Raw genomic sequence first — 72,089 nt, 5'->3', positions numbered from 1 at the left:
CCTCAATAAAAGAAATGTCTTACATCAGTAATATACACTGAATCTAATTTATAAACAGGCAGGGGAGGCTTACCCACGTAGGTTAATTTCAGGGACTCTGAAAATAATGAACTTAATTTTTAAAATTTGTAAGGTAAATACTTATATTAGTTTTTATACTTGTTTTATATAAACTAATGTCTGTAGTAACTAGAAATCTATGCTTATATGTATACATACATTTACTACACATAAAATATACTTTTATTTCAACACTACACACCTCTTCAATTTATTTTATATCACTATCCCCAAGAAATTTTTCCTACACTAGAAATTGATCTGAATTCTGGAACTTTTCCTTTAATGTTATTTTTTAATTTCCCATAAACACACACATGCACACCACATCTCATTCTTATCTACTATGGACCAAATCCTACCTTTTGTAATAATTCCCTGAATCAGATACCCCTTCTCTAACCTATCCATTTGCAAGAAGTTCCAGGCAGATATCAGTTACAATGTGTTTATTCTTAATTGGCTGATGAACTTGGAGCAAGGAGAAAATGCCATGAATCCACAAGGCCAAGACAGTCAAGTTGAGAATCAAAGCCAGAGAAAAGACACAAGCAAACAGAAAACCCATCCATCAAAATAGGAGTTAGACCCTGGGGTCTGCAGGGAGAAAGTGAATCACAAATACTGAATTGCACAGGCCAATGATAGATATTTTTAAAGATGTCTTTCTTTTCCAGAGGCCTCTCTTTCTAAAGCCAAGTCTAGGGTTCCTTAGGGTCATGTACTGCTTGACATTTTGTAGTTATCTATTTACTTTTTCTTCTCTTTTAGTGATTGGAGAGCTACTTTAAGGCACTATATAATTCATCACTCAAGGATGTTTGTATATAATGCCTGTCATTCAGTAGACATTTTATATATACATATATGGATATATATAAAATCAGTGCATAAATTAATGTTTTTCTTTTTTTTTTTTGATAGACAATTGATTTATTTAAAGGTGGCATTGCAAAACAGAGGAAGAAGGACTGTGTTTTTTATTTTTTTATTTTATTTTATTTTTTAAATTAATTTATTTACTTTTTAAATACATTTGTCTCTGCCTTCCCCCCACCTCATTCCCTTGCCCCCTCCCACCTTCCCTCCCTCAGCTCTTCCCCTTTGGTTTTGTCCATGAGTCCTTGCTATATGTTCCTTGACTTTCCCCTTCCCTTCCCCTTCCCTGCCCCCCCCCCCCTCTTGTCTCTGTTGATTTCTTTTCCTTTCAGTGTTGCTGGTCATATTTTCCTTGCTTCTTTGCATTGTTGGTTAGGTTCTGACTATTAAAGATTTGTGAAGTCTTTAAATTGTGCTTTAAATTGATTTCTAAAATATTAGATTTGAGAAAGCATATTATTTTGGTTTTATAATTGCATAAAACATGTAAAAATACACATTTAAATACCTTGATAATAGCCTAATCCCAGTGTATATATCTGATATTGAGGTGACACATCTCAAAGTTTATTGATGGCTGTTCACGTTTGTTGACAAATCCCTTTACCTAAAACAGAATACACACTTTGCAGTCAGTTTTGCCATGTACACTCCAACAAAGCAGCAACCAGTGCAGTGATAAAAGAGCACTGCAGATTTATAGGCTTCCATTTTGAAGCCATGGGTTCATACTAGGGTTGTTCTTTTTTAGTTTTGGGGGTGAAATGAAATAACATTGATACCATATGCCCATAACATAGTTTCAAAAGCAGAGCCAGAGACATATGTAATAATTATTATAAAGAGCAATGACTTTTAGTAATGGAACAGATTCAACTTGGCAACATGGGTGTTCTCTGGTTTGGTCAATAGAATAAAGTGGAGTTGTTGGTAAAAGCATATAATGAAGTCATAGTGCTCCTTATTATCCCATCCTAATTTTGTAAATGAAGTGTCAAGTATTTGCCAGTTTCTTAGTAATGCCATCATCATTATTACCTATAGGATAATATTGAAAAAATATACTTGTTCCCAATTCTAATTATTATGATAGTTCTGTCCTTGTTCCTAAATATAAGACTATACAACTAACAGATGGTCACAAATGGTGAGGTATTGTGGTGAAGATGGATGAACTGGAGGCAAATCCTAGTTCTGCCACTGTCGGGCTGGATGAGGCATACAGACTCTCTCTCACTAAGCCTGAAAACAACTACTCTAAAGTTAACTGGCAAGTCCCTTTTCATTATTTAAGTTGAATGCAAGTATACAAGTATATCCTCTCTATAGAGCTTTCTTGATGTCCCATGAATGTAGGTGCTCCCTGTACTCTATTCACACAATACTTTTTCAATTACTTTATCAAAACATGTATTTTATTTAATTGATGTTTTTGCAAGTCATTTTTCTCACATATTGTTTATTGTAAATGTTTGATTCATTCTATATTTTAAAGATAAGCAATAAATAAGTTTGAGAAAAAAATTTGGAGACAAATTGTGGAGTCTAGCTTGTTGTAGTGTGTTTGCAATATTTGATTGCATTAATGAAAATATATTAATTGGCTATTATTAATTATGTCACATTTTATATGTCTGAAGTTAATGGAAAAAGCAAGAAAATAAAGATATACAAATAACAAAATATACTACCTTCCAATGACTTTGGAATCATGTGTTATGTACCTATCTCAGTTTATACAGTATTTATAGATATAGCTTAGATGGTATTTTTAAAAGATTATTAATGTAAGCAAGATGGCAAAGTAGTGAATGGAAGTCACACTGACTTCCTCCCAGGACCAATCTGGAAGTACAACTAAATTGTGGAGAAATCACCCAGAACAAACAACTGAACCATAATGAGAGAGAAGCCTTATAACTCAGACAGACAGAAGAATCAGCTTTAGCACAACATGACTGATAAGGTGTGCGAGGGAGACTCCAGAAACCTGTCTGGGCACCAACAGACAGCAGTGTCAGAAGGATATTTAAGCAGTCAGTTGGATCTCCCTGAGAAGAGCAGGGTCTAAATCATAAGCGGGGATCCCTAGCCTACATCACCAGAGTCCAAAAACTACACAGATAACAGCCAGCTATGAAAAGTGGCAGGGCTGCTCTCTGCTAGAGACAAGCAGCTTGAGATACAAAGAGCCATTTAAAGGGCTAAGGCATAAGTATTTATTTGCAGCCACTTACACTGGGCTTTGGCAAAGGTGGTGTGCAGAGTGAGCTAGAGACACCTGAGGAGAGACAGAGGCTATGGAGAGAGACGGAGAGAGTAGCCAATGGGATCCCGGTACTGAGTCATCGCCCGTGCAGCAGCAGTCATCATGCTCAGGAAGTTTACTCTGCTCCTAGCAGAAGTATCCTGAGGGGAAATAATAGCCCCAAAGCGAGGAGGAATCCTGCCCTGTCTTGAGGTGCCTAAGCCTGAATGCTGAGTGCAGAGTAACTAGATTAACAACCAAAGAGGACAGCCACAGACATTAGATCCTTGGAAGTCTGGAACACACTGCCTAAGGTCAGACGGGGTCAACATATGACAATACCTGAGGCAGATTCAGAAAGAAAAAACAGGTGAATACTAGAGGGTACCGAGACAAAATCCATGGTGGTCTTTTCCATGATTTGTGAAATTATATATATATATTTTTTATTACATAGCTTTTTAACATTAATTTCAGGTCCATCAAGTTTGTACATATTAAGTGACTAGATTTTATACTAATAGTTTATTTATCTCCTTTCTTATAAAAGCCTTAATCACTTTATAGCCTTGTTAATACTGGTTCATTTGCTGTTGACAGTGGATTGCAGGAGGGAGTTATTTTTGTGGATGCGGGCTTGTTTCCTGGCCTTTGTGATTGTCTCTGGAAGCACCTGCACAAAATACACAGGATGTGGTGGGCGGAGTGGACCTCAGTCAACCAGATGGAGGGAAGAACCCTCCAAAAAACAACCAAACAACAATCACATCCCAATGGCTTCCAGAAAGGTAACATAAACAGCATGAAAAGCATTCCAAGAGAATAAAGTTTAGGAGATCAAGGAGACTGCACTACTGAATCTCAAAGGTTTCCTTCCATAGAAGTTTACACCAGAAAGTCAGGAAGTCAAGACAGATCAATTTAAGAAGCAGAAACAAAAAAGGAGATTCTCACAATTAATGGGAAGACAAAGAAACAACCCACCCGCTCTCCAGTCAAAAGGAAAGGAGGAATCTGCAGAAAGAGTGCTAAATGAAATAGAAGCAAGTAAACTGTCTGATATTTAGCTCAAAACAATGGTTCTAAGGAAGTTTAATAAGCTCAGTGAGCTCAGAGTACATTACCAAAATCTACAGGGAAGCTATGAGGAACCTACTGAAAACTATATGAGCATGAAAAAATACATAGAAACTATCAACAAGAGCCAAGAGGAAACAAAAATACAATTTCTGAATTGAAGAACATAGTAGAGGGAATGGGGGATTCAAGAAGGCAGAGGAGTGAATGGAAGTCACACTGATCTCCTCCCAGGAACAATCTAAAATTACAATTAAACTGTGGAGAAATCACTTGGAAAACACTGAACAATAGTGAGAGAGAAGCCTTAAAACCTCAGACAGATGAGACCATTTTAACACAAACTAACAGGTAAGGACAGAGGAAGAGGATCGAGAATGTGGGAGGGCACCCAGGGGCTGCAGTGCCAGAGGATATTGAAACAGCCAGTTGGAACCCCTGAGAAGAGCAGGGTCTAAACCATAAGTGGGGATCTCTAGCCTACAGCACCAGAGCCCAAAAAGCACACAGATAACAGCCAGTTGTGAAAAGCAGCAGGTGCTCTCTGCCAGAGACAGGCAGCTGGCGATGCAAGGAGCCCTTTAAAGGGTAAGTGCAAAAACTTGTAGTGTCAGCCATTTATCCTGGGCTCCAAAAGAGGCAGGAGCAGAGGGGGCTGGAAACACCTGACAAGAGACTGGGGAAGAAAGCTTCGGGAAGAGGACTGAAAAAGTGGCTGGGAGGGACCCAGTGCTGACTTACCCCCATTCCGCAGCTGCAATCTTGCTGTGAGCTGTAACAGCGTCAAAGGACACATTAGCCCCCGCACCCAGGAGGCTCTGCCCCAGCCCAGCATTGCACAGGCCTGGGTACTGAGTACACAGTGGCAGTCGCAGATAGTAAATACCTGGCTAAAGGGGATGCAGAGTGGCATGGAGTCCCTTGAGGTGAGTCTAGATATGGAGGCATTGAGGAGAGAACTGAGGAAGTAGCCAGGAACATCCCGGTGCTGACTCCTTGCCCACACTGCACCAGCCAACTAGCTCAGGAGGAACACTCCCCTGAGCAGCAGCAGCATGAAAGGACCCAATAGCCCTGCCCACAGGAGGTACTCTCCCCTACCCTGACCGATGATGGCAGAGTGACAAGATTAACAACTGGAGGAGATAGACACAGACAACAGATTCCTAGAAGTCTCTTAAAGATGACCTAACATCGGATGGGGTCAACAGATGACACCTTCACAGGCAGATCCAGAAAGAAAGAAAAAAAAAGTGGTCTCCTACATTAGAAGTTCGCACCACAAAGTCAAGAAGTCAATACAGATCAATTGAAGAAGCTGAAGCAAAAAACGAGAGTCTCATAAAGAATGGGAAGAAAAAGAAACACCCACCAATTGAAGGGAAAAGAGGAATCCTGACAAAGAGAATTGAATGAAATAGAGGCAAGTCAACTGTCATATATTGAATTCAAAACAACGGTTCAAAGGAAGCTCAATGAGCTCAGTGAGTTCAAAGAGAATTACCAAAAACTACAGCAAAATTATGAGGAACTTATTGCAAACTATATCAGCATGTAAAAAGACATAGTGATTCTCAAAAAGAGGCAAGAGGAAATGAAGACTACAATTTCAGAATTGAAGAACACTGTAGAAAAAAATCAAAAGCAGGCTTGATGAAGTAGAGGACTGAATCAGTGAGCTGGAAGACAAGGTAGCGAAAGCTCTCAGAAAGAGAGAGAAAATGAAAAAGACTCAAAAATAATGAAGAGGCACTGAGGGAAATGCAAGCTCACTGAAACGTAATAAAATCTGTATAATATGGATACCAGAGGAGGAAGAGGAAAAAGAGATAGAGAACCTGTTTGAAAAAGTAATGATGTAAAACTTCCTTATTTGAGGAGAGAAAAAGTCGTGCAAGCCCAGGAAGCAAAGGGTTCAATTGAAGAGAAACCCAATGAGGCCCAATCCAACACACATCATCATTAAAATAGCAAGTACTGCAGACAAACAGAGAATCCTAAAGGCAGCAAGGGACAAGGAGGTAGTAACATATAAGGGAGCCCAGATATGGCTAGCAGCTGACTTCTTAACAGAAACACTGCAAGCCAGAAGGGAATGGCAAGAAATAATCCAAGTCATGAAAAGCAAGGGCCTGCATCCAAGACTACTCTACCCAGCAAGGCTCTCAATTAAAATGGAAGTCAATGTAAGGACTTTCCCAGACAAAAGAAGGCTAAAATAATTCACCTCCACCAAACAAGCACTACAAGTTATGCAAAAGGGACTGCTTTAAGAAGATGGAGAAAAAGAGTGAGGAAGAGGGAACACAGACACACAATGAAAAAATGTATAAATACCTATCAAAAATAACTTAAAATGTAAATGGACTAAATGCCCCAAACAAAAGACACAGGGTAGCTGAATGGATAAGAAAACATGAACCACACATATGCTGCCTACAAGAGACCCACCACAGAACAAAGAACCTGCACAGACTGAAAGTAAAGGAATGGGAAAAAAAAATATTCCAAGCAGATGGACAGGGGAAAAAAGCAGGAGTAGAAACACTTACAACAGACAATATAAATTTCAAAACAAAGGCCATAAAAAGAGACCCAGAAGGACACTTTATAATACTCAAAGGAAGAATCCATCAAGAAGTCATGAACATTGTAAACTTATATGCACCCAACATAAGAGCAGCCAAATATTTAAGGAAAATCCTGGAGGACTTCAAGAAAGATATAGACAGCAACACAGTGATAGTAGGGGATTTTAACGCCTCACTGTTAAATATGGATAAATCCTCCAAACAAAACATAAGCAAGGATATTGTGGAACCTAGCAACGCATTAAATTGAATGGACTTAACTGACATATATAGAACCTTTCATCCCAAAGAAGGAAACACACATCCTTTTCAAATGTATACGGAACATTTTCAAAGATAGACTGCATGACAGGGCACAAAACAAGCCTCTACAAATTCAGGAAATTTGAAACCATAACAAGCATTTTCTCCCACCACAAGGGCTTGAAACTAGAAACCAACCTCTTAGAAAAATCTCAAAAATATTCGAACTCATGGAGAATGAATAGCAAGCTATTAAACAATGAATGGGTCAATAGTGAGAAGAGAAGAAATCAAGAAGTTTCTGGAAAAAAATGAAAATGAATATACTATAGTCCAAAAGCTATGGGACACAGGGAAGTCTGTCCTGAGAGTGAAGTTCAGAGCAATATAGGCCTACCTCAAAAAGATGGAAACATTTCAAATAAAAAATCGAACCTTCCAGCTTTAAGAACTGGAGAAACAATAGCAAACAAAGCCCGGCACGAGTAGAAGAAAGGAAATAATCAAGATCAGAGCAGAATTGAATGTCATAGAGACAAAAACAACAATTGAAAGGATCAACTAATCCAGGAGCTCATCCTTTCAAATGGTAAACAAAATCAACTAGCCGTTAAGCAGCCTCATAAAGAAAAAAAGGGAGAAGACCAAATAAATAATATCAGAAATAACAGAGGAAAAATAACAACTGATACCATAGAAATACAAAGGATTGGAAGAAAATACTATGAACAATTACATGCGAGGAAATTTGAAAACCTCGATGAAATCGAAAAATTTCTAGAAAAATATAACCTTCCAACACTGAATTAAGAAGAAGCAGAAAGCCTGAACAGACCAATAACATCTGGTGATATTGAAAGAGTGATCAGAAAACTCCTGACACACAGAAGCTCTGGACCAGACGGTTTCACAGGATAATTTTACAAAACATTTAAGGAAGAGCTAACCCCTCTCCTCAGACTATTCCAAAAATCTAAGAAGAAGGAGACTCCCAAAGTCTTTATGAGGTGAGCATCAGACATATCCCAATACCAGATAAAGACACAACCAAGAAAGAATACTACAGGCCAATATCGCTGATGAACGTAGACGCTAAAATTCTCAACAAAATATTGGCAAACTACATCCAGCAATACATTAACAAGATCATCCACCATGATCAAGTGGGATTCATCCCAGAGATCCAAGGATGGTTCAATATTTGCAAATCAATAAATATGATATATCACATAAACAATAGGAAAGATTAAAATCACATGATCATATCAATAGATGTGGAAAAAGCATTTGATAGGGTGCAGCACCCTTTTATGATAAAAACACTCAGCAGAGTGAGAATAAAGGGGGAATACCTCAACATTATAAAGGCCAGTATGAAAAATCTACAGCCAAACTCATACTCAATGGGCAAAAACTAAAACTTTCCCATTGAGATTGGGAACAAGACAAGATGTTCACTTTCACCACTTCTATTCAAGATAGTACTGGAAGTTCTAGCCACAGTGATCAGACAAGAAAAAGAAACAAAGGCATCCAAATTGGAAAGGAAGAAGGAAAACCATCATTGTTTGCAGATGATATGACAGTGTACATAGAAAACCCCATAGACTCCTCCAAAGAACTACTCGACCTAATAAGTGAATATGACAGAACAGCGGGATACAAAGTAAAGATTCATAAATCAAAGGCATTTTTGTACACCATCAGTGTAATATCAGAAGCAGAAATCAGGAAAAAAATCCCCTTTGGTATAGCCTCAAGAAAACTGAAGTACCTAGGAATAAACTTAACCAAGGAGGCAAAAGACCTGTACACAGAAAAGTATACAACATTGAAGAAAGAAATTAAGGAAGACACAGATAAATGGAGCATATACTATGTTCATGGATTGGAAGAACAAACATCAAAATATCCATACTACCTTAAACAATTTATAGATTCAACACAATCTCTATTAAAATACCAATGACCTATTTCAAACACTTCAAAAATATATATAGAACCATAAACAACCCCGGATAGCAGCAGCAATTTTTAGAAAGAAGAACCAAGTAGGAAAGATCCCCATACCTGACATCAAACAATATTACAAGGGTGCTGTAATGAAAAGAGTCTGTTACTTGCATAAGAACAGACACATAGGTCGATGGAACAGAATAGAGAGCGCAAAAATAATCCCATGTCTCAATGGTCAATTAATGTTTGACAAAGGTGACAGAAGCATAAAATGGAGTAAAAATATCCTCTTCAGCAAATGGTGTTGGGAGAGTTGGACAGCTACATGAAAAAACTTGAAATTCGACCACCAACTTACACCATACACAAAAATAAAATTAAGATGGGTAAAAGACTTAAATGTAAGTCACAACATCATAAAAGTCCTAGTGGAGTATATAGGCAGGAAACTCTCAGATATCCCATACATCAATATTGTCACTGATATATCCCCTAGAGCAAGGGACATAAAGGAAATAATAAACAATCGGGACTTTATCAAAATATGAAGATTCTGCACAGCTAAAGAAAACAGCAGCAAAATGAAAAGGGAACCAACTGTGTGGGACAATATATTTGCCAATGATACCTGAGACAGGGGTTGGATTTCCAAAACATATAAAGAACTCACATGTCTCCACTGACAAAACAATGATTTTTGTCAGGAAGACAAAAAATCCAATTAAAAAATAGGCAAAGGTCCTGAACTGACACTTCTCCATGGAGGACATACACAGGGCCCAGAGACATGAAAGGATACTCAGCATCACTAGCCATCAGAGAAATGCAAATGCAAACCACAATGAGATACCACTTCATACCGGTCAGAATGACCATCATAAATAAATAAATAAACAACTGGTACTGGCGAGCTTGTGGAGAAAAAGGAACCCTAGTACACTGTTGATATGAATGCAGACTGGTGTAGCCACTGTGAAAAAGTGTTTGGAATTTCCTCAGAAAGCTAAAAATGGAACTGCCTTTTGACCCAGCAATTCCACTGCTGGGTTATACCCTAAGAATCCCAAAACACCAATTCAAAAGAACCTATGCACCCCAATGTTCATAGCAGCACAATTTATAATAGCTAAGTACTGGAAGCAACATAAGTGCCCATCAGTAAATGAATGGATTAAAAAAAACTATGGTTAATTTACACAAGGAAATACTACACAACAGACAGAAAGAAAAAGCTACGACCCTTTGCGACAGCATGGATGGAACTGGAGAGCATTATGCTAAGTGATATAAGCCAGGCGGTGAAATACAAATACCATATGATCTCACTTATAAGTGGAACCGAGCCAGCAAAGCAAACAAGCAAGGAAAATGTGACTAGCAACATTGAAAGAAAGAAGAAACTGACAGGACTTGGCGGGGAGGAGGGATGGGGTAGCAGGGAGGGGAAGAGGAAGAGTCAAATCAAGGAACGGGTTTGATGGTTACATTGACAAAGCCAAGGTTGGGAAAGATTGAGTTGGGGAGGTGGGGATGGGTGGCATAGGGGAGAGTGGTGGTGGGTAAATAGAGACAAATGTATTGGAACAACGAAAAAATTTAAAAATATAAAGATTAAAAAGAAATACTTGACCCTCCTAGAACACAGGAAGAAAGATTGGACCTGGAGAGTACTATGCTAAGTGAAATAGGCGGTTCAGAGAAAGATAAGTACCATACAATGTCACTTATATGTGGACTATAGTAAACAAAATAAACTAACAAAATAGAAACAGACTCACAGATATAAGAACAGACTGACAGCTGTTAGAGGGGAAAAGGGTTACAGCTTGGTCAGAGACACAGATGACAGTATTTTTATTACCAGAGGGAGAGAGGGGTGAGAGGAGGTAAAAGACAGTAAAGGAGAGATGAATAGTAATGGATGGAAAGTTTACTTGGGGTGGTGAATACACAATACAATTCCCAGAAGATGTATTGTAGAGTCACATACCTGAAACCTATATAATTTTATTAACCAATGTCACCCCAATAAACTCAATAAGAAAGAAAATTTAAAAATAGCAAATTAATTTTGAAATGATAAAATGCAAATTCTAACTTAAGTGAAAAAATTGTGTATATTAGTAGGAGACAGATGGCATCTTCTGTGATAACAACTTATGAAAAAAAGCAAAAATCCAGAGTGTTCACATATTGTAATTTCTGTAGCTACCTTTGGCATATTCTTAGATAAGTCTTAGACATAAGGCACCCACCAGAATGGATTTGGCCTCCACTAAAGACATTTCTTGTCTTCTCAGACACAAGAAATGGGAAAACAGAGAAGGTCAAGTTAAACAAAGATGTTGAGGTGAATGGAAAATAGTAAAGCTACACATATCCGATGATATCTGTTGTCTCAGAGAGATTAGTGTAATAATCTAATGTCTACCAAATCGCACATAATATTTTAAAAATAAATCTATTCTATACCAAGAAATCAAAATAAAATGTGATATAATAATACAGAGGCACTATATTTGAAATTCACTTTCAAATATGAAAATGGTTTATTAAAACCCTTTGCTTACAGCCATTGGTTATTTCTCATTATGATGCTCTAAAATGTGCATGGATTTGTAATGTGGGTGAGATAAAATTCAGAAATAGCTCTTCATTTCCATATCAGATAAATCCACTTTTGGTCTACAGTGTATTTTTGGTTTAATAGTGGGTTTTTATTTGCCCCATTTATTTTCGAGTTTCATAGGTGGACCCCAAATTTCACCTAGTCCAAAGTCTATGTTAGATCATGAGAGGATGAACTTGGATATTACTACTAAATCTCACATAAGTATCTTTACATCCCTCTTTCTGAAGAATGAGTCCATAATTATTATAAAACTCTGAAAATAATTGTTCTTATAAAAATATATATTGATGAGATAGCCTATAGAAAGAATAAAAATAAATATAGTTTAACTAAGGACATTTTCTTTTTTTAAGAAAAGATTTTATTTATTTATTTTTAGATAGAGGGGAAGGGAGGAGGAAAGAGAGGGAGAGAAACATCAAGAAAGAGGTGTGGTTGCCTCTCGTGTGCCCCCTACTGGGGTCCTGGCCTGCAACCCAGGCATGTGCCCTGACTGGGAATCGAACCGATGACCCTTTGGTCTCAGGCTGGTGCTCAATTCACTGAGCCACACGAACCAGGGCAGGATATTTTCTTGATTGAGTTAAAATAACACTTTTGAAAAGTTAAATAATTCCAATAAGCTGATTATTAACTTTTTCTTCCACTCAGGGTAAACATACAGCTGATGTTGATGACATTGCATTTTAGGTTATTCTATGGACAATGATTTTTAACGTGGATAAATACAGCTGAAGAGACTGATGTGTGATCTTTACTTTCCAAATTAAGTGCATGCGTAATCTCCTTATTGTTAATATTTGCATCCATATTCAGGAAACATTGGTTCCCCTTGTCCCTGTTCCTGGGACTAAGTGTTTCTATGAATGCTGAGCTGACTCGCCATAAGATATGAGACACACACTCTCACAGTGCTACCCACAGCTTTTTTTTGTCCAGTTAAAAATGCAGTCTCTGAACTGGCATAAAAATATTTTACGTTGCCTTCTCATCATGGCCCTGGGTTTGGACTATGACATTTCAAGCAATGTGTTTTTGTTCTCTTTAGAATGATAATGCTCTCTGCAAACGTTTATCAGTTATTGACTGCCTTTATTATATTTTTAGAAACAATGTAGCAATAAGCAGTGTTATTAACTTATAACATCTCTTTTCACAGCAAATGATGGAATGATTTCCATACAGTTTCAACTCCAAATAAGGAGGTAGGTGAGGGGGAGAAAAAAGAAAGACAACCATGTACAGATTTCACCTCACTAACGACTTAATTGGTATCACCCCTGGGGTGAAATGTTGTAACACCCTACAATTCTTTATGACAGGAAGTGAAAATTCCATATCCAATTGGAGTTACAGGGATAATTTAGGGAGGCAGAATACAATTATCCAATTAGGAATTTAGCCAGAACAGAAAGGTTAATCCCTCTAAGTCCTTTCAAAAGAGCCCCTGGGATCTTTAATGATGACAAGGGGTCAGAACCTGTGTTTTACAACTCAAGCCAAAAAAAATTATTCATACTTCTCTTTCTCTCTCTAAAAACGGGGAGTCTCAATTCCACCAAACTTCAGAAGAAATCATCCCCAGTATCAGAACTTTTCAGAATTTACAGTTTTCCTGTATTCTCCACTCCAGGTTATAAAACTACTATATGAAAGTTGTTTTAATTTCAGAAACAAATTTAGTCTTTGGCTAGCAATTATTCCATGGCATGGGATGCTTTGCTCACATAAGACAGAGAATGGCATGGAATTGCATGCTGACTCAGAGGTTTGGAATGTGCCATTGATGCCTGGCTGGCCTCCAGCTTTGGGCCTAGAATCTGTCAACTTGGCAGTCTGCAGATTTCTCTGACAATTTTTCAAAATAAGAAGAATCCATGCAAGGAGAAGTTGTTTCTACATTTTAACTACAAGGACAAATAACAGGGTCCTCTCTAACAGCCTGGCCCAAGACAGAAAGAAAGGCTGTGTTCAAAGAACCAAAGGCATATTTGTAAGAACCTCTTGTAAAAAGTAACATACTTTTAGGACATCCATTTCAAAGTTTCAGCCAAAAGAAATATGAATTACAGATTTAATTTTGGGTGGTAAAGTGTGCAGACTTTCTGGATACAATAGCAAATGGTACTTTGCAGGTTTTCCTATTAGACATACGGTTATGTCATGGATATTTAGAATTAAAGCAGTTTTTCTTGGGATGCCAGTCAATACAGGACCATTAAATAGAACTTTTTGAATACTCAAATTTAATATGTCTGAGGGAGGAAAAAGAAAATCTCTCAGCCAGAAAATAAGTATAACTTTGCTGTCTTACTCTTTTTAAATTCTTTAGCATTTAATTTTTAATATTTCTATTAATAAATTCCAATTGACCTAAACATTTTGATAAAGACTCTAGATTGTCCTCAGTATTGTTTAATTTTCTAAAAACTTCAATTTGTCCTGATGTCTTATGGATTAAGTTTTCTTTCTAAAGTTTAAGAAGATATTTGTAAACAAATTAGTTAATGCATTAATGCAGAAATTAGACGACTTAGTTATCTTTTGTGATTTGATAGAAATTAATACATCATATCAATATGTAAATAATACTATAGCATTACTATTTACACATTAGATTGAAATTACTATTAAATTAATATTAGAAAATGCTTCAAACCTTGTCTTCATCTGAACAGTGAAACATTTAATAGTACAACATAAAACACATACAAATTTTATGTTTTTAATTCTAGATTTGTATTACATTTCTCAAGAGGACATGCATTTTGTGTGTAGGAACACCTAAACACCACTTTCTCTAAGAAACAAAATAATATTCTGTACACAAAGGAAGGCCACTTTCGGTTTTTTGTATAATATTACTGCCTGGTTAAATTTACATTGAAAACAAAATAATAAAAAAGCATTCATTGAAAGACATATAATAAATAAATAACCCTAATCTGCCCAATAGAACGAAAGCTTCTTTAGGGTACATTTGCTTTCTCTTAAAATATTTAATTTTACAAAACTTAAAGATATATGATGAGATGAAAATCTAAAATCTGATTGGAAAGATGGCGGAAGAGTGAAAGGGAGTCACGCCGACCTCCTCCCAAAACCAAACTGGAATTGCAACTAAATAATGGAGTAATCACCTGGAAAGCAGTGGAGCGATAGTGGGAGAGGAGCCTTGGTGCCGCGGACAGTGGATTCTACTCTCACACATCCCAAAGGGTGAGAATTGCGGTGGAGGCTCGAGAGGGTGGGCTGGGTGCCCACGGGCACTGGCACCAGAGGGACATTGAAACGGCCAGTTAGCGTCCCCCCGAGAAGAACGGGGTCTGAATCATAAACAGGACCCCTAAACTACAGCAGCTAAAGCAGAGAAAATACAGACAAAACACAACCCCAAAAAGCTTAGAGGCGCTCTCTGCCAGAGACAGGTGGCTGGGGATGCAAAAAGACATTTAAAAGGCAAACGCAAAAGTTGCAGCGGCAGCCACCCTCCTTGATCGCTGGGTAGAGGTGGCAGCAGGGTGGGCTGGTGTCTGGGAAAAGACTGGTGAGGAAAACTTTGTGAAGAGAACTGACACAGCGGCCGGTGGAGCCCGGGTGATAATGCACTTCCCACTCTGCAGCTACCATCTCACTCAGGCATAAGGGAATCAATTAACCTGCCTTTTGTGCGCTCCGCACACAGCTTGTACGCCAGTGAGCTACAGGGCTGAGTGCAGACTGGCTGGGAGAGCCTTGAGGAGAGACTGTAGATGGAGGCGTTGGGGAAAGAACGGGAGGAGGAACCGGGGAGTCCCGACTCCCTCTCCTTGCCGTAGTCTCCATTGCGCGGGAAGAGGCCACACCCCCAAAGAGCCAAAAGCTGAAAAGCAAACATAGACACCCCCAAAACACCCAGAGCAGGCGCGCACACTTGTGACGAGTGACCAGCGAGGGTTGGCGAGCGTGTGTGTGACCCACGCGGGCTGGTGAACGCTTGCACCTGCCGGCAAGGCCTCATACAGACTGGCACCCATACGGCCTGCGAGGCAGTCCACAGAGGGGCAAGGGCAGGCGTAAATTGACCCGCCCGCCAGCGATGCGGAGCGGCCCACAAAATAAGTAGAGCTGCCCAGAGTCCCTGGAGGAGAGACCAGAAATGGGATTAACCAGAGTGTCGTAGAGCTGATTTCCTCTCATTTCCGTAGTCTCCATTTGGCGAGGACAAGCAATGCACCCAAAGAGCCAAAAGCGGGGAAAACACAATAGAAGACCCTAAACTGACCAGTGCCGCGAAGCTCGTGTGCCAGGGAGGCCAGATGAGTACGGGAGGTCGCGAATAAGCCCCCTGGTCTGGAGCAAGCACATGCGAGCCCAGGCAGGTGGGGGACCCTGCTGCGCTGGGAACACGCTCAAGGAGCCCGCGTGAGAGCGCAGAGAGATCCCAAAAAATAGCTCAGCCCTGACTGAAGGGGTCACAGAGCTGCTCCAAGCAGGAGTCAGACACAGGCATTAGACTCCTGAAAGGCTCAAACAAACAACCCAAGGCCCTATAGGGTCAACAACTGACATCATCAGAGGCAAGCCCAGAAAGAAAAGTAAAGGACAAAAATACTTAACAGACTCTCACAAAAATGGGAAGAAAAAGAAGTTCCCCCAAATGAGTGGAAAAGGGGACTCCCCATAGAGAGAGATAAATGAAATAGAGGCAAGGGAACTATCAGATATGGAATTCAAAACAATGGTTCTATGGAAGCTCAATGAACTCAGCCAGCTCAAAGAGAACTATGAGAAACTGCAGAGAAACTATCAGGATCTTACAGCAAACTATATCAGCCTGGAAAAGGACATAGAAACTATCAAGAAGACACAAGAGGATATGAAGAATACCATTTCTGAATTGAAGAAGACAGTAGAATGAATCCAAAGCAGGCTGAATGAAGCCAAGGATCGAATCAGTGAGATGGAGGACAAGGTAGAAAGAAGCTCCCAGAAAGAACAAGAAATGGAAAAACGGCTCAGAAAGAATGAAGAAGCATTTAGGGAAATGCAGGACAACCTGAAACGCAACAATATCCGTATAATAGGGATACCAGAAGGAGAAGAAGAGGAGCAAGGAATAGAGAACCTCTTCGAAAAAGTAATGATGGAAAATTTCCCTAATTTGAGGAGAGAAAGGCTCTCATGGATCCAGGAGGCACAGAGGACCCCACTCAAGAGGGACCCAAGGAGGTCCACTCCAAGACACATCATCATTAAAATGGCAAATGTCAAAGACAAAGAGAGAATCCTGAAGGCAGCAAGGGAGAAGGAGAAAGTAACATACAAGGGGGCCCCGATACGCCTAGGAGCTGACTTCTCAACAAAAACACCACAAGACAGAAGAGAATGGCAACAAATATTCCAAGCCATGAAAAGCGAAGGCCTACAGCCAAGGCTGCTCTACCCAGCTAGGCTCTCCATTAAAATAGAATGAGAAATATGGAGTTTCCCAGACAAAAGAAAGCTAAAAGAATACATCTCTACCAAACCAGCACTCCAAGATATGCTAAGGGGACTGGTTTAGGCAGATGAAGGAAAAGAATGAGACAGAGAGGAACACAAGTACAAAGAGAAAAGATGAGTAAGTTTCTATCAGTGATATCTCTCAATGTGAATGGACTAAATGCCCCAATCAAAAGACACAGGGTAGCTGAATGGATAAGAAAACATGACCCACACATATGCTGCCTACAAGAGACCCACCTCAGAGCAAGAGACCTACACAGATTGAAAGTAAAGGGATGGAAAATAATATTCCAAGCAAATGGACATGAGAAAAAGGCTGGCGTTGCCATACTTGTATCAGACAAAGTCGATTTCAAAGCAAAGGCCATAAAGAGAGACCCAGAGGGGCACTTTATCATACTTAAAGGAAGAATCTATCAAGAAGACATCAACATTGTAAACTTATATGCTCCCAATATAGGAGCCCCCAAGTTTATAAGGAAATTGTTGGAGGACTTCGAAAAAGATATAAACAGCAACAGAGTGATAGTAGGGGATTTCAACACCCAACTGTCAAAAATGGACAGATCTTCCACACAAAACATTAATAAACATATCGTGGCGCTCAATGACACACTGAATCAAAGAGACTTAACTGACATATATAGAACCTTACATCCCAAAGAAGAAAAATACACATTCTTTTCAAATGCTCATGGTAGTTTTTCAAAGATAGACCACATGATAGGACACAAAGCAAGCCTCAGCAAATTCAGGAAAATTGAAATAATACCAAACTTTTTCTCAGACCACAAGGCTTTGAAACTGGAAATCAACCTCAAAGAGAAACTTCAAAAACTTGCAAACTCATGGAGACTGACAGTACATTATTAAACAATGAATCGGTCAATAATGAGATAAGAGAAGAAATCAAAAAATTTCTGGAAACAAATGAAAATAAACAGACAACAGTCCAAAACCTATGGGACACAGCAAAGGCGGTCCTGAGAGGGAAGTTCATAGCAATACAGGCTTACCTTAAAAAGATAGAAACATTTCAAATAAAAGACCTAACACTACAACTTCCAGAACTGGAGAAACAACAACAAATAAATTCCAGAGCAAGTAGAAGGAAGGAAATAATCAAGATTAGAGCAGAACTGAATGACATAGAGACGAAAAGAATAATTCAGAGGATCAACCATTCCAGAAGCTGTTTCTTTGAAAAGATTAATAAAATTGACAAGCCTTTAAGCAGACTCATCAAGAAAAAAAGAAAGAGGACACAAATTAATAACATCAGAAATGAAAGAGGAGATATAACAACTGATACCACAGACATACAAATGATCATCAGAAACTATTATGAACAATTATATGCCAAGAAATTTGAAAATCTTGATCAAATGGACAAATTTTTAGAAAAGTATAATCTTCCAACACTGAAGGAGGAAGAAACAGAAAGCTTGAACAGACCGATAACAGCTGGGGAAATTGAAGCAGTAATCAAGAAACTCCCAGCACACAAAAGCCCAGGGCCAGACGGTTTCCCAGCAGAATTTTACAAAACATTTAAGGAAGAGCTAACCCCTGTCCTTCTCAGACTATTCCAAAAAATCCAAGAGGAGGGAAGACTGCCAGCCTCTGTGAGGCCAGCACCACCCTGATCCCAAAACCAGATAAAGACCCTACAAAGAAAGAAAACTACAGGCCAATTTCCCTGATGAACATAGATGCTAAAATCCTCAATAAAATATTGGCAAACCGCATCCAGCAATACATTGAAAAGATTATCCACCACGATCAAGTGGGATTCATCCCAGGGATGCAGGGATGGTTCAATATACGCAAATCAGTAAACGTGATACATCACATCAATAAAAGACAAGACAAAAACCACATGATCATCTCGATAGATGCAGAAAAAGCATTTGACAAGGTACAGCACCCATTTATGATCAAAACCCTCAGCAAAATGGGAATAAATGGGGCATTCCTCAATGTAATAAAGGCCATATATGAAAAACCTACAGCTAATATCATACTCAACGGGCAAAAACAGAAAGCTTTCCCACTAAGATCGGGAACACGACAAGGATATTTGCTTTCACCGCTTCTTTTCAACATCGTATTGGAAGTCCTAGCCACAGCGGTCAGACAAGAGAAAGAGATAAAAGGCATCCAAATAGGAAAGGAGGAAGTAAAACTATCATTGTTTGCAGATGACATGATAGTGTACATAGAGAACCCTGTAGACTCTACCAAAAAACTCCTCAACCTAATCAGTGAATTTGGCAAAACAGCAGGATACAAAGTCTACATTCAGAAATCAAATGCGTTTTTGTACACCAGCAATGAAATAGAAGAAAAAGAAATCAGAAAAAATATACCATTCGATATAGCACAAAAAGATAAAGTACCTAGGGATAAATTTAACCAAAGACACAAAAGATCTGTATGCAGAAAACTATACAACATTGAAAAAAGAAATTAAGGAAGACACAAATAAATGGAAGCATATACCGTGCTCATGGATTGGAAGAATTAATATCCTCAAAATGTCCATACTACCCAAAACAAATTATAGATTCAACGCAATCCTTATTAAGATACCAATGACGTATTTCACAGAAATCGAACAGACATTTCAAAAATTTATATGGAACCATAAACGACCCCGAATAGCCGCAGCAATTTTGAGAAAGAAACACAAAGTAGGAGGGATCACAATACCGGACATTAAACTCTACTACAAAGCCACCATACTGAAAACAATCTGGTACTGGTACAAGAACAGACCCATAGACCAGTGGAACAGAATAGAGAGCCCAGAAATAAGCCCAGGTCTCTATGGACATCTAATATTCGACAAAGGGGCAGAAGCATAAAATGGAGCAATAACAGCCTCTTCAACAAATGGTGTTGGGAGAGCTGGACGGCTACATGCAAAAAATTGAAATTGGATCATCAGCTGACACCATACACAAAAATAAACTCAAGATGGATCAAAGACTTAAATATAAGTCACAACACCATCAAAGTCCTAGAGGAGAACATTGGCAGGAAACTCTCAGATATCCCACACAGCAATGTTTTCACTGATATGTCTCCTAAAACAAGGGACATAAAGGAAAGAATAAACAAGTGGGACCTCATCAAAATAAGAAGCTTCTGCACGGCGAAAGAAAACATCAGCAAAATGAAAAGGGAGCCGACCGTATGGGAAAATATATTTGCTAATGATACATCAGATAGAGGTTTGATCTCCAAGATATATAAAGAACTCACTCGACTCTACTCCAAGAAGACAAACGATCCAATCAAAAAATGGGCAAAGGACCTGGGCAGATGCTTTTCTAAGGAGGAGATACAGAGGGCCCAGAGGCATTTGAAAGGATGCTCAGCATCACTAGCCATCAGAGAAATGCAGATCAAAACCACCATGAGGTACCACCTCACACCGGTCAGAATGGCCATCATAAACAGATCCACAAACAACAGGTGCTGGCGAGGCTGTGGAGAAAAGGGAACCCTAGCACACTGTTGGTGGGAATGCAGACTGGTGAAGCCACCTTGGAAAGCAGTGTGGAATTTCCTCAGAAAGCTGAAAATGGAACTGCCTTTTGATCCAGCGATTCCCCTGCTGGGACTATACCCTGAGAACACCAAAACGCCAATACAAAAGAACCTATGCACCCCAATGTTCATAGCAGCACAATTTACAATAGCCAAGTGTTGGAAGCAACCTAAATGCCCATTGGTAGATGATTGGATCAAAAAATTATGGTACATATACACAATGGAGTACTACGCAGCAGAGAGAAAAAAAGAAGTACTAAACTTTGCAACAGCATGGATGGAACTGGAGAGCATCATGCTAAGCGAAATAAGCCAGGAGGCGAAAGACAAATACCATATGATCTCACCTATAAGCGGAACCTAACCAACAATGCAAAGATGCAAGGAAAATATGACCAGCAACACTGAAAGGAAAAGAAATCAGCAGAGACAAGAGGGAAGGTGGGGGCAGGGAAAGGGAAGGGAAGGGGAAAGTCAAGGGACATATAGCAAGGACTCATGGACAAAACCAAAGGGGAAGAGCTGAGGGAGGGAAGGTGGTAGGGGGTAAGGGAAAGAGATGGGGGGAAGGCAGAGACAAATGTATTTAAAAAGTAAATAAATTTAAAAAAAAGAATATCTAAAATCTGTGTATTTATGATGTACAATTTATCCATTTCCTATCTATGTAGGCAAATCTTTAATAAATTGAGTCATGGCATTATTTATTCTGAAACAGTGTTCATTCCATTCTACTCTTTTCAGAAACATAATCATTTATTTCATGGTTTAATTATGATTTCAGGAAAAAATGTTTTTTTTATTTTTTTTTCAATTATGTTTGAATGAGGGGAGGAGACAGCTTTCTAAGAACAAAGCTATCTGAGAAGTTCAGGTTTATATTTTAAAATATACATTTTATTACCAGTTTTGGTGAGGCTAAGAGGTCAGGAGACAATTGCCACTGAACAGATAGATTGTACTCACAGTTCCCAGGAAATGGTGGTGTGCTATACCATGCAGGGCTGAAGATGGGGAGCATCAGATTCAGACATGAAGTAACATGAGTAAGGGTGCGAAAGAGCATTTTTTGTGCAATCTGTGGGAGAAAATGTGAGAGGAAAGATAAGCAGATTTAGGAATAACTCTTTTCCATAATTTCAGTAGGCTCAAGGAAAATTATTTCTACTTTCCTGGTACCTGGCCCTGTGGTGATTATGGCAGGTAGATGGTGTCCTAGAGTGTAACAGCCTATGGAACAGGTTGTTGGGGGTGTAGGCTCTGGATTGGCTGGTTTGCATTTGAAAGGAACATTCATAAGTGAGTCACTTACTACTCCTAGGGACTGGTTAGTCCTGGGAGGGGTAGCCTGTCTGGGGTTAGCACAGCTCCAGCTGTCAAAGAATCAGAAATACAACAATAAAGGCATGATTAATACATTATGCTTCTTGTTTTATTTTGTCAGCATGACAATCAAAAAGGTTTTTTTAATTGTCCAATAAGCACTAATTTTCTTTCATGTACATTCTTTTTATGTTCATGTCACCATAATGTACTTTTTTAAAACATTTCCATCTATAATGAAACCATTCTTTCATTAGACTCTTTTTCCTGGGCTAAACAGTATTAATTCCCTTGGTGGACAGACCCAAAATCAAATCCCACCTTTGTCAATTTTAGTTGCGTGATCATGAATAATTAATTTCTCCAAAGGCTCACTTTCCTTATGTGTAAAAAGATTATTTTATTTCTCAGTTTGAGAATTAAATGAGTCAATATATAGAAAAATGCCCATATAGTGCCCAGTGCTTAGAAGGTGCTCAGTCCATGACAACTTTTACAATAAATATTCTCTACAGGTTGACAAACTAAGCCAATAGGATTCTGATTAAGAAAAAGACTGAAAGTAGCTTTTAGCTTTTAGCTTTTTCATGGCTGTTTCTTTATATTTTCCTGGAGTTACACTAACCATCTTATAGGAAAACCTTGGCATATCAGACATTAAGAGGTCCAGGTTGAGAGATGGATACCTCAACTGCCAGAGTACCACTGTTCCTTGTAGGCTAGTAGACATCTGTAGAAAATTGGAGTCAAAAAGCCTTGGGTAAATGCAGAAAAGGTCCTGAGAACTATAATAAGGGAATATGTGGGACCTAATGAAAAATGGACCAAGGGGCTTAGGAAACTCATAGTCACCATTGCATAAGACCATCCTAGAAAAGCAAGTCACTTGTCCAATCAGCCATGAGCTGTAAGAACCCAGGTTCTTAATGAGACCAGCTTCTTAGCTATAAGATAAGACCAGTAGCACCAGTCTCATAGCAGAAAACACATAACATAGTTTGGCACATAATGTGTGTTCCATATATAAATTATTGTGATTATTAAGCCATTTTTATCATTTTAGAGAAGGGGGAGGTTATAAAGAAAATTTTTATTTCTATTTGGGTGAATATAGAACAAAAATCAGAAAGTTTTGCTTTGGTGTCCAAAATATTTATAGCAGAACACCATTGATGCATTCACCATGATTGTTTTCACCACTGCTTACAACAAGACTACCACAGACTCACATATTCTATTTATTTTGAACTATACAATATTTTCTCATGTACTTAATTGTTCCCCCCTAAGTATACTAAATTTTATAGCTCTTATTGAATTTATTTGTTTGTGTATGAACATTTTCCATTTATCAAGAAAATTTTTAATTTGTTTCTGCTTTCCAGGTGATTAGATAACTCATGTCAATAGAGTTCCATGATTATATGATGAATCTTCTATTGCTTCATTCATCTTGGGCATCAATATCAATAAAGATATCAAAGCTTGAGCCCAAGAATTTAGATAACTCTCTATTGATTAAAATCTTTTTAGCAAGGCTTTAGAGGCATAACATATAGCCTCATACAAGGCTAAAATCCTAGTACATCCTTTTTGTATACTTATCAAATTAAATAGGATTACTTAATACATGTATGAAACTCTGTTGCTAGTATTTTTTATTTTCTGAAATATATAATAAAAATTTTTCATAAGATTAAATGTAAGTGATTTTCATTCTTATTTCCTCTTTAAAAAGTAAAGTTTCAAATAAAGAAATACAATTATGTCTCTCAGAATTGGGGCATGCAGAAGATCTATTTTCAACTGTTTCATGTAGAGTTACAATATTTGCTTTCTTAATTAGTTTTCTCAACAGTCCATATTCTCCCGCTGGCCCATATTGACCCACCTCTGATTCCAGCCATTTGTCATAGGCCACATCAACGTTCCTTCTATGTAAAATGTACTATTCTCTTATGAAATAAGAGGTCCTTGTTGTATATGCATTCCTCAAATTTGTCTCAGAATAAAATGGCCAGAAAGAAAAAATCATCAATTCATTTGTCTCTAAGTCTCCAAGTCTCTACAATAAACATGAAAATGAACTTTCCAGATTTTAGAATAAATACAGGGTGGGTCAAAAGTAGATTTATGGTTGGGATTATACAAAACACAGAGTTTATTCTTATATTATTATTTATTAATTATTGTAATATTTTCCATATGGACAACTGTAAGCCTGCTTTTGACCTAGCTGTATTTGGGTTTTCTGACAACAGAAATCTAATGACAGATTCCAGCTACCCAAATTTCTCATTATGAACATGAAATAAATATACACTACATTGATTATGTCATTGCTTGACTTTTCTCCCACCTCAGTAATAGTCCTGTTTTAAAGATACAGTTTCTCCATTAAACTGAGAAGAATGATCTAGTGAATGTCAAGCCATTAGTATGTGTTATATTTCTCAGGACCCTGAAGACTTTTTTTTTTCTTAGACTTTTGTTCACTACACAGGATATTTATTAACATAACACATATAAATCCTTACAGACTACACAGTTGACATGATTGAGATTGGTGCACAGCTCTGCCATACAGGCGGACTCTGGCTTCAGCTGTGCCAGACATTTTCTCATGGCCCCAAGGCTCCCTTTCCCTCCCTCTGTCACTGCTTAACAATGCAAGGTTTACATCTTTTTTTCCTTCCCTTTTTCCTTCATTGAAATCTTTCTGGAAATTTCCACTCCTTACTGTATAACCAAAAGACAGTTGGCTGAAACTGGAAAATGTCTAAAGTGGTATAAGTCAGGTAAGAGCAGATAGATGTGAAGGGAATGAAGAAAAATCTACTTCCCAGGAATGGTGAGCTCTGTATCATTTCCTAATCAAGCCTACACCAAATCTTAATGATTCTTTATTTTTGTTTGGAATTGGTTTGTTTGTTTGTTTGTTTGTTTTATTGTTCAGATACATTTGCCTCCATTTTCCCTCCACGACTATCCTGTGTCCCACCCTTAATTCTTCTTCCCCACTGTGGCTATGTCCATGGGTCTTTTATTCATGTTCCTTGATTTGACCCTTCTCCTTCTTTTTCCCATTACCCCCCTCCTTCTTTCCCTCACATTACTGCCAGTTTGTTTTTTCTTTCAATGTTGCTGGTTATATTTTCCTTGTTTGTTTGTTTTTTTGAATAGGTTCCACTTAGAAGTGAGATCATATGGTAGTTATATTTAACCCCGTAGCTTATTTCGCTTAGCATAATGGTGTTCAGTTCCATCCATGCTGTCTCGAAGGGCAAGAATTTCTTCTCTCTTTCTGCTAAGTAGCATTCCATTATGTAAATGTACCACAGATTTTTGATCCACTCATTTAATGATGGGTACTTAGGTTGCTTCCAGCACTTGGCTATTGTAAATGTGCTGCTATAAACACTGGGGTGCATAGGTTCTTTGAAATGATGTTCTGGGATTCTTAGGGTATATATAATCCCACCAGTGGAATGGCTGGGCCAAAAGGAAGTTCCATTTTTAGCTTTTTGAGGAAATTCCACATAGTTTTCCGCAGTGGCTGCACCAGTCTGCTTTCCCACCAACAGTGTCCTAAGTTTCCCTTTTCTCCAAAACCTCACCAGCACTTGTTTATTGATTTGTTTATGATGGCCATTCTGACCAATGTGAAGTTGTAGCTCATTGTGGTTTTAATTTGCATCTCTCTGATGGCTAGTGATTCTGAGCATCCTTTCATATGTCTCTGGGCCCTGTGTATATCCTCCTTGGAGAAGTATCTATTCAGGTCCTTTGCCAATTTTTAAAAGATTTTATTTTATTTTTAGACAGAGGAGAAAAGAGGGAGAAAGAGAGGGTGAGAAACATCAATGTGCAGTTGCCTCTTGCGCACTCCCTAATGGAGACATGGACTGCAACCTAGGCATGTACCCTGACTGGGAATCGAACTAGCGACCCTGTGGTTCACAGGCCAGCACTCTATACACTGAACCACACCAACCAGGGCCCATTGCCCATATATTAATTTGTTTGTCTTCCTGGAGTAGAGTCATGTGAGTTCTTTATATATTTTGGAGATCAAACCCTTGTCCAAGGAATCATTGGCAAATATATTTTCCCTTGGGGTTGTTTCACTCTTCATTTTGCTGATGTTTTCTTTAGTCATGCAGAAGCTTCTTATTTTGATAAGTTCCATTTGTATATTCCTTTCTTTATGTTCCTTGCTCTATGGGACAAATTGGTGAAAACATTGCTGCATGGAATATTTGAGAGTTTTCTGCCTCTGTTCTAGGACTTTTATGGTGTTGTGATGTAAATTTAAGTATATTATCCATCTTGAGTTTATTTTTGTGTATGTTCTAAGTTGGTGGTCAAATTTCAATTTTTTGTATATAGCCGTCCAGCTCTCCCAATACCATTCATTGAAGAGGCTATTTTTACTCCATTTTATGTTTCTTCCCCCTTTGTCAAATATAAATTGACCAAAGAGAAATGGGTTTATTTCTGGGCTCTCTATTGTGTTGCATTGATCTGTGTGTCTGTTCTTTTGCCAGTAACAGGCTCTTTTGATTACAGTGGCCTTGTAATATAGTTTGATAGCAGTTATTGTGATCCCTCCTACTCTGCTCTTCTTTCTCAAAATTGCTGCAGCAATTAGAGGTCCTTTATGGTTCCATATAAATTTTTGAAATGTTTCTTCCATATTTGTGAATTACATCATTGGTACTTTAATAGGGATTCCATTGAATCTATAAGTTGCTTTGGATAGTATGGACATTTTGATGATGTTAATTTTTCTAATCCATGAACACTATTGATATGATCATGTGATTTTTGTCTTTCCTTTTGTTTATTTGATATATTATGCTTATTGATTTACAGATATTGAACCATCCTTGCATCCCTGGGATGAATCCCACTTGATCATGTTGGATGATCTTTTCCATTTAATTGTGTCTTCCTTAATTTCTTCCCTCAGTGTTGTGTAGCTTTCTGAAAAGTACAAGTCTTTTACCTCCTGGTTAAGTTTATTCTAGGTATTTTATTTTTCTTGTTGCTATAGCAACTGGGACATTTTTCCTGATTTCTGCTTCTGATATTTCATTGCTGGTGTACAAAAATGTCTTTGACTTCTGAATATTGACTTTGTGTCCTACTGTTTTGCCAAATTCACTTATTAGGCAAGTAGTTTTTTGGTGCAGTCTATGTGGTTTTCTATGTACACTATCATGTCATTTGCAAACATTCTCAGTTATTCTTCCTCCTTTCCAATTTGGATGTCTTTTATTTCTTTTGTCTTGTCTGATCGCTGTGGCTAAGACTTCCAATTCTATGTTGAATAGAAGTGGTGAAAGCGGACATCCTTGTCTTATTCCTGATCTTAGTGGAAAAGATTTCTTTTTGCCCATTGAGTATGACATTGGCTGTAGATTTTTCATATATGGCCTTTATTATGTTGAGGTATGCCCCCTTTATTCCCACTTTGCTGATTGTTTTATCATAAATGGATGATGTACCTTACCAAATGCTTTTCTGTATCTATTGATATGATCATGTGATTTTTGTCTTTCCTTTTGTTTATGTGATGTATTAGGTTTATTGATTTACAAATATTGAACCATCCTTGCATCCCTGGGGCGAATCCCACTTGATCATGGTGGATGATCTTATTAATATATTGTTGGATGTGGTTTGCCAATATTTTATGAGGATTTTAGCATCTCTGTTCATCAGTGATATTGGGCTGTAGTTTTCTTTGTTGTGTCTTTATCTGGTTTTGAGATTTGGATGATGCTTGTCTCATAAAAACAGTTTGGGAGTCTTTCGTCTTCTTGGAATTTTCAGAATAGCAAGAAGGAGAGGGGTTAGCTCTTCCTTAAATGTTTTGTAAAATTCTCATCTGAAACCATCTGGTCTAGGGCATTTGTATGCCAAGAGTTTTTTTTTATTACTGTTTCAATTTCACCATGTGTTATTGGTCTGTTCAGGCTTTCTGCTTCTTCTTCATTCAATGCTGGAAGGTTATGTTTTTCTCAAAATTTGTCTATTTCACCGAAGTCTAAATGATTCTTCATGCTCTCTTCTACTGGAATCACTCTGAAAGTCACATGTTGTTACTGTGTAGACACAAATGAAACCTTAAAAGAGGTCTAGGTCACTGTTTGAAAGGAACTGTTATAGAAAAATAGTTTTTTTGTGTTCTTTGTATGAATAAAAAAATATACTTTTTATTAAACCACAGAGGTGTGGGGATTTGTTTGTTCACATAGACAGACCTCACTTTTGAAACAATTATAAAGCTTCATCTCCAATTAACTGTGACTGCAGATGAGGACTAAAGATTTCCTTTCTTACACCAAACACTGGAATTATGGACACCCTTTTCCAAGAGAATATGCAAATATAATTTTATTTCAAATATCGATTGATGGAATGAAGCCTTTTTCTTCATTAAACACCCAGCACTCAGCAAAGCATCCTAAATATTCACTGAATGAAAGGAACCACTCGTTTTATGGCAAAATATACCTCAAGTTTCCAACATATAAAATAGAATCTGATATTAATGAATTAAAGGCACTGGAGAAATGGGAGTTAGTCTCCTATGTCTGAGGATATTACATTCCTCAATATCTGGTGGAATCAACAAACATGAGGCCATCTGAGTATGACTATTTCTTTATTAGCAGATCTTAAAACATGTATTTAAATTCATTCATGGACATAAGACTATTTCATTTTTTTGTATTTCCTCTTATGTCAGATTTGATAAGTTAACATCTGATTATTTTAGATAAATGTTAAAATTCAGTACTTTAAAGTGCAAAATATCACCTAAGAATCTTTCTAATATCTGTGGGATTATTGGGATGTTTTCTTGTTTTTCTGATTGCTGATATTATTTATATCTTTTCTCTTTTTTCTTGTCAGAAATTTACCAGTTTTTAAAAACTATTCCATCTGTGTAAGGTATAATTGTTTTCTATTACATTAAATTTTGCTCCTAATTATTTTTTATTTTATTATTTATGAGCTTAACTCACTGTTCTTTCTTATAATTATTATTTCACTGTGGTTATATTACAGGTGTTCCAATTTCCTCCCACTGCTCTTCTTTGCTCCCACTCCACCCTGCTCCCAGAGTCAATCTGCACCCTATTCATTCCATGGATCATTTATACCTGTTCATTGATTAGACCCTTCCTTTTCTTTCCCCCTTTACCTCCATCCCCATCCCCTCTGGTCACTATCAGCCTTTTCCTTGTTTATATGCCTCTGGTTCTATTTTCCTCATTTGCTTGTTTTGTTCATTAGGTTCCTCTTATAGGTGAGATGATACAGCATTTATCTCAAGATGAATGTGTTCAGTCCTTCTCCTTTTAAATATATGTATATGTAATGGAGGGGGGGGTTTGGAACAACTGTAATTGAACAACAATAAAAAAAGAATCCAGAAGCAGGATGAAAAAGAAGAAAAGCTTCTAACAGTTAAAAAGGCAATAGTGAAGCTTTTATTATGAAGTCCCTATTTTAAGTCCAGGCTTTACTAGAAAAACAACGAAGTTAACTGAAGATGACAGAATCACAGTGGCAGTAAAAAGGGCCATTTAAAATACTTAGAGTGAAGGAAGAGAGAGGAAACTGTAAAAACACTATAAAGGCACCAGAATTTGAAAATTTTCATGTAGAGACCATAAATTTCACATAGATATTAATATATTATAGCCATAAAAACAACATTTAATGATTCAACTATTCACTGAATTATTAAATTTAAAAATGTTTGCTTGCCCTGACTGGGTAGCTCAATTGGTTAGAGTGTCATCCCGAGACACCAGGGTTCAATTCCTGGTCACAGCACATACAAGAATCAACCAATTAATTCATAAATGGGTGGAGCAGCAAATCAACCTTTCTTTCTCTCTCTCTCTAAAAATAAAAAAAAATAAAATAGAAAGAAATGTAAGCTTGCTCTGCTTAGGAAGATTTATGGAATACATTTTATAATGTTATAAGGTAAATAAGTAATCCTTTTAAAAATATTAATACTGTTTAGGTAAAATTTCAATTATTTGGAAAAATGATGTGGAGGTTATCTAATCTTCTATGATACCAGATAAAAGAGAGCATTTGTTATTGCAATTAACAGTATTATTTTTATACTGTTCTAAGTTTTTGCATTACAGCTTAAATATTTTAACAATGTGATTTATTATATCAAAAACATTTTTGCATTATATAAAAGTACATATGTTCAATACTGGAATATACAAGTGAGTCAATATAAACCTGTGGTGTGTACAAAAATGATAGTAAATTAATTCTTGCAGAATTAAGACACTGAGATAATAAAATAAAAATAAGGTGTTGTAGAAATACTTAAATAAACATGCAATTTAGTTTTACAGATGAGGCAGGCAGTCCCAGAAATCCACATACTAACTATTTAACTGGTTTATAGTCAAACAAAAGAAAAAATGTGATTTATTTTTACCTATATTTCTAAAATAAACCATCATGTTAATATCTACTGTAAAGGGCTGTAACCCTGAACAATATACTGTGGTACATCCATTTATCTCTCTTGGACTTTGAAGGATGTTAAAAGCAAGACAACAGGTCCAAAGTGAGTTGCTTACCTTAAGCTCTTCATCACCAAACTGAGACTTAGCTTAATTACAGTTTCACCTCTCCCAGAAATGGAATCTTAAACCAGTCAATCAGGAATTGTCTGATCAGAACTAATTAGGTATAAAGCTTTAACGGCCCCTGTAATCCCCTAAGAAAAATAATCTTGCCAAAACCAATACACTTTTTGCCTAGTACAACTTCCTTGTTCCTGTCTCCCTTCTGCCTAGAAAACTATCTTGCTGTGGATAGCTCTCTGGAATGCCTTTGATTCAGGAACCGTTGAATAAAGTCAATATGATCTTTAAAATAAATATATAAACAGACAAATAAATAAATATATGCATGTATAAATATGGCTTAAGCCACATACACAAGTTTGATATTTTTTCTCATTATTTTTAAATTTCCATTATGATTTCTCTTTGACTTTGCCTATTTTTCAAATATTTGAAGTTTTCTAGTTTTCTTTTCTAGTTTTCCTGCTCAATGTTTTAGTGTCCAAAGAGTATAACCAGTATGATTTTAATCTTTTAAATTTGTTTGACATTGCATTTTGGATCACGCAATGATAAATTTTATAAATGTTTTGTGTTTTATGTGATTTGTAGAAATAATTCTATATATGTTAATTAGGTCATGTTTTAAAATCATTTTCAAAAGGGAAGGGAAGGAAAGGAAAAAGAAGAAAAGAAGAAAAGAATAAAAAAGAAAAGAGGAGGATGGATGAAGGAGATGAGCATAGACACAAAAGAGGTTCTGGGAAAATTTCTGACTTATTAGCAGTTAACATGATTTTCAAACATTGAAAAGGTTTAGAGAAATCCTTTCATTTGTGTGTCTTCTTATCAAGTACTAGATATATTTGGGGGAGTTGAGCTGGCCAATCATATATTGTTGGTCCTCTATAAATATATAAGAGTAAAATGAAAGAAGTGATAATAGGGAAAGAAGGAAAGAAGGGAGGAAGGTAAAATGAATGAAGGAAGGAAGGAGGAAATTAATGAACTAAAGTGGTATATTTATTCAAGTCCATTTCTATGAAGTTTAATTAGAAACCTTAAAGCACAGAAACATTATTTTTTAATGTAGAAAATCTAGGAAAGGAATTTACTGTAGATAGAAAAAAATCAGAAAGGTGCTGGCAATTTCTCTTCTGCATCTCTTTTCAAAGGGCAAAACATCTTGTGTACAAAAGTGTTAAAGATTTCCCTAGGTCTTCAACTCTATGTAAATATTTTTCCTGAGTAAAGAAACAAAGAAGTACTCTGTACTTGGTGACTGATAGTTTGAAGTTCACCAGCTCCCCTCACCCCACTCCTCAAATTTAGGTTTGCAGTCTTGTATTTTATATCAGGAGAGGTGGAAGAAACAGCCATATAATAGCCAAATAATTAAAAGATTTGGGAGTAGGCAAAGTGGGTGTCATATAATCAGTTCTGAAGAAGACCCAAAGGGCTCCTGACCTCATTCACTAACTTGGCAAGTTTCAACAGCTTCCAGGCTTAAGCAGAAAAAGATACCAGAGCAAATGGTCATCTGAGAAGGGCTGTGAGACTTGGCCCCCAACTATACATTTCCTCAGGGTCCCACAGTGAGACAATGTTAATGCTTTTAGGGAGGCAATCATGGCCAGGTTGCAAACCTGCCATGATTTAGTCTCACTTGTATAGAAGTTAGTTGGTTCACAGAGAAGCATCTCAATATGAGGTCACCTAAAAAGCCAAGTCATCACATCCAGCTGGCATGTGCTAAGCAGGACTGGTGGGGAGCATGAGGGAATCTATCAGTCCTGGCATGTTCTGCTCTGCACAGTTTATACTCTTTCAGGCTGAATTTATGACCTTCAGCATGGAACATTAAAATTTAAAGCCTACCACTACGGGTGTCAGGGCCCTCACTGAGCAACTGGGAAGCTGGCATACTCCATTCCATCATTCCCTCTACTATTAAAAAGAAAAGTACAGTGTCTCAGACCTCAAAAGAAGGAATATCAGCATATGTAAGCAATATAAGATCTCAAGGTAAATAATACCTGTGTTTAAAAATGAATGCTTTTCTTGTCCTATATTTTCTTTTCTTTTTATTTTTCAATCATGTTTATTCTATTACAGTTGTCTCAATTTTTCCCCTTTGCCCTCCTTCACCCATCCCACCTCACCTGCCTCTCCCACAGCCAATTCCCACCCTGTTGTCCATGTCCATGGGTCATTCATACATGTTCTTTGTCTAGTCCCTTCTTCTTTCTACCATTGTCCTCCTCCTCCTTCCTCTCTGGTCACTTTCAGTCTGCTCCATGTTTCCATGACTATTGTTTATTTTGTGCATTAGTTTATTTTGTTGAAAAGATTCCACTTATAGGTTATATCATATGGTATTAGTCTTTCACTGACTGGCTTATTTCACTTACCATAATATTCTCCAGTTCTATCAATGTAGTCATAAAAGGTAGGAGTTCCTTCTGTCTTCTTTTTTCTATGTAGATTGATTTTATTTATTAATTTATTTCAAAGGTCAAGATCCACTACAAAAAATTTAAAAATTTAAATCCATTAAAAAGTTTACTTCGTTTATTTCGTTTAGCATAATATTCTTCAGTTCCATCCATGCTGCCTCAAAATTTAGGAGTTCCTTCTTTCTTTCTTTTTTTTTAATGCAGATTGATATTATTTATTTATTTTTTAAATGTCAAAATCCATTATAGAATATTAAAAAATTTAAATCCATTAAAAAGTCTCAGCATTTAAAACAACATGACACCAGCACAGAAATAATCAAGTAGATCAAGAAATATAATGAGCATTGTAGAAACAATGTATATATCTGCCTAACAATGTAATATATGATTAAACTGATATTTCAAATCATGGGGAAAATAAAGCTTATTCAATACATAAGGTGCATAGACCTCTATCACTTGAAATAAAACAGATATGGAGCCTCATTTCACACATGACACAACAAATATTCAGGTGAGTTAAAAATCAATATGTAAAATCTAAGGAGTTTTAGGATAAAATACAAAATAATATTTTTTCTTAACCTGAAGTAACATGATCAAACGCAGAAGCTGTAAAGTAAGATAATGACACTATGGCCATATTAAATATTTAAAACTATATACAGTAATATACCTATAAAAAAAGTTAAAGGACAAGTAATAGAATAGGAAAGCAACACATCTAAAAGAGGGTTAACTGGGGTTTTCCTTTTGTTTTTTTTTTTTTTTTAGGGAAAAAGTTCTACAAACATTTAATCAAAAAACAATAAGGAATACAAAAAGTCCTTTAAACTTATTTTAAAATAATAGAAATAGGTAAGAAATATACAAAAACAACTTTAGTTTCAACAAATAAAGGGACAATTAAAATAACACATTGTCACAATCAGATTAATATGTATTAAAAATATTGGTAATATCAAGTGTTGGTGACTTTGAAAGGAACTGGGTATTCGTAAACTCTTTTTCTTCACGTTCTTAGAGCAGTCCCTTTAGCATATCTTGCAAAGCTCGTTTGGTGGAGATGTATTCTTTTAGCCTTCTTTTATCTGGGAAAGCTTTTATTTCGCCTACCATTTTAATTGACAGCCTTGGTGGGTAGAGCAGTCTTGGTTGCATCCTTTGCTTTTCATGACTTGGAATATTTCTTGTCATTCCCTTCTGGCTTGCAGTGTTTCTGTTGAGAAGTCAGTTGCTAACCGTATCAGGGCTCCCTTATATGTCACTACCTCTTTCTCCCTTGCTGCCTTTAGTATTCTGTTTGTCTTTGATATTTGCCGTTTTAATGATGTTGTGTCTAGGAGTGGGCCTCACTGGGTTCCTCTTGAATGGGACCCTCTGCGCTTCCTGGACTTGTGTGACTTTCTCTCTCCTCCAGTTAGGGAAGATTTCCATCATTACATTTTCCAAGCAGGTTCTCTATCCCTTGCTCCTTTTCCTCTCCTTCTGGTATCCCTATTCTATGGATATTATTATATTCCAGGTTGTCCTGCATTTCCCTCAATGCCTCTTCATTCTCTTTGAGTCTTTTTTTCATTTTCTTGCTCTTTCTGGGAGCTATTTTCTACCTTATCCTCCAGCTCACCGATTCGGTCCTCAGCTTCATCTAGCCTGCTTTTGATTCCTTCTACTGTGTTCTTCAATTCAGAAATTGTATTCTTCATTTCCTCTTGTCTCTTTTTGATGGTTTCTATGTCCTTTTTCATGCTGATATAGTTTGCAGTGAGTTCCTCGTAGTTTCCCTGTAGTTTTTTGTAATTCTCTCTGAGCTCACTGAAATCATTGAGCATCCTTAGAATCATTGTTTTGAACTCAATATCTGGTAGTTTACTTGCCTCTATTTCATTTAGTTGTCTTTCTGGGGATTCCTCCTTTCCCTTTCACTAGGGCGTGTTTCTTTGTCTTCCCATTATTTGTGAGACTCTTCTTTTTTGCTTCTGCTTCTTAAGCTGATCTGTCTTGATTTCCTGACTTTGTGGTGTGAACTTCTATGGTAGGCGATCACTGTTTTTGCTTTCTGGATCTGCCTCTGATGATGTCAGATGCTGACCTTGTCTGACCTCAGGCAGTCTGTTTGAGACTTCCAGTAATCTACTGTCGGTGGCTTTCTCCTTCATCTGTTAATCTAGTCACTGTGCACTCAGCAGGCCAGCTTAGACACCACTGGGCAGGGCAGAGTCCCTCCTGGGGGTGGGGTTATTAAGTCCTCTCATGCTGTTGCTGCTCAGTGGAGTGGTCTGCCTGAGCCAGATGACTGCTGCCTATGGGGGATGAGTCAGCATCAAGATCCTGCTAGCTATTCCTTCCTTCCTCTCCAAAGCCTTCTTCCCCAGTCTCTCCTCAGGTATCTCCAGCCCTCTCTGCCCCCGCCTTTGCCAGAGACTAGGGTAAGTGGCTACAAATAAATATTTATGCATTGGCCCTTTAAAAGACTCTTTTTGTCTCTAGCCGCCTATCTCTGGATAGAGCAACCCTGCCGCTTTTTGCAGCTGGCTGTTATGTGTGTACTTTTTGGGCTCTGGTGCTGTAGGCCGGAGATCCCCACTGATCGTTTTAACCCCACCCTTATCAGGTGAATCCAACTGGTTGTTTCAATATCCGTCTGGTGTTTCCACAGGTGGGCACCCTGCCCACCTTCTGGGGTCTCTGCCGCACCTCTTACCACTTAGGTTGTGCTGAAGTTGATTCTTCTGTCTGTCCGTGGTTACAAGGTTCCTCTCTCACTATTGTTCAGTTGTTTGTTCCAGGTGATTTCTCCACAATTTAGTTGTAATTCCACCTTGGTCCTGGGAGGAGGTCATTGAGATTTTCACTCACTCCTCCACTATGTTGATTGTTTGTCTTGTCCTATTTTTATGGGAGGTGTTAGTCAAATATTAACGTATTGCATCTAGGTAAATTTTTAAACATTTTTCCATAATCTTTATGCAATCAGGGATATTAAAATGTTTAGAGCTTATAGGATATAAAGCGTAAAATATCTGAGATTTTACAGCTTTTAAGAAAGTAACGGATGCCAAACAGCAGAAACACACATTTCAGAAACTGCTGTTCCATCCAGCTGTGTAGTGAAATTTTAGAAACCCCTGCTCTATATAACTATGGAGAGAACTCTATGAAACCCTTGTTCTGATCAGCTGTGGATGTTCCATGCACATTCCTCCAGAGATTTGAAGGCATCCACAGGGGGTCTCCAATTTGGGCCTGGACTGTCTTTCATGCTCTTAGACCCAGCCCCTTCTGAACATCTGCTGCTGGGAATCTCTGCAGAAGGTGCTTTCCACTGTCACTACTGCTGGCACCAACTGGGCACACACTCAGGTTGGTGTGCAAACATTTTGCCTGGAGCTCGCAGCAGTATATCATCCAACGGAAGAGCGAACTGCTCTCTGTCCCTCTCCCTGTGCTGACATGGACCCAGAAGAATGTAAAGAAACATCTCCTCCCCTGATACATGGTACTTTCTCTCTAGGCACTAAGGCAGAGATGACTTTTGCTGCATTCATGCTTAACAGAGTGTCTTGTGAAAATAGTTGTTTTTTTTTGTTGTTGTTTTTTTTTTTTAATTCTTAATTTGCTCCTTATTCTGAGGACTCAGACCCAAGGTAATGGGAATGGCCAGAAGACCACAATCTTTTATATATATTTCAGGCCATTTTGTGTTCCTCACAACCTACTTTACCTCATTTCTTCCTCTAAACATGACTTTCAAAACTCTGCCCTAATTTGCCCTCTGTGGCAGAAAATGTTAAATCAAGTAAAGCTGTACAAAGACAGAATCCCAGTCTTTGGACACTGGACACACTTTATGTTCAGTTAAAGCTCAAGGTAAGACCATAACTGCACCTACATGTATTTATAAATAATATGAACTGCCAAATACCACATTTCAACAGGTGTGACTTAGTAAAAGTAATAGTCTATGATCAAATAAAGTTGGTAAATGCTGCATGTGTTACATCCTCTCTAGTCTGGGCAGTTCCACTCAGAGCTCAGGTAGATAGAAGATGTGTGGAGCCATGGGGATAATTGACATGTGTGTATTTGGGAGAGTCACACAGGCCACAAGCCTATGTCTGGGGAAATCACACAGGCTGCAAGCCTGTATTGAGGGAGTCACACAGGACAATAACTCACATCCAAACTGGCACCCCGACTCCCTGCCTCATCTAAAGCTCCTACTCCTTAAGCACTAGCCTCAAGCAAAACACGCTGCAGGCCAGAAAGTGAAGTAACCTAGAATGAGCTGTGCACATGAGCCTACTCAAGGATACAGGGCAGTTTATCACACCTGGGCTCAATGCCATGAGACCCAGGCTCAAGGCTGTGAGAATATTGCTTTATGAGACACCTTCAAGGTTGTGAGAAGTTGTTCCCTCCAGTTACCCACATATCTGGGTGAGGGGGCCGGACTGCCTCCATTTACCTGACAATCCACCTCTTCAGGCATCCCTAACCACTGAATGGTGGTAGTTCTTTGCTGTCTTGGGTGGCAGCACTTGTGTATTATTTGCTTGTTGCTGTAGTTTATATTGCTGTTGTGGTTTATGGGTACAGGGCTCTGTCCCTCTCACCAATGGAACTTCACAGAAGATATCCTTGTATAGATTGTGCAATGAGGAAGCCTGAAAGGGTGGATTATAGGGTAAGTGGAAGCAGTCTGGCTCCCTCACCCAGATGCGTAGGTAACTGAAGGGAGCATCTTCTCACAACCTTGAAGGAGTCTGATAAAGCAGTGTTCTCATAGCCTTGAGCCTGGGTCCCAAGGCCTTGAGTCTGGGTCCCACAGCCTTGAGTCCAGGTGTGATAAACTGCCGTGTAGCCTTGAGTGGGCTTGCATGCGCAGCTCATGTTAGGTTACTTCACTTTCTGGCCTGTAGCCTGCTTTGTTTAGGGTTAGTAAGGGGTAGGACCTTGGGACAAAGTGGGGAGTCAGGGCATCGATTTGGACATAAGCTTTTGGCCTGTATAACTTCTTCCACATGGGCTTGTGGCCTGTGTGCGGTGTGGACATGGGCTTGCAGCCTGGGTGAGTCTCCCGAATAAAGGCATGTCAAATATCCCCATGGCTCCATGTACTTTCTTCCATCTACTTGAGTCTTGAGTGGACCTGCACAGCTTAGAAAGGCTGCAACACACTGCATTATAAGTCACTTGGGGATTCATAGTGCACAACACACACTGGAGACATAGAGAATTTTTGCATAAACTCATTTGACTTTGCTTACGCCAGCTTTTCCAAAAGTAATTTGACAATAAGAAGTCCTTTTATTTTTTTCCATAATGTCTAGTTCCTAAAGAATCAAAGTTGCATAGGACAGAGTTTGGAAAACACTACTGTAAAAATATTCTAGACAATTTTGTTAACAAGTATACTGACCCAGCTACTTGCTGAATTGTGAGAAAAGTCTAGTTAATCTTTTAAATGACACAAGGTGGACTGACAGTAACATCCTGGAGTGACTAGGCCTCCTACAGAGAGGCCCTTGAACCATTGCAATGTGTGAAGGAGAAGCTGGTGTTTCCAGATCCTTTTAATTTCAAGGGAAACTGATAAGCCAGATTTTGATGAAGTCTTCTGTTTTAAATATTGACAACTGCATTTGATTTTAAGAAGAGAAAGGAGGACAGGTGTCTTACATAGAGGCAGCCTCCTTACCCCACAAAGAAAACAACAAACAAAGCAAAAACATTTTTAGGTCTAACCCAAGGGTTGCCAGGTTAATTTCTTGTGTTAGTCCACAGTTTTGAATATAGAGGGCCAGAAGTGGAGAAAAAAATTAAAAATTTTAAATTTTGTTTGTAAATTCTGTCTGCTTTTAACTATTGCATACAGCCTGCTCTTGAAGAAAACAACGGAGTGCATGACATTATTTTCTTACATTCATGAGTTTATAATTGATCTCAAGTAAAAAAGGTAATTATTAGGAAGGCATATGCAGGCATTTTACTCTCAAGTACAATTCTTTTTTAACTCTCTTAAAGTCCAAAACAAAGAAAGTTTTAGGTCATTCCTTCTATAGATGTAATGATTAATATTGTTTGGACTATAGTTAAAAGTAGAATTTAGTGGTAAACTTTTCCATCATGTTATTATTGTAAATGACCTAAAACTAATACATTATAATAAAAGATAAAATATTATTTTAAGGAAATATACAATTCAAGGGAATTTTTATATTGGTTTAGGTCACCCAAGAATAATTAAATTCAGAGCAGAAAATTATCTATGAATGGTCCAAATGGTTTCTGGAGGGTTCAACATTGATGATATTTTCACCATGGACTGTTTCCATTCTGACAGCCAGCTCCCTTCTCTGCATCCTACCTTTGATAGGAGTGGATACACACACACACACACACACACACACACACACACACACAACATACATTTCATAAAATAATTTCAACTGACATTGAATGGGTAATATATCATATTATATAACCCATGCAAGTGTCAAAATAAATTTTGAGATAATCTTTCATTATCTATTAGAACACAATTTGTAATAGACTGTGATACCCTATGCAATGTATTTATCTCTTACATATTTTATTTCCAAAGGCAGTCAATAGAAAATAAAATTCTTTAAAAAAAGCAAACTTTTATAAATATTCCTTGTTTTATAATGAGGCAACTGTTACATTTTGTTATTATATTTTATATAATATGCATACCTGAAAACTCATTTTATTTTTTTACAAATTGCATCATATTTTTGAGATTGGGGGTTTATTTTAAACGAATCCTTTTCTGTCCTGGTTGGTGTGGCTCAGTGGATTAAGCAATGGCCTGTGAACCAAAGAGTCATGGGTTTGAATCCCTGTCAGAGCACCTGCCTGGGTTGCGGGACAAGTACCCAGTAGGGAGTGCACAAGAGACAGCCACACACTGATGTTTTTCTTTCTCCCTTCCTTCCCTCCTCTGTAAAAGTAAATAAATAAAATATTTAAAAAAATAAAAAAAATGATTTTCTTGTAAAGGATAAATCAGCTCTGAAGATATCTGTATAATATCCTGGATTTTATGAAATTGCTTTATTGAAGTAAGGGAATATAATATATTAAATAAATACTTGCTTCTATTATTGTAATCTTTGTCCTTGATTAAATCATTCTTCAATTAATTATCTGTTTTCTTTACAGTTTAAGATAAATTATTTTTGAAAACAGAAACTATAAACTTTCCTTATATTCTCTTCAAGGGAATAAAGAGATATTTTCAATCTAAAAGATATTAAAGAAACAGCGTGGCATGGGACAAGTGGCTGGCACAAGGGGGGAAGAATGGGAAGAGGCAGATTTTTGGCAGAACTAAATGTGTTAATCTGCAGTGAAATTAGCGATTGAAAAATGTATTTCTCAGCTGCATATCTGAACAAAATTTATGGGTCTAATTTTCCTTTGGGAATTTAAAATGTTACAAACTCATAAGACATAATTATCCTAGTTTTTCCTCCCCACACTCACCATGCCCACAGAAAAAAGGAATTATGTATGGATGCAAATGGGATGAATACTGCAAAGAATTTAGAAACATTTCAATAAACATACTTGCAAATATTTTCAGTATTTTAAAAAAGTAGGACACATATGTTAAATTCAAGTGAAGAGGACCTAAATGGGAATCTCCAAGTGCACAGTTTGCTTCTATATTTGTGTGAACCATTTGGTTAAGTATTTTACAAAATATCTACACTTTATTTTCCAGCCCTTATGGAATTTTCAAAATACTGTATATCCTACAATAGGCTTTTCAACATATGTGTGAGCTGTAGTGTGAAAATAATTGTGGAAATAATTCTAGATCTATATAATTCTACAACCTACTTCCCTTGAACTGAATGAACATGTTTTTTGTGTAAGTATGCATCAAAAACATTTAAATGTTTCATGCTAAACTTGTTTAGATCTAAAAGCATCTCTGTATTTGGCAAAGCTTTGTCAATGTAAGGAGATTAGCAAAGATAACATTTAATAACACCAGCCATGAGAGCTCTTAATTTTGTTAGAATTCTTTAAAATGCTTAGAAGTTTGGGTGAAATATAGATATGTTTAGTTAAATCACTCATTCTTTAGCTTATGTGTAATTGACAGCAGGGAATGCTCTGTACTCTTGGGCTTTCCAAAATTTTGGGGGGAGGGACTTTCCCAAATTTAATTAATTAATGACCTTTCTAGAAAAATAGAAAGATTGTTACAGAATGACATTTTTTTATTCCATTCTCTGTTAGGCAATGACTTTCTCAGGTTGTAGTGTTGTTTGGAGAACTCTGTTCTCCAAAGTTACTGAAAGTAGTTTTGAAATAGCCAAGGCTTTTCCCTAAATTTCCTCTTCCTCCAGCTTCTTTTTTTTACCTACTTCAGATGTTATAAATATTACCAAAGAAAAAACTAGCACTCAGCAGAACTATACCGATGTGTATGCTAAATAAATACTTTTGATGATGACGAATGTTGGCACGTCTCCCTGGAAGAAAGACTTTACACAGAAGATGTTATAATTATCATGTTTAAGTGATTATGCTATAATTATTATGTTAAAAATCTCCTTTGCTCTCTGAGCTGTTTGGTTGTGGCAAGGCTGTGATGTCCCCATTAAACCTCATCTCTTGCTAATGCACTTGCCACCTTCTCAAGCAATATAAAGACAATGGCTTGGCCAACCCAGAGCAACTAGAATAATGGGTGGGAAGTTTCCTGAAATGCTTTCTCCTTCTCCCTTTACCCACTCTGGATGGCTGTCGGCCACCAAATAATCACATTTGCTAATTCCGCCCCAATATTTTTCTTCTTCCTAACTGCCTCCTAGGAGAGATTTTGTCAGGTTCATTCACCCAAGTTAAATGTTACCTACTTCTCCTTAGATTAAATAACTTTTTTAAAAATGAGAGAGTTAAATAAATGAAAGTCTAATAGTGAGATTTTTAAAGTAATTATTACAGAGGGTTTCATAGATTACAGAGGAAAATCTTTGGATTCAGGGTTAATTGTCTGGGGATTTCAGAGATCCAAAGATGCTAACAGCTACATCCAGGTATTATATTTTATACATGTGTTATTTTTATTATTGCTTTCCTTTTTTTTTTAGCTCCTACACTATTTCCTAGCTCCAGAATAATAGGCAGAATAGACAGATGATTTTTTATAGACTCTTATAGTTATATTATGATCTTTTGTCATTCTCAGAGTCTTTAGAATTAGAGCAAAAGCTAACATCAGCCAGGTTTTCAGTTCTGACTGAGGTGGCAAATGCTTCAGAGTAAATTGACCTTTTTTTGTACATATACAATAGAATGTCCAAATGTGTCTGGTTGAAGATACTTTGAGATTATCTAGGTTACTCCAAAGTCCACTTATTCTTTAGAACCAAAGATGACTAGGAGCCTTAATTTTTATTGCTAATAATAAGGTTTGAGGAGTACATAGAAGAGCTTCTGTTTTGGGGGTTTTTTTTTTGTTTGTTTTTGTTTTGTTTTGTTTTTAACTTTAGGGCATGTGTTATTTGTTTTTTTTAATTCAATTTATTGACACTAAAAAACCCCCACAAAATTCTTCACCATTTCTCCTCCTTCCAACCCCCTACACTCCTCAGGCAACCACCAGTCGATTTTTTAAAAACTATTTCGTGGTAACACATTGTCAGCTTTTTCGGCTGCATCATGGACAAGAACGCCACTTTCGGAGCATGTCTTAAGTGCTAGGGAACGTGAAAGAGCCTCTGTTTTGAACTACATGTACTGTCCACATTCCTGACCCTCTGCCAGGGTAAGGTAGTTGTGGCAGCACAGGTTTAGTGGTGTGACAGATGAACCCTGATTCAAGAGCAACTCAGACCTTCACTTACTGAATGTAGAGAGCCCATCACACCCCATGGCACATAGAGGTTTATCTCATTGTAATTATTATTAACAATCATGACCTTTTATAATCACGGTCAAATTTATGAAATTATTTTCCTACGAGAGGAGAGAAATAGGATCTGGTAGGTTATAGGTTGATGGTGGCACAACAGAAACTTGTTGAGAGACTTTTAGTGAGTATATTCAAACTGGAAGTAACGGTATAGAGCAAAAGACAAGTTCACAAACCAGAGTTTGAGGATTTGGGATTAATTGAAATCCTCAAGTGCTACTTGGTAAGTGACTGCTTATTTAGAGCTGACAGATAGGTTTCTATGAGGTTAAGGAAGCGAAAAATCCAGTACGAAACTAGTGAGATGTTAAATTCTAATTAGAAGTGTTAATTAAAAAAAAAATTCCAATTTCATCAGTGAGAGTGTTTTTGTTCTTCCAATTCTCTTTGCTACAGTGAATCCTAAGTGTCCTGACTCACTTCGTTCCAGTATTACCACTTCTATAGGGTAGAGAAAACTTGACTTATGGCCATAGGAGCTCGGAGCATAGAGTGCTCTTCTCAGTGCTACCATAATAAAAGACTTTTCGGCATTTCTATGGAAAATTCCTATTTTCAGGTTCTCATAATCAGTCATAGGAATTTACTGTGACTCAAAATTTAGTGTGGGGCCTTTCAGGAGAAAAAAGTAGCAATCTGCTCTTTTACAACCTCCCTTTGCCACTATTTTCTGATTTTTATGTCTTCAAAAATATCCAATGAATTTACCAAATTCAGATGACTGTATTTTTTATTCTATATTTATTTAAATATAAAATAATAATATCAACATTTTGCAAACCATTAATTGATAATGAACATTAAACCCTTTAAATGAACAAATATTAATTACCCAAAACTGTTTAACAATTTAAAAAATAAATCTAATATTATCAGATATCTAAAGAACATGTAAGTACATATTAATATTTTTCTTTTCTTTATTTATTTAAATTTATAACATGTTTACTCTATTACAGCTGTCTCAATTTTCACCCCTTTGCCCCCTTCCACCCATTCCAACCTCACCCCCCCCCACTCCTACAGTCAATTCCCACTCTGTTGTCTATGCCCATGGTCATTCAAACATGTTCTTTGTCTAGTCCCTTCCCCTTCTTTCCACCATTGTCCTCTTTCCCCATCCGCTCTGGTCACTTTCAATCTGCTCCATGTTTCCATGCCTGTTGTTTATTTTGTTCTTTAGTTTATTTTTTTGAATAGAGTCCACTTATAGGTGAGGTCATATGGTATTTGTCTTTCATCAACTAGATTATTTCACTTAGCTTAATATCCTCCAGTTCCATCCATGTTGTCGCAAAACGTAGGAGTTCCATCTCTCTTTCTTTCTTTCTTTCTTTCTTAAATTCAGATTGATTTTATTTAGTTTTTCAAACGTCAAAGTTAATTATAAAATATTTTAAAAATTTAAAGCCATTATAAAGTCTCAGCAATTAAACCAACATGATGTCAGCACAGAAGTAATTAAGTAGATCGATGAAATATAATGAACATTCTAGAGACAAACATATATATCTAACAATATATGATTAAGTTGATATTTCAAATCAATGGGTAAAATAAGGCTTATTCAGCAAATAAGGTGCATAGACCACTATTACTTGAAATAAAACAAATATAGAGCCCTATTTCACACATTATATTAGAAATATTCAGGTGAGTTAAAAATCAATATGTAGACTCTAAAGAGTTTTAGAAGAAAATACAACTAATATTTTTCATGACCTAAAGTAAAATATTCAAACCCAGAAGCTATAAAGTAAATATTGACAATATGACTATATTAAACATTTAACTATATAGTAATATACATACAAAAAAAAGTTAAAGGACCAGGAATAGAATAGAAAAGTATTTGCAACACATCTAAAATATGGTTAACAGTTCTTTTTTTTTTAGGCAAAAATGTTCTACAAACCTTTAATCAATAAATGGATAAAGAATACCAAAAAGTAATTTAAGGCATTTTTTAAAATAATAGAAATAAGTAAGAAATATACTAAAACAGGTTTAGTTTCAACAAATAATAAAGGAACAATTAAAATAACATCATTGTCACAATCAGATTAATGAGTATTAAAAATATTGGTAATATTAAGTATTGGCAGCTCTGAAAGGAACCGGGTATTCATAGAAACTTTTTCTTCATCTTAAAGCAGTCACTTTAGCATATTTTGCAGTGCTGGTTTGGTGGAGGTATATTCTTTTAGCCTTCTTTTGTCTGGGAAACTCCTTAGTTTGCTTTCCATTTTAATTGAGACCCTTGCTGGGAGGAGCAGTCTTGGTTGCAGACCTTTGCTTTTCATGACTTGGAATATTTCTTGACATTCCCTTCTGGCTTGCAGGGTTTCTGTTGAGAAGTCAGCTGCTAGCCGTATAGGGACTCCTTTTTTGTTACTACCTCTTTGTCCCTTGCTTGCTTTAGGATTCTCTGTTTGTCTTTGATATTTGCCATTTTAATGATGATGTGTCTTGGAGTGAGCATGGGCCTCATTGGGTTCTTCTTGAATGGGATCCTCTGTGCTTCCTGGACTTAAGTGACTTTTTCTCTCCTCCAGTTAGGGAGGTTTTCCATCATTACGTTTTCAAACAGGTTCTCTCTCCCTTCCTCATCCTCTTCTCCTTCTAGTATCCCTATTATATGGATATTATTATGTTTTAGGTTGTCTTGCATTTCCCTAAAGGCCTCTTCATTCTTTTTGAGTCTTTTTTTCATTTTCTTGTTCCTTCTGGGAGTTTTTTTCTACCTTGTCCTCCAGCTTGCTGATTCGGTCCTCAGCTTCATCTAGCTTGCTTTTGATTCCTTCTACTGTGTTCTTCAATTCAGAAACTGTATTCTTCATTTCCCCTTATCTCTTATTGATAATTTTTATGTGCTTTTTCATGCTGATATAGTTTGCAGTAAGTTCCTCGTAGTTTCCCTGTAGTTATTGGTAATTCTCTCTGAGCTCATTGAGCTTCCTTAGAATCATTGTTTTGAACTCAATATCTGGTAGTCTACTTGCCTCTATTTCATTTAGTTCTCTTTGTGGGGATTCCTCCTTTCCCTTCGAGTGGGGTGTATTTCTTTGTCTTCCTATTATTTGTGAGACTCTTCTTTTTTGCTTCTCATTCTGTCTTAATTTCCTGACTTTGTGGTGTGAACTATGGTTGGAGACTGCTGTTTTTACTTTATGGATCTGCCTCTGATGATGTCAGATGTTGACCTTGTCTGATCTTAGGCAGTCTGTTTGAGACTTCCAGTAATCTACTGTTTGTGGCTGTCTCCTTCATCTGTTAATCTATTATTCACTCTGCACTCAGCAGGCCATCTTAGACAGCACAGGGCAGGGTGGAATCCCACCTGGGGGTGTGGCTATTGGGCCCTTTGACGGTGGTGCCCCTCAGGGAGAGTGGTCTCTGCCTGAGCAAGATGGCTGCTGCTACATGGGGGATGAGTCCCCACTGAGCTACTCTCTCAGTTAGGGGACTCTCTGTCCCCTAAGCCTCCTTCCCCAGTCTTTCTGCAGGCGTCTCTAGCCCACTCTGCCCCCGCCTTTGCCAGAGACCAGGGTAAGTGGCTGAAAATAAAAATTTATGCGTTGGCCCTTTAAACAGTTCTTTGTGTCTCTAGCCACCTGTCTCTGGCAGAGAGCAACCCTGCCACTTTTCTCTGCTGGCTGTTTTCTGTGTACCTTTTGGGCTCTGGTGCTGTGTGCTAGAGATCCCCGTTTTTGGTTTAGACCCTGCTCTTCTCAGGTGGATCCAACTAGTTGTTTCAATATCCTTCCGGTGCTGCCGCCCATGGGCTCCCCACCCACCTTCTCCAGTCTCTACCGAACTCCTTACCAGTTAGATTGCGCTAAAGCCGATTCTTCTGTCTCTGAAGTTACAAGGCTCCTCTCTGGCTATTGTTCACTTGTTTGTTCCAGGTGATTCCTCCACAATTTAGTTGTAATTCCAGGTTGGTGCTGGGAGGAGGTCAGTGTGACTTCCACTCACTCCTCCACCATCTTGATTCTCTTAATATTTTTATTTCAATAGCAGTAATCAACATTCCAAATAATTTAATGTAGATTTAAATGTTTATATTAGAGAAAAAATTATGTATAGTATTTAAAAGTCTCAAATACAAATATGCCCACTTAGTACAATACACAGTATATTTTTTTGCATTGACTTGTGTATTATTTATTCATATTGAACAGTCATTTTAAATAATAATAGTCAATATACATTTTTTAGAGACTATGTGTCTATATCCATTTAATCACATGATATTTTTCAGAATAAATTATGTCATAACATGCACATTTTCAGTGGCTTTTCCAGTGCTAATATAAAACTAGGGACTATGGTTAAGGGTCACATGTATCTAAATTCCTAAAAACGACCATTTCCTAGGCATAGTTCTTACAAATAATCTTGCCAGACTGTAGAATCTATAAAAAGTAGATGATATTTTGTTGTGCATTCTTATGATGTACATATAAAATAGTCCAAGGAAAACTAGAAACTAAGTACTTTCTTTTCATGCTCTTTATTCTATCCTCCAAGCAAGCTCACGTCATTCTTTGTAGCATATAAGACCCTCTCATTCTTTCGTGCTGCCTCTGGTCAACTCAAAGCCACCATTACAGGAACTCCCTCTAACCCATCAGCCCCAACCCAACCCAAGGACAATGATAGGAATGTTTATTTCCATATCCCACATAAAAATATAACTAATCAATTATCCATTTTTCTGAGTTGCTTTTATCTGTAGAATACCTGAAAAAGAACTAGCTTAGGTTCTTCCTGATATTGTAGAAGTGGAATTTTAACGGGTCAGGATAGATCAAAAAGTCCCTAGACATATACTATTTTAGAACATCTCAACATACATCATTGATGGTAAAGATCATGTGTTAGAAGATAGACAAATATTTCAATTATTAATCTTAATTTATTTATAAATAAATAATTATATATTATATAAATTTATTTATATATCATAATTATTTATATAATATATAGATAAAGTGTATATTATATATTATATTTATATATCAGTAAAAATTCCCTCAGGTGAGGATTATATATGTATATATATTATTTCTATATAAATATATATTTTAATTATACATAAAATATGTAATGTATTTAATTATAAATAAAATATATATAAATATATAATCCTCACCTGAGGACATTTTTTAATTGCTTTTTTAGAGAGAGAGGAAGGGAGAGTGAGAACCATTGAGACTGAGAGAGAAACATCAATTGGTTGCTTCTTGTACGCACCAAGACTGGGAATTGTACACACCTGGACCAAGGATCGGACCTGCAACCCAGGTGCATGCTCTGACCAGAAGTCAAACCCACAACCCTTCAGTTTTGACATTACTTTCCCACTAACTGAGCCATTCCTGCCAGGAAAATCTCTGTTTATTTTTATTTATCATTAGTCATAATTTTAAAAAGTATATTTTGGATGTCTTTTTTGATGCTAAAATTGTCCAAAGTATACCATTTTATTCAGGATTAAACCATCTTTTTTTTTAATAGATGGAATCAGAATGTCTCTGGAGGAGAGATGGAACTTCTTATTTTCATAAAAGCCTATGGATACAGTAGATCCTTGCCAACATGGATGTAGTGGGTGCCAGAACATGGAGAGTGAAGGGCAAAGTGACATGCATGATATACAAAGATGAGTGTGATGCTTTTGCTTCCAGAAGGAAAGAGGGAAAAAGGAAGAAGGAGAAGAAGGAGGAAAAGGAGGAGGAGGAGGAAGAGGAGGAAGGGGATGGGGAGGGGGCAGGGGAGAGGGAGGAGAGGAGAAGGAGAAGAACCACAGAGAAAAGACTAAGAAAAAATGACAAGAGACTAGGATTTAGTGTAGGAACAGAGAAATCCTGAGGTGAAGCAGTGACCAGGAAACATTACCGTGATACCGTTTTGTTCAAAAACACCTGTATACCTGGGATGTCACTCTCCATCCAAGCACCAGTACAGCCTCTTAGGCTGGTGGAGTTTTACCTGTATGAGGATTTGGTGGTACTCAGTAAGACTAGGTTGTATGTTTAAATGGATGTAATGCATAACAGGAATAAGGAGCTAAGAAATACTAAGGAATTAGGTACTAGGAAGTGAAGGAATCTATCTTGATGTAAACTCCTTACACATTTACAGAAATCTAAGGATGAGCATAGACAACAGTACTGGGAAGTTTTGCTTTACAAAAAGGAAATAAAAGTCTGCAGCCCTGGCTGAGCTGTTTAGTTGGTTGGAGCATCATCTCAAACACCAAAAGGTTGTGGATTCGATTACCAGTTAGACACAGACCTCGGTTGTGGGCTTGGTCCCTGGTAGGAGCATATGCAGGAGGCAGCCAAGTAACGTTTCTCTCCCACATAAATGTTTCTCTCTTTCCCTGAAATCAGCTAACATATCCTCATGTGATAACTAAAAAAGGAAAAAGAAATGAGCCTCTATATTATTTTATGTTTTGGATAAAATGATCATTATACATGAAGTAATTTTGATAGAGACAACCTTAAAATATAATATATTTTAATTTTATTATAGTATTTGACAAGGTATTTTGTATGTACATATAAACATGAAAGCAAAATACTTAAGGCTGACAGCTTTAGCTGGATTTAAAATTGATAGAATTATTGTAATAAGCAAATAATTGATATCATCCTAGGAAGATTTCCTATCATATACATTGGTTAACCCCACACCTATACTATTCCTTCAATTTAGACAATATTGTCAGGTCAAGAATACTCTGAGAAGAGCAGCTAAAAGTAACTAACTAAAGACTAACATTAACTGAACATTTTTAATGTGCCATATAATTAATTCATCTTATTGTCACAAAAGACATCTTAGGTAGGTTCTTATAATGGCACTATTTTAAAATTAGTAAATGAAAAGGTAGAGGAGTTACATAACTTGCCCAAGATAGACAACTAGTAAAGGAGAGACTGGGTTTTGAACCCAAACTATGTTCCTATGCCACCTTTATAACCAATATGAAAAGTTCCCTCCATAATATTAATAAATATCTATAAAAGCATGTCTTAGGAGGAATTATTGAAAAAAAAAACTGGAACTGTTTAACTTGTAACACAAAAGATATTTGAATAAAAGAGGAAAAAGAGACTAATAATTAAACAAATCCAACAAATAATTCCTGAGACACACTGTGTACAAATCATGTCTGAAAATCAGTCCATCTGGTATAGACACAATGTCAGCTCCTTACTAAGAATGTAATGTTCAAATTGTTCAGCATCTTTGAACTTGAAACCTTCTAAAAATATTTAATTAGCAAATTATATCAACTCTAAAATATAGAAAAGAGGGAATTAGAAACAGTAGCTTTACCAGGTATCATCCTCAAAAAATTCTAGGAGAAGAGTTCTCCTAACAGAAAAAAATCACTGAATCTAGCTGGTTGTTATTTATCATCAAAAATGTAACAAATTAACATTTTGTTTATCTGTTTTACTCTCCTTTGCATTCAAAATGTATGTGAGGGTTCCTAAGGTTTTGAGCACTTCTGAGTTATTTAAAGGATTTCTTGGCACTCAAGACTACAGTGGTGATGGTTCTCATTGTGTTGGTCAAGATGACAATGGCTCGTAGCCTCTAATCATGCCTGACCAAGATGCACTTATCTGAAGTTTTACATGTCAACCCACTGTGACAGAAACTACCAGGTACGGAAAATCAGTCTTTACCACTTCCAGCTTACTCTTTCTGAACTCATTGGAATAAAAAAGGTAACCCATTCTCTAATTTGGTTATCATATTTTTTCAACCCTCTTTCCTCATTTATTATAAAAACGTGCTCTCATGACAGAGCTTGATGTTCAATACAGGTGTCTACAACTTAGTATGAATGCCAAAAAAAAAAAAAAATCACTACCTTTCTCATTGACAAGTACCCTGTAAAAAGTATCATTGTGAAATGAAGGATTCTGTTCTTTTTTATGAAATAATTCAAGAATAAGTAGGCTGGTGGTAAAAATACTTTAAGCAAGAGTTTTTATATCAAAACAACTCTGTGTGTTTGTATGTGAAAAGATTTTGAGATGAGAAACACAAAAGTAATGCTTTTGTTTATCTTCAGACTCATGATGTTGGGTATATACATATTTTCATTCTGTGAACATTTAAGTAAGAGTTTATTTTAATATTTAAATTAGATACTTTGTATATGCATATATGGATTTTCAATATCATTTTACATAACTTCATTATATATAAAGCTTTCATTATCATTTTACACAATTTGTTATAGCAAATATGTGTTTGTGCTGGTGTCATAACCAGGAATTCACATTAGAACAAGTGTTACAATGAGGAACATTAGAGATGTTTAACAACTCACATGTGAAAGGTCCATATGAAGCCCTGTTAAACCACGTAATTACCCCCACCAGCTAAACACATACATTAGCATGTGTATGTGTCAATTATCCTTCCCCCAAAACAATGTAATGATGTTAAAAGAAGTAAAGATAGAAGGTGTATACTGATAAGACCAAAGACAGCAATGGCTAATATATGTCAACAGTGGGAAAGCAAATGGAGAAGAGAGAAACAGAGAAGAATGAGAAGATGAGGATTATTGTATAATGTATTAAATACAAATGAGAAGAGTTTTAAGGAGTTATAAAATTTGTGAAAATTCCAGCCTGCAAAGCAAAAGGCTGCTGGTTCGATTCCCAGCCAGAACACATGCCTGGGCTGCAGGCCAGGTCCCCAGTAAGGGGCATTTGAGAAGCAACAACACATTGATGTTTCTCTCCCTCACCTTCTCCCCCACTTTCCCTCTAAGAATAAATAAATAAGACCTTTTAAAAAACTTATGAAAATTTATAAGTGTATTAAAACCATAGGCAAATGAAAGCCTTGGCTTTGTTAATTATAAGAAAAGCAAAAATTTGAAAAAAAATAATAAATATATATTGCTTGACTTAGAAATGAAATATATATTCATAGCAAATCTGATTATCACTTTAAGTCATCAAATTTACTGTAGCTATTTTGGAAGATAAAAGGAGGTAGAGTAGTGTTATCTAAAGTTTTCATTATCATTTTACATGATTGAGTGGCAAAAGGTGGGCAAAGAAATTATAAGCATGGAAATATATATGACACCATAAAAAAACAGCTAAAGGACTTGAAATAGATTACCCTGGAGAGGATGTCATAGAGACTAAGAAAGCAGAAAACTGATATTTTTGTTATGTACTTTATAATATTTTAAAATAAACTATACATGTATTATTTTTGTTAAAAACAATATCTTTAAAAGCAACCCAAAAGAGCTACTTCCTCCTCACATCAAAATAAATACTTGACTAGATCACACAGCCATATTTCTACTTCATTCATACAAATATAACTTATGTCAGCATCCATTTTTAACTTTTCTAAAAAGAAACAGTCTGATTTGGATTTTTTTATCTACAGGTTATGTTGAGATAAATAATACTAATTAAAATATTTACTATGGGAAATTAATTTTTAAAAACATACATCCATGCAACATTTTCTATTTATGCACATTCGATAAGATCCACTTAAACAGGGAAACACCATATCAATACTATAGTTAAAATTCAAGGAACAATATATCACAACATTATTCTGGAATATGTATAGCAACTTACAGTTATAGCATTTTTCTCAGGAGTTTATAATACTCAGTCACCTTTTTGTATCTTGAATTGAGGCCAAGGTAACACCATGATGTGGTATGAAAACATTTTCCTGTGAGGCCTGCTGAACTGATATATTAAATAAAAAATAAAAAATAATTCATAAGTCATTTACACTATGTATAGACTGAATTTTTTTAAAGGTATTTCATTATATTTATCTTTTTGTAAGTTCAAATGCCAGATTTTTGCCCACTGACACAGGCTTTTGAGATATTTCCGCAGCTGGCATTTCACTGTCTGACATTTTAGTCATTGTGAATTTACTCACAGGTTCATTTATAACAGTCTAAATGAGGCTAGTTCCCACACCACACTAATATAAAACAATATTGTTCTAAATTGCCCCTATATTTTGTTTTACTGTCCCTGAACTAGGTCCCTCTCCACGGCAAAGCAGGCTGCTCAAGCACATGGTGTTGTTTGATTAATTTTCTTTAATTCTCACCGTAGGATATTTTTATTGATTTCAGAGAGAGAGAAACATAGATGTCAGCAAGAAATATTAATTGGTTGCCTCCCATATACACCTCAACTGAGGACTCAAACCACAGCCTAGGTATGTGCCCTGACCAGAAATCAAATTCACAAACTCTTTTGGTGAATGATATGGTGCTCCAACCAACTGAGCCACCCAACTAGACCATTTTTTAAAAGTGATTTTAATGAGTTTATGGAATTAAATCATTTTGATGTCATGGATGATCCCTTATTCTTTAACTATACTGCAATAGATCATTTCATTATTACTACTTACTACTGTATCATTTTATTATGTTTTCATTTTATTATATTGTATTATGTTATATATATTATACATTATTATATTATAGTATTATTTTGTTGTTATTACTTACTACAGTTTGCAGATGACAGAAACCCAACTCAAAACAGCTTAACTAAAAAGTGGGGATTATGATAAGGACTTTAAAAATATTTCATAGACACCAAAAGCAAGAACAAATTCTGGACTCAAGAAAGACTGGAACTGAGCATTCTAATATCATCCTGTTCTTTTTCTTCATTATGCACTGTTTGTATTTTCCTTTTCAGAGAATATTTTCTGCTTTTTTTTTCATACAGCAAAATTACTTTTCATTTGTTTTTCATGTTGAACAAGCTCAAAGGAAAATATATTTTTTAAAAATTACATGTTTATTATTAGTGAAGATGAACATATTTTCTTATCTCTATTTTTCTATTTGTAATTATTTGTAAATTTCCCCACTACATACTTGGCCTATGGGAGGCAGTAAGAGTATTCATAATTTTAAAGTCTTTATGAGTTTTTATACATTTAGGGTGTTAACCCTTTTTCTATAATATATTTGCAGTTTGTTATGTTTCCCTTTAAGTTTTTATGTGGTATTTAGTGTAAATAAAGTTTTCAATATTTTTTATTTTTTTAGTTATCAACATTTGTGTTATGTACAGAAAGCTTTCAATGATTACATAACTACTTTCTTATATTTTTATATTAATTTTATGAGATTTAAAAATATTTGCATCCTACATGTGTCTGAAATTTATTTTGTAAGATGTAAGGTAAATGTCTATCTTTACTTTGAGTTCTTTTGTCTCTTGTTTTAATAATTGTATTAAATATTCCATCCTTCGAGAATGCAACTTTATCATAGTCACACACACATACACAATTTAGTCCATGATGCTACCCAAAATAACTAACTTAAACCTCAGTAGTATAAAATAAGCATTACTCATAACTTGTGGGTCAGATATTCAGGAAGGGCTCAACTGTTGTCTCTACTCCATGTGGCATCAGCCTGGGTGACTAGTATTGGAGCACCCAACTTCATGATGTCTTCTTCCCTCACTTTCATGGTGTTTTCCTGTGTCTTAACCTTATTAACCCTCACAAAATATAACATTTCATCTTCCAGGATTTCTCCATATAGCTTAGGCATCTCACCACATGACAGTCCCAGAGAAGTCTCCAAGCTTGAAGAGGAAGAAAAAGGAGGCTTCCAGGCCAGTCAAGGGTTAAACCCAGAACTGACCCTGTGGGATATTCACCTTATTTTACTGGTCAATGAAATTACAGAGCTATCCCCTTGCCGAATTCAAGAGGATAAAGAAATTTGCTACATTTTATTCTGGAGAAGAGGCACTAGCTTTTCTTAAAATATATGTGCAACTGGAGATCTTTTGTGGCAGCCATCCATGGAAAATGCATTTGAGCACACACACAAAGAAAGATACACATATGCTTACAAAACATTTACTATTCAAGGACATCCTATGACATTCTTCTTATTTAATTTTAAGTATTTTGGTAAAATAATAATTATTGCATGTTTATAGCATGAGAGATCTTATGCCAAGGCATGTAATGAAGTAGTAAACCTCATGGAGCAGGATCTGCCTAGAGCTTCTACATTTCCAAAAAATACAGATTGTTCCTCAGCAAAACTTTTATGCTATATTATTGAACAATATTTCTTATATTAATGCACTTTTATGCCTATAAAAGCAGAAACAGCCTTGTAAAAGTATTATTTGATTGTCACTCTTGTGAATTATATCTGTCTTCCCCATTAAACATTACTAAATTATAAACATTACTAAAAAATAACTTGGTATTAAAATATGACACTAGTTATTTTGAAATCAAACATTGTATCACTCAAGATTCCAAGGTGGGGGGGAAGGTAAGCTGAAAAGGTTTAAAGAGGACAGTTGATAGAATAATGACTATTTATAAAAGCGTGAACAGAATTAAGTAACGCAACAAAGAATGTGGAGGACTCAGAGACTAGAGAAATGAGGACACCATTACCACCACTTAGCCTGAAGAGATAAAAAGAGAAAAAGCCTAGAGAAAACTTGGAGCCATGGACAAAAGTCTGCCTTTTGAGAGTGTAGTCGTAAACGCAGCTACTGCTTGAAACACAGCAGAGGGAATGGGGGCTATAGTCTGGCCTCTCTACTGATCCTCCAATCTCATAGGAGGGTCTCCTCTTGACCTTTCTAACCAGGAACTAGAGGCCAGAGGAACCTAAATGATAGAGTCAAGCATAGAACTGATCAGAGAATGGCTGAGTATACCTGTGGAGGAAAGCAAATGGAGAAATACCAGCCCACGACCCACATAAGATGTGTGTTATTTCTAAAGATGTTCCATCCAGCAAACCTAGTTCACACTCTTTATCCAAAATAATTGACATAAGGATCTCAAGAGATACCTGAAATCCTATGTTTATTGCAGTATTAGTCTTAGGAGCCAGGGCATGGAACAACCTGAATGCCCATGGAGAGATGTATAGATTTTTTTTAAAAAGTAGTATATGCATACAATGTAACATTATTAGCCTTAATGTTGCACTGTGCAGCAGCTATATGGGGCATGCCTCTGTCGGGAAGCGCCTCAGAGAGCGCAGCGCTCCCTGAACCCTGAGGGAAACCGGCTGGGGCCAGCTGAGGTGGGAGCAGGGCTCTGAAACCCGCAGAGCCCATCCCGGGGTTGTCACGGATGAGGGGGATAAATACAAAACGTCTCAAACACTTCTCTGCTTGTCAGGAAAGCAGACGGTGGCACTTCCCTCTAACTGGAAAAGGCTGTGGCACATCCCTCTAGTGGGGAAGGTCCCGTTGCCCTTTGTTCCAAGGCTTTTATTGAAAATCTTGTCAGTGGGGTTTGTAACAGGAATGCATACGTTATCTCACTGCGTCAGTATGGTAAGTTTCACAGTGAATATATGATGCTTTTAAGAAGACAAGTGACGAGTACACTGATTTACATGATTTACATGGGTCCCAGAGGAGACTAGAATCAACAATAGAGACTATAGATAAAGGGAAATTAGACTTAAAGACACCTTAAAGATATAGGGTAAGGGTTGTAAATAAAGTAAATGTCTTAATAATATAAGGTAAGGGGTGTAAATAAAGGTCCTTCACAGCATGAGCTGACCAGAGATCTGAGGGAGGAACAGAGCACACTCTAAAGAATTTACTTTTAGGCCTGATTACCCCAGGACCTGCCAGATCTGATTTAGGGCTGTTTTTCCTGCACTGTTTCAAGCCTGAGCCAGGTGGGGGGAGGGAACCACCAAGGGGTAAGGAGACTGCTTCTCGGCTGCAGTGAGGACTCTGGCCATGTCCAAGCCAAGCTGAGAGGTGCAGGGGCCTTTTTGCCCCTTCTCCATGTCCCCCAATTTCTTGTCTCCTGCCAATACCGACCAGTACCTGTCTTAGGTTGTTTACCTTAGCATGAGGTAATTTACCCATCATTGACCACTAGCCATCCATGGCAAAGCAGAGAGGCAGGGGCTCTGCCCCTGCCAGGGGGATACAGGCCAAGTCTCCTCAGGAGCCTGTTTCTCCAAGGCCTCCTGATTATTTGCAGCCTTGGGGCCCTCCAGCCTGTTGGCAGGGTTACAGCTCCTGAAACCAGGTAGGGTGTTTCCCAACACCTTAAAAAGAAAATATTGTCATTTCTAACACCATGGATGGACCTAGAAGACATGCTAAGTGAAATAAGACAGACACAAGATAAATACTCCATGATCCCACTTTTAGGAGAAATCTAAAATTGTCAGACTCATAGAATCAGAGCAGTTAATGGTAGATAACATGAATTGTGGGGGACAAGGAAATGGGAAGGTATTGGTCAAAGAATAAGTACAAAGTTTTATTTAGGTAACATAATTTTGGGAGATCTATGGTACAGCAATGTGACTATGGAATTTGTTTTTAAAAAATTGTGTATTTATTATTACACATTTCAACTTCAGTCACCTTCAAAGTACTCTCAATTTGATGCAATACACTTATCATGACTTTTTTTCCACTGCTCAAAACAGCTTTTGAACTTGTCGATTTTGATGCCTTTTAGTGCTTCTCCCCTCTTTTTGTTTCACCTCTTGCACATCAACAACCAGTTTGCTTTTGAGGACATTTTTCATCCAGAGAAACAAGTAAACAAAAAAAAGTCACTCAGGGCACGATTGGGTGAATAGGGAGGGTGAGACACAGGAGTGATGCCATTTTGGGTCAAAATCTCCTGAACACTCAGAGTGGTATGGGCAGGTGTGCTCGTTAATCGCCCATCATGAAATGGCAGAAACATGTTGGAAAGATTCTTAAAAAAAAATAACTGAAGCTGAGCATAGTCTCTCACGATAATGCCAGCTGGTACAGCAATGCAGATGGGTTTCTAGAACACTCCTCTAGCTGGGGAAGCCTGTACTGCAAGGGGCCTACCCTCCACAAGTTAATTCTAACTTTTGGGGGGATTACTCTATTTGTTAACAATAATATATTTTATACTTAAAATTTGCCAAGAAGGTAAAACTTAAGGTTAAACGCTCTTATCAAAAGATTTTTCCTCTTTTTTTAATAAAGGGAGAAGGAGGAAAGTTTAAAAGACTGCGGTTATCTATGGCCTTGTGGTAATGGTTTCATGGATGTTACTTATCTCCAAGTTCATTAAGTCATATATATTTAATTATGTACATTTTTGTATGCCAATTTATCTCAATAAAGTAGTTTTAAAAAATCATGCTGACATACATATTAGAAACTGAAAAAATAAAACAATATACAGGCATTACCATCTATTCTCTTTTAACCAGGTAAGTGGATGCAAATATTAATAAATTAACTTATTCCATCTTTACAAATAAAGATGGAAATAAAATTAAAATATCAGTAATGCTGATGAGGAACATACATGTATTTTAACTTGTGGTTTCTATCCATTTCATGAGTAAACTTAGCGTTTTCTCTCCATTTTACTGACAATGTGCTACAATTTCGATATCATAAATGAATACCCAATATTATAATAAACAAATTGGAGCAAATAAGTTACTGTGGATCTATCTAAATCCAAACTGTACACTTTTTTTAAAAAAAATTTATTTTTAAATCATGTTTATTCTTTTATCGTTGTCTCAATTTTACCCCTTTACCCTCTTCCGCCCTTCCCACCCCACCCGCCTCTTCCACAGTCAATTCCCACTCTGTTGTCCATGTCCATGGGTCGTTCATGCATGTTCTTTGTCTAGTCCCTTCTCCTTCTTTCCACCATTGTCCTCCTTCCCCAACCGCTCTGGTCACTTTCAGTCTGCACCATGTTTACGTGCCTGTGGTTTATTTTGTTCATTAATTTATTTTGTGGAATAGATTCCACTTATAAGTGAGATCATATGGTATTTGTCTTTCACCAACTGGTTTACTTCGTTTAGCATAATATTCTTCAGTTCCATCCATGCTGCCTCAAAATTTAGGAGTTCCTTCTTTCTTTCTTTTTTTTAATGCAGATTGATATTATTTATTTATTTTTTAAATGTCAAAATCCATTATAGAATATTAAAAAATTTAAATCCATTAAAAAGTCTCAGCATTTAAAACAACATGACACCAGCACAGAAATAATCAAGTAGATCAAGAAATATAATGAGCATTGTAGAAACAATGTATATATCTGCCTAACAATGTAATATATGATTAAACTGATATTTCAAATCATGGGGAAAATAAAGCTTATTCAATACATAAGGTGCATAGACCTCTATCACTTGAAATAAAACAGATATGGAGCCTCATTTCACACATGACACAACAAATATTCAGGTGAGTTAAAAATCAATATGTAAAATCTAAGGAGTTTTAGGATAAAATACAAAATAATATTTTTTCTTAACCTGAAGTAACATGATCAAACGCAGAAGCTGTAAAGTAAGATAATGACACTATGGCCATATTAAATATTTAAAACTATATACAGTAATATACCTATAAAAAAAGTTAAAGGACAAGTAATAGAATAGGAAAGCAACACATCTAAAAGAGGGTTAACTGGGGTTTTCCTTTTGTTTTTTTTTTTTTTTTTAGGGAAAAAGTTCTACAAACATTTAATCAAAAAACAATAAGGAATACAAAAAGTCCTTTAAACTTATTTTAAAATAATAGAAATAGGTAAGAAATATACAAAAACAACTTTAGTTTCAACAAATAAAGGGACAATTAAAATAACACATTGTCACAATCAGATTAATATGTATTAAAAATATTGGTAATATCAAGTGTTGGTGACTTTGAAAGGAACTGGGTATTCGTAAACTCTTTTTCTTCACGTTCTTAGAGCAGTCCCTTTAGCATATCTTGCAAAGCTCGTTTGGTGGAGATGTATTCTTTTAGCCTTCTTTTATCTGGGAAAGCTTTTATTTCGCCTACCATTTTAATTGACAGCCTTGGTGGGTAGAGCAGTCTTGGTTGCATCCTTTGCTTTTCATGACTTGGAATATTTCTTGTCATTCCCTTCTGGCTTGCAGTGTTTCTGTTGAGAAGTCAGTTGCTAACCGTATCAGGGCTCCCTTATATGTCACTACCTCTTTCTCCCTTGCTGCCTTTAGTATTCTGTTTGTCTTTGATATTTGCCGTTTTAATGATGTTGTGTCTAGGAGTGGGCCTCACTGGGTTCCTCTTGAATGGGACCCTCTGCGCTTCCTGGACTTGTGTGACTTTCTCTCTCCTCCAGTTAGGGAAGATTTCCATCATTACATTTTCCAAGCAGGTTCTCTATCCCTTGCTCCTTTTCCTCTCCTTCTGGTATCCCTATTCTATGGATATTATTATATTCCAGGTTGTCCTGCATTTCCCTCAATGCCTCTTCATTCTCTTTGAGTCTTTTTTTCATTTTCTTGCTCTTTCTGGGAGCTATTTTCTACCTTATCCTCCAGCTCACCGATTCGGTCCTCAGCTTCATCTAGCCTGCTTTTGATTCCTTCTACTGTGTTCTTCAATTCAGAAATTGTATTCTTCATTTCCTCTTGTCTCTTTTTGATGGTTTCTATGTCCTTTTTCATGCTGATATAGTTTGCAGTGAGTTCCTCGTAGTTTCCCTGTAGTTTTTTGTAATTCTCTCTGAGCTCACTGAAATCATTGAGCATCCTTAGAATCATTGTTTTGAACTCAATATCTGGTAGTTTACTTGCCTCTATTTCATTTAGTTGTCTTTCTGGGGATTCCTCCTTTCCCTTTCACTAGGGCGTGTTTCTTTGTCTTCCCATTATTTGTGAGACTCTTCTTTTTTGCTTCTGCTTCTTAAGCTGATCTGTCTTGATTTCCTGACTTTGTGGTGTGAACTTCTATGGTAGGCGATCACTGTTTTTGCTTTCTGGATCTGCCTCTGATGATGTCAGATGCTGACCTTGTCTGACCTCAGGCAGTCTGTTTGAGACTTCCAGTAATCTACTGTCGGTGGCTTTCTCCTTCATCTGTTAATCTAGTCACTGTGCACTCAGCAGGCCAGCTTAGACACCACTGGGCAGGGCAGAGTCCCTCCTGGGGGTGGGGTTATTAAGTCCTCTCATGCTGTTGCTGCTCAGTGGAGTGGTCTGCCTGAGCCAGATGACTGCTGCCTATGGGGGATGAGTCAGCATCAAGATCCTGCTAGCTATTCCTTCCTTCCTCTCCAAAGCCTTCTTCCCCAGTCTCTCCTCAGGTATCTCCAGCCCTCTCTGCCCCCGCCTTTGCCAGAGACTAGGGTAAGTGGCTACAAATAAATATTTATGCATTGGCCCTTTAAAAGACTCTTTTTGTCTCTAGCCGCCTATCTCTGGATAGAGCAACCCTGCCGCTTTTTGCAGCTGGCTGTTATGTGTGTACTTTTTGGGCTCTGGTGCTGTAGGCCGGAGATCCCCACTGATCGTTTTAACCCCACCCTTATCAGGTGAATCCAACTGGTTGTTTCAATATCCGTCTGGTGTTTCCACAGGTGGGCACCCTGCCCACCTTCTGGAGTCTCTGCCGCACCTCTTACCACTTAGGTTGTGCTGAAGTTGATTCTTCTGTCTGTCCGTGGTTACAAGGTTCCTCTCTCACTATTGTTCAGTTGTTTGTTCCAGGTGATTTCTCCACAATTTAGTTGTAATTCCACCTTGGTCCTGGGAGGAAGTCAATGTGACTTCCACTCACTCCTCTGCCATTTTGATTCTCCCAAACACTTCATGTTTAATCACTATGCTTTACAACTTCTTTACATTTTTTGTTTGATTAAATCAGTGACTGATTTAATTTTGTCAGAATTTAATATAAATGATTTCAATTAATTCTAAATAATTTTTGTGAGAGTAAGAGAGGGAAACTTGTTTGGGTACTCATTGAATGGTTGACTGTCATATGTGTATCATGATTGAGCTTAGATTGAGAAAATATGTTTAAACATATTTAGGGCATATACTTTTATATTTATGTATATTAAAAAGCTTTTAAAAATTAGAGTAAAACTCTTAAAAATTCAATATTTTGAGAGTTCATCAACCCTGCTTGATATGCTTTTGATTCTCTCTTTTTCTTATCGACTACATATTTTTTCAATACCTTTTTTGACAGGCACTATGCTAGGCATAAGATCTTGTTATAAATATGGCATCAGAGTATCTGGAATTTGCACTGTATTTGAACTTACAAAATTGTTTAACTTCTCTATCTCAGTTTGCTTCTGTTAGAAATGAAGTTAGTAAGGGTCATTCCAGGCTCAGCCTTCCATCTTTCCTCCAAGAATCTTTAGATGTGAAAGAAAGTCTGATAAGTTTTTGTTATCTCTCATATGAATATGGGACCCTGAACTTTAGATACATTTCAAACACTTATCCTGTGACATATTATTGTTATTTCTTAGACTTTTAAAATTTCTGTTTATTTACCTAGAATATGAGAGAAGGATAAGCAATTTTATCACATCCCTCTTCAAATATAGATATATGAATACCTTTCATCCATAAATTTAACATATGAGTACATTGTATTATCTATTATTCTAATATCTGTTTTTGTAGTAACTAAACCTTTAGTTTTTGAAGGTTGGAGTTATGAACAGTCCCAGAGAATTGCATTCCTTTTCAAAAGGGATTCTGAGACACACAAAATTCCTAAATACATTTCAGTGCATGAATGGTTACCATGGGGATTCTGGAAACAGCATTTTCCCTATTTTTATGTTTATCAAGATTTCTCCAGCCAAAACTTATTTATACTGTCACTATCCATTACAACAACCTGCTTTCTTGTATGTTTGTACAATGTGCTGTCATTATATAACTAAATCCATTTTTGTGATGTTTTGAAGGGGATGATAATCTTAAAAGCAGAAAAAGCAGTGTATTTAGCTCCTGAATTTAATTTTAATTATCTTATCATAGAAGAATCAATGTTGTTTTTGTTATTGTATTTTCTGGAATTAGATCATTTTATGTGGGTCCATTTATTCATTAATTAATACAATCTCTATAATTTCAGTGAAAAGTATAATAATCAGCATCCTTTAAACAAAATGTTACATACATGACTAGTATGCATTTTTTTCTTCCTTTTTCTTTGTAAATTCAGATATAAACTGTTTGGCTTTATCTCAATTTAACCTTGTTGTAGATTCTTTCTACATATAAAATTGAAAGTGATATGGATCCTAGAAACAATTAAAATTCCTCTTGTGATAGAAAACATCACCAAAGTTTCAACTGCTTCTCTCCCACTGTTAGGAAAATAGAATTGGAGATAGACTTTCTACCTCTGATTGGTGTAACTAACTGAAAGTGAAGAATTATTTAGCACACAGAACCTTAATGGTGTAGTTCAAGAGTTATTATGTAAAATGTTTTCTTAAAATAGTATGCATTAAAATGGTTTTGCTTTAAGAAGTGATTTAAAAAGTTTCTAGGCTTTAAAAGTATTTTGTTTGAAAACATAGCCTTCTTGTCTCAGTAATACATGAATTTTTAACATTTCCTTTAAACAGGGGCAACTTAAAATACTACATAATAAGGTTTGTCTTATTCTTGTTGTTGTTGTTCCAGCTGTGATATCAGGGAAACAAAAGAAGGACATATATAATATAGTATAGTTTAATCCTTTTTTTTTTCTTTCCTGAGGTAACACTACCACATCCACCTAATTTTTAAAAGGCTTAATTGGGTCTTAAGACTGTGTTGCCCAATGGCCCTTTCATAATGATCCTATGGGCTCCACTGGTATTAATCTCTCAGAGGCCTCCACACACTAGGTATAGTTGCTTTTGAAATATATGCAGTGTTTTTATTCTGATAGAAACACCAGGAATTGCTCAAATGTGACTTACAATGATGATTTGTTTAACTATAAAAAACATAGAAGGCAGGGACTGTGATTATCTTTTTTTTATAGATGACAAATCTAACATTCAGGAAGATAATGACTTGCCCCTAAATAAAATAACTAATAGGTAACAGTCTTATTTGAATTTAGGTCATCCTGGCCCCAGAAGCTATATTCTCTGGAACTCTACAAGTGTCACTAAGTAGTACTTATTATTTCTATTATTTTATACTATCAACTTTTTTATCTTTTACTAGATAGACAAATAAATATTGAATTACTTTTTTGCTATTTATATCATAGTATGATTTTAAGTAATAGGTTTTTAAATTTTATTTTTTAATTATAGTTTGAATTCAACATTTTTTGTATTAGTTTGATCAATTAATTTCTGACAAAGGAAGAAAGAACATACAAAGACATTCTATTCAATAAATGGTGTTGGGAAAATTTCAAAAAAAAAAAAAAAAAAGAAATGGACCACCTTCTTACGCCATACATGAGAATTAACTCAATATGGGTTAAAGACTTAAATGTAAGTCTTAAAGCCATAAAACTCTTGGAAGAAAATATAGGCACTAAAATATCTGACATTTCTCTTACCAATATTTTTTTTTCTGACATATCCCCTTGGGCTAGGAAAATGAAAGGAACAATAAACAAATGAGACTATATCAAACTAAAAAGTTTTCACAGCAAAGGACATCATCAACAAAATGAAAAGGCAATTTACCAAACGATACATCACTAGTGATAAATATGTCACTATGTAAAAGTTTTCGTTAGGCAGATGTGAGATTTTGGTTTGGACAATTTACTGAGTCGGGGATTGTTGCTTTTCCTTGTGGACAAGCTACTCTTGGTATTTTTCTGAACTTCCTTTCTCATTAGCATCATATCCATTCTATCTGTCATTCCTTCATCACTTTCCTTCTAAATTATTTTCTTGTCTCTGTCAATGTCTCTGTGATTTACTTTCTTTTAAAGGTTTTCTTGAGGCCATTAATTCCTGTCAAGTCATTGGGTGGAAAGTGATATTTTAGTGTTATTTTCACCAGAAAAATAAAGAGATGTATCGGGTCACTGAGGCTGAGAATTGGTCTTGGATGTGTAGATCTAAAAACAGAAGAGTATGCTACATTCTACTTTTGTCAAGAGTGAGTACTCAATATGGGTTTAATAAATTTTGAATTAGAATAACAAACTTCCAAAAGAAAGGAATATTTTATTATAAAAAGTAAAATTAATGTACTAGTTGTAGAGACTATAGGATGACGAAGGGGGTACAAATGTATCACAATCTCATGTGTTAACCTAGTTTCTGCAGAACAAGCATAAAAAAGTAGACTGCTGAAATATGGAAAATTAAGATTATGGGATAATGGACTTTGTTGTTACAGTTTTAGACTTAGGCCTATACTCAGATACATAAGTCAGAGCAGAAAAATGGCCAAAATTTGGTGGTCAAGGCTAAGCAGTTGTTTAGACCACACTGGAAGTCTCAAGGTGGAGTATATAGAGATATCAGAAGTGGAAAAAAGTAGGGAATCTTTGCAATGAGCATTTACGCAACTCTTCAGATCAGGTAAAGTTATCAAGTGGCATTACATTACAGATTGTAGAATATAAAAATGATGGCAGAAAAACAGCATGGTTAGAAGCCATGAATCCAAAAACACAAATATACCAATGAGCAGGTTTTTGACTTGAAAGGACTAAGATTGGTGAAACAAATAGTGAATCAGGATATTTCTAGGATGATAACTTAAAGTGGTAAATCAACAAATAGGCAAGGTTTTAGGCATCAGAAGGAAGAGGACATGCAATCATGGGACTGATATTGGTGGGGTAACCCTCTGGGTGCTAACAGTCTGTTTGGCAGTATCTCAAACTTTCAAAGGCAGCCTGCAAATGACATGGCAGGGGCCCCACTCATGTTACTCTGATGACATGGTAGAAAGGACAGTAAAGTCAACAAAGGAATGATATTTGGGCTTTACCTCTAGGCTCTTTCTCTTGTGGCTGTATGCTCTTGGGCAAGTCACTTGATTTTTATTCTTTAAAGTGGGAATACAAGAGAATATGTCAGAAGAGTTTTATGAGAACTAAATAATCAGTGCATGTTATTATGCTTAGAATAGTGCCTAAAATATAAATATGTAAGCAAATATATTATCTAAATTTGTTCAGGTTGCTATAACAAAATACCACAGATTGGGTGGCTTATAAACAAGGTACATTTATTTCTCACAATTTTGGATGTTTAGAAGTCCAACCTCAAGACACCAACAGGGTTGTATTTTGATGAAAGCCCTCTTCTACTTGATAGCTGGTATTTTCCTGCTGTGTCCTCACATGAGGTGTCCGTTTTATAACATGCTAATTCCATTCATCAGTACTCCACTCTCATGACTTCCCCCATGCCCCGTCTCTTAATACCATCACCATGCAGCGGGGGCAGTTAGTATTTTACCATGTCAATATATGCTAGTATTATTACAAAGAAAAGGTAATGTGAAAGTTGGCATAAAGTGAGATTAAATATAGAGATTAGATGGAGCTAGTGGTGCAAGAAGTCAGAATTCTTTGAACTAATGCAAGAGGAAAGGAGAAATATATTCAGAGAGTAAAGGAGAAGGGTTCAGGCAAGGTAAAGATGGATAGAGGGCAGGACCCTACATGATTATTACAACCAGTAAAAATTTCACTGTGGCCACTTTTAAGAATAGGGGTGCTCTGTAAAACTTTAAGGTTGTTGACATTATTTACTGTAATCTGCTATGTTACTCCAAATACTTAGCCTGGTAGCCACACAAAGACTTTTCAGGGGTGTGTGTCTATGTACATGTGTGTTGTATTTATATTTAAATCAAAGAAAGAGGGTGAGTTCACAACTAAGTCCATGGAATAAGTGGGAACAATGCACATTGAAAAGATAAGAAGATAAAAAAAAAAAACCTAGTTCAGCCCAGGCAGGAGCTTAGAGGCAGCAGAAATTTTGAGATTCTAAAATACCAGGAAATGGGTTTGATGTGTAAAAAATAAATTTATGTTTGTAGTCTTATTCTACTTATAAAACATGCGTAATCCGAGATTTACCCCACACCTTCCAAATGATATTTTCTTGGCGTTGAATCTAAGAATCTGCAACCTTGGCAAGCATAACAATTATTTTCCATGCATGATAAAGTTTGACTATTACAGTTTCAGCATGATGCAGTGTGCAACTCTGTTATCTTCACTTTTTCGACTGTGCGGAATGAGGAAGAAACAGGAGTTACAAAGGTGAGACATGAACAACAAGTGATATAGTCATAACAGAGTAGGTAACAAAAACTCTATTATAAGAACTTAAATGAGGACTTTTATGTGTTTTCTTAAATATTCAGGATATTTTATAAATGATTAGGTCATACCATTTGGTTTTAGGATGTAAAATGAAGATTTTTTTTTTTGCTTTGTTGTTCCACCTTGTTTATTTATGCATTCATTGGTTGTTTCTTTTTTTCTTTTATTTAAATTGTTGTTCAAGTACAGTTGTCTCCATTTTCCTGCTACCACTTTCCCTTGCCCTACCCACCCCCACCTCCCACCCTCAATTCTACCCCCTTTTAGCTTTGTCCATGAGTCCTTTATACATGTTCTTTGATGATAATGATTTTGAAAATAAAATAAAAATAAATGAAAAGAGCTTCTAAAGTCATCCTCTTGTTTACTAATTGTGTAATAATTTATTTATGGTTGTCAACTGTCATCCCAAAAGTTTATAAAATGTAACTCAGGAGAGATTTCTCATATGTTTTGAAGGTCTTTATAGTCCTGAAAATTATTTCACTATTGTTTTTAATAGTAAAATGTATATGTGTCATAGTAACCATCATTTAGTGAACTTCCACAAATTTTATAGTAAGAGACTAAATGTATTAACAGTTAACATTAATTCCTATTTTGTGTTATCCCCATAAAATAATAAGCTACAATATATTTCTCAAGTAAGATATAGTTATTAGTTTAACATGCTATAATAATCTATATCATAAATAGAAACTATAACATTAACATTTATAAAAATCAACATTTACAGAATTAATTGCCTCTGAAAATTTGTGTTCCTCTAGGGAACTCTAAATATATAAAAATTCTGTTTTTAAAACTTTAGTTGAGATTTGATTTAAAAAATATTGGAGACACAGCATAAATTGATGAAGAAAAGTACTGTTCTGAGGATATGCACTAATTTTGGGGGACTATCATCTGAATGTTTGGATCGGCTGCGTGAGGTCAGGAGACAAAACCTGAGATCCTGCACAGGGAAAGATCTGAAGAAAATCACTCTTCCTCCATAAAGTTGAAACCAAAAGAGTAATATCTTTAGTGTATAAACTGTGGAAGGGGGTTGGAAAGCAGATCACATGTATATAAAAACTTGATATATGAGAGAAGTAGAATTTCTGATGCTGGAAAAAGATGGGCTTTATAGTAAATTGACATGAGATAATTGAGTATACATGTTAAAAATAAAAGTAGATTCCTACCTCACACTATACACATGCTAAATTAAAAATGAAGTAAAATAAAAGTGAAAGGCTAACTTTTATAAATTTCAAAATGATATGTAAAAAAATGGCTTGATGGTGACATAGAATTTTTTTCAATAAAACACAAAAAGCAGAATCAATTTTAAAAGGACTGAATAATTCAACCAAATTAAAATTAAAACTACTTTTTAACATCAAAACATACAGAAAATTGTAAAATAAGACAGGCACTGAATGCTCTATTTGCAACTTCATACATGTCTTCTTGGGGGATGATTTTTAAATTTACTAACATGACATTGGTTAACAAAATTATATAGGCTTCCAGAGAAGAGGCAAGTTTGGGGGCTGGAAGAAAAAAGGTGAAAGAATTAAGAAGTACAAATCGGTAGTTAGAAAATAGTCACAGATGTAAAGTATAGCATAAAGATTATAGTCAATAATATTGTAATAACTATGTGTGGGACCAGGTGGGTATTTGAAATATATTCTGTAAATTATACTACTATCTAAACACTGTTCAGTACATCTGAAACAAAAAGAGTATAATATTAAATGTAAACTGTAATTGAAAAATTTTTAAGAAAACTGAAAAAAAGACTAGTCCAAATTGTTAAAAAAAAAAACAAAAAACTAAACTATATAGGTTTCAAGTGTACAATTCCATTATAATCATCTATATATTGCATTGTGTGCCCACCTCCACAACTAGATGTCCTAGATGTCCTATCACTATATACTATACCTCTCTACCATTCATTATGCCCCAACCCTCATTTTTTTCTGATGAACACCATATTATTGACTGTGTGTATGCGTTTTTGTTAGTCTTGTTTGTTCATTTGTTACTTTCAGTTTTATATCCCACATATGAATAAAATTATATTGTTCTTGACTTTTTCTGTCTGATATATATTGCTTAAATGGATATTTATCAAGACCTATCCATGTTGTCACAAACGGCAGTATTTCATTTTTTCTTGTGGCTGGGTAGTATTCCATTGTGTATATGTACCATATCTCCTTTATCTAGTCATCTCTTGAAGGCCAGTTTTGTTCTTTCCATGTATTCTTGGTCATTATGAATAATACTTCAGTAAATATATGGGAATATATGTTTTGGGGAATATTTATTTTTCAAATTTTTTGCTAGATACCCAAAAAAGAAGTCGCTGGGTCATATGGTTACTATTTTTAATTTTTCAGGGAACCTCCAAATTGCTTTCCAGAATGACTATACTAGTTTATATTCCCACTAGCAATGAATGAGAGTACCTTTCTCTCCACAACCTCTCCAACACTTGTTATAACCTCTCTTGTTGATAATAACCATTGTAACAGTTGTGAGGTGGTATGTCTTTGTGATTTTGATTTGCATTTCCCGAATAGCTATTGAAGTTGAGCATCTATTCACATACCTGTTGGCCATTTGTATGTTTTCTTGGGAGAAATGTCTGTTCAGGTCCTTGGCTCAATTTTAATTGGATTGTTTGTTTGTTTGGTATCGAGTTGTGTGAGTGCGTTATATATTTCAGATCTTAACTCCTTGTCAGAGCTGTTGCTTTTAAAATATCTTCTCCAATTTGGTTGGTTGCCTTTTTGTTTTGTTGATAGTTTATTTTGCTGTGCAGCTTTTTAGTTTCATATATTCTATTAATTTGCCTTTAAGGTCAAATTCATACTCTAAAACCAGGTCCATAAGTTCAGTACCCGTTTTCTTTTGTGTAATTTATTGTTTCAGGTCTTATTTTTAGGTCTTTGACCTATTTTGAGTTAATTTTTGCATACAGAGACAAAAAAAAGTTTAGTTTCATTATTTGGCATGTGCCTTTCTAATTTTCCCAACACCATTTATTAAAGAGGCTTTCTTTTCTCCATGATATGTTTTTGGTTTCGTTGTTGAAGATTATTTGTCCATATACATATGGGTTTATTTCTGGGACCTCAATTCTAGTCCATTGTTTTGTGTGTCTGTTTTTCTTCCAATATGTTGCCGTTTTGATTATTGTTGTGTTGCAGTATAACTTGAAGTCGGGGAGTATGATACCTCCAGCTTTGTTCATTTTTCTCAGGATTAATTTGACTTTTCAAGGTCTTTTGTGTTTCTATAAAAATCTGATAACATTTTGTTCTATTTCTTTAAAAATGCCACTGGGGTTTTATTATATTTGTGTATTGCTTTGGATAGGTAATGTGGCCATTTTAACTATGTTGATTCTTCCAATTTCTGGACACAGAATATCTTATTCCTTTGTGTCTTCTTCAATCTCTTTTAATAATGTCTTGTAATTTTCAATGTGTAGGTCCTTCACATACTTTATTTATTTCTAGGTGTTTTATTGTTTTTGTTGTAATTACAAAAAATATTATTTTTTAATTTCTTTTTCTGAAATTGTATTATTGGTATATAAGAATGCAATAATTTTTAATTTATTCTGTATCTCACATCTTTACTGTGTTTGTTTATTATTTCTAATAGGTTGTTGGTGTAATATTTAGGGTTTTCTATAGAAAGAATCATGTCATGTACAAAAAATGACACTTTTATTTCTTCAATACCATTTGAATGGTTTTGATTTCTTTCTCTTGCCTGATTGCTCCGGCTAGGATTTCTAGTACTATGTTGAATAACAGTGGTGACAGTGGGTATCCTTTTCTCGTCTTAATCTTAAAGGAAAAGTTTTCATTTTTTACCTTTGAGCATGGTATGAGCTGAGGGTTTGTCATGTATGGAGGTGTAGTAGTCAAGATATAGTTTTTAAAAATTCTTACAAATCAATAAAAAATTATTGCATCAAATAAACTGTACAAGAATAGTACAGCTTACCCTCAAACAACACAGGTTTGGACTTCATGAGTCCACTTATGTGCATTTTTTTTCAGTTGATATTTGTACTTCAAATGCATACACACATTATTCAAGAGTCAACTGGGAATTGTAGAGGTCCAACTTAAGTTATAGTGGATTTTCTTCTTTTTAAAAATAACTTTTATTGAATACTGGGGTGACATTTGGTTAATAAACTTATATGAGGGAGAAACTCAAGACACTAATTTATTTATTAAAAATGTGTATTTATTCTTACACATTTAAACTTAAGTCACCTTCAAAGTACTCTCCATTTGATCCAATATACATATGGAGACTTTTTCACTGCTCAAAACAGTTTTGAATACATTGATTTTTATGCCTTCTAGTGCTTCTGTTGTTTTTTGTTTCACTTCTTCCATATCAGCAAAACAATTCCCTTTGAGGACTTTTTTTATCTGAGGGGAAAAAAAGTCACTGGGGGAAAGATTGAGTGAATAGGGAGGGTGGGGTATGGGGGTCATGCTATTTTTGGTCAAAAACTGCTGAACATTCAGTGTGGTATGGACAGTTGTGCTGGTAAATCACCCATCATGAAATTGACAAATGCATTGAAAGAGACTTAAAAAAAAATTTCACTGAAGCGGAATGCAGCCTCTAACAATAACATCAGCTGGTATGCTAATACAGATGTGCTCCTAGAACACCTACCTAATGAGGAAAGCCTGTATACAAAGGGGCCTGCCATCCAGCAGATAATTCTGTTTGTTTGGGTTCCCCCTCCTATAGGTTTTGGGTGTATAATTCTATAATGTGTCATCTGTATATTGTATTGTGTGTTTATCACTC

Source organism: Pteronotus mesoamericanus, unplaced genomic scaffold (genome assembly GCF_021234165.1).
Source record: "Pteronotus mesoamericanus isolate MK-2021 breed Mesoamerican mustached bat unplaced genomic scaffold, CSHL_Meso_final contig_48, whole genome shotgun sequence".
NCBI lineage: Eukaryota > Metazoa > Chordata > Mammalia > Chiroptera > Mormoopidae > Pteronotus > Pteronotus mesoamericanus.
This window is presented reverse-complemented; position numbering follows the sequence as displayed.